Raw genomic sequence first — 72089 nt, forward strand, 5'->3', positions numbered from 1 at the left:
TTTTGAATTATGTTGTTTTTCAAATTATGTAGTTATGGGGTTTATCTTTTAGGTTAAGTTTATGCTATAAGTTAAGTTAGATTAGGTTAGGTTATGTTAAGTTAAGCTACATTGTTATGTTAGGTTATATGTTAGGTTAGGTTATGTTATCTTATACGTTAGGTTAGATTAAGTTAAGCTACGTTAGGTTAAGTTATATTAGATTAGGTTAGGTTAAGCTACGTTCAGTTAAGTTAGGTTATCTTATATGTTAGGTTAGGTTAAGTTACGTTAAGTTATATTATGCTAGGTTAGGTAAAGCTACATTAGGTTAAGTTAGGTTAAGCTACATTCGACAATATGGCAAGCTATAGAGCTTACCCACAGTGCATATTAAAAACAACACAATCGCGATCCGTTCGTCAATATGGCAAGCCATAAAGCTTACCCACAACACATATGCATTGTGGAAAAGCTCTATGGATTTTCGTATTGCCAACGGCTCACCATTGTGTTGTTTATATGTCCGCGAGCGGATTTCAAGTCCTAAAATAGCACCATGGTGAGCCGTTTGGCAATACGGCAAGCCATGATCTTGCTTACAATGCAAAAGCATTTTGGGCAAGCTTTATGGCTTGCCGTATTGCCAAACGGCTTGCCATTGTGTTGTCTATATGTTTGCGAGCAATTTTCAAGCGCTAAAATTACCTCGTGCCCCTAAAAACAACACAATGGCGATCCATTTGGCAATATGGCAAGCCATAAAGCTTGCCCACAAGACGTATGCATTGTGGGCAAGCTCTATGGCTTGCCATATTGCCAACGGGTCGCCATGGTGTTGTCTATATGTCTACAAGCGGTTTTCAGGCCATAAAATCGTTTCGCAACTCTAAAAACAACACAATGGTGAGTCGTTTGCCAAATTGGCAAGCCATAGAGTTTTCCAACATCGCATATGCATTGTGGGCAAGATCTACGACTTGTCAATTTGTTAAACGCCTCACCATTGTGTTGTTTTCATGTTAGGTTAGGTTATGCTAGGTTTAGGTCATATGTTAGGTCAGATTATAGGTTAGGTTAGAGATATCAACGGCATAACAGTCGAGAAAATACAAACGGACTTCAAATATGATGCGTGTACTTCTAAAAACGCAATCAGACTTCAAAGTGACTCGTGTATGTACTTCTAAAAATGCAAACGGACTTCGGTTAGGATAGGTAGATGTTATAAGATAGGTTACATTAAGCTAGGTTAGGTATAGGTTTTATGCTATGTTAGATTATATTATAGATTAGGCATAATGATTATAGGTAGGTTAGAGCTAGCGTCAAATTAATAGTAGTAAAAAAGCAATTGAACTTAGAAGATGACTCATGTACTTCTAAAAATGCAAATGGACTTCGGTTAGGTTAGGTTATAAGTTAGATAGATGTTATAAGTTAGGTTATATACATTAAGTTAAGTTAGGTATAGGTTTTACGTTAGGTTAGATTATAGGTTAGGCATAATGATTATAGGTTAGGTTAGAGCTATCGTCAAATTAATAGTAAAAACAACGCAATCGAACTTTGAAGATGACTCGTGTACTTCTAAAAACGCAAACAGACTTCGGTTAGGTTAGGTTTACGTTATAATTTAGGTTACATTAAGTTAGGTTAGGGTTATGTTATAGGTTATATTAGATTATAGGTTAGGTTAGAGCTAGCGTCAAATTAATAGTAGAAAAAATGCAATTGAACTTCAAAAGTGCACACAGATAGAAAGAACCTTAATATATAGTCATTGACCAATAAAGACGAGATTATTACCCTATGGTCCTAATCTTCGTGCACCTCTAGACCGAGGTGTGCAGAGATCGGGACTGGCTAGAGAATGTGAGGTTGTTAGAGCTAGCAAAAATTAGTTGAAAAAATGCAATCGGACTTCAAAAGTGCACACAGACTTCAAGAACTTTAATATATAGTCATTGACCAATAAAGACGAGATTATTACATTGTGGGTCCTAATCTCCGTGCACCTCTAAACCAAGGTGTGCAGGAATCGGGCCTGGCTAGAGAATGTGAGGTTGTTAAAGCTTGTAGTTATAACAAGTAGAGTGTTTTAATTATTTGTTGCATCATTGGTAGATAAAGTATGGAGGATAGGATGGCGTGTTCTTGTGTGCATTGCAAGCATCAGATCTTTTGAAAACAAAAATCTGGGACCAACACATACGCAATCACGATCACTTTTCGATAGAGCAAGTACAAGACCTACGTTATCGATCTCATGGTCTAGAGATTGAAGGTCAAAGTACGCAAGTAGATATTGCTCCAACTTCATCCCATAGAAGACAATTTCCGAACGAGCAGCCATCGACTGAGTCCTCCCAACGAATACCTGAAGCGGCATTTCAAGAAGTAGAGATGGAGCATATGTTGGAGGCGTTCTTTGACATGGATTCCAACATAGAAGTAGACAACATTGAACGCACTACTGTGGACCAACCTCAGCCATCTCGTTCATATCGACGGCATGATAGCAATGATGAGGAGGGCCAGATGATGCAAAGTCTTGCACGCATGCCGCTCTACACTGGTGCAAAAATCTCAGTTCTCCGTACCTCATTGACAATGCTTAATTTGCAGTTTGTCTACGGTTGGTCTGACGTCTCAGTCAGAGAGATTTTCAGGTAAACATATTTATCGTAAGCATGGTAAAGTGAAAATTACAGTTCATATAAAGTGATCGAAGGGCTGACTTGTTCATGTAACATCAGGTTGTTGAATGAGCAAATCTTTCTAGAAGGGAATCACATGCCCCCTACCCGTCCAGCCGCTAAAAGAAATACATGCATGTCTTTTTTGCAATGAGTATGCAAACCTGGAACAGTGTCCCAATTTTGGATCAAACAGGTACAAGTAGGACACACAAGGAAAATTTATCCCAGCAAAGGTGCTTCGAAACTTTCCTATCATTCGCGGAATAAAGAGCATGTTCAGGTGCAAGTCCATAGCCGCTTTGATGACATGGCACTCAAATACTAGATCGTCAGATGATGTTATGTGGGTACCTGCTGACTCTCATGCATAGAAGCACATAGAGGAAATTTGACCTACATCTAAGAATGAGCCTCGATATATCCGCATTGGTCTGGCAATGATGGAGTAAACCCATTCGGATTACGAAGTTCGTCATGGAGCACGTGGCTATTTGTCTGGTTAATTATAATCTTCCACTATGGCTCGCTATCAAGAAGGGCCATTTGTTGTTGTCATTGATCGTCCCAGGAAAGTACAAAGCAAAGAACATGGACGTCTATCTAGCACCACTTATAGAAGAGCTTCAAATCCTGTGGATAGGAATCGATGTGGTTGATATGTCCCAACCAATCGGACGACGGAATGTACATGTGCAAGGAATTCTCATGTGGACCATGCACGATTGGCCAGGGTTCGGTGAGTGCTCATGTAAGTTCCTTTAAAACCCTCACACGCATGTGATTCATGGCTATGTCAACGCTTTTAAATATAAATATGTGATGTTTTAGGCTTGAGTTACTCGTACTTCCACAGCATTGTGAACAAGTTGTGTTCATACACGATCCATTATGGACAGAAATAACGAGAATGATCTGTCTAAACCCTGCTAGCTCTATGTTGTTCAAGTTGATCCACGTAGTGAGGCGGTCCGGGGCGGGCAACAAGAAGAGCAACCTCTAGACACCCTTCAAGGCTCCCGTGCTGCTCAATGGGGCTGGGGCACAACACAACACAAACCAAAACAACAAACCCACAGCCAAATCCTAACTACACAAGGGGCACCACCTAGTTTAAGAGCGAAGTAGGACGCAAAAGAGGAGAATCGTTAGAGCAACCCACAAACAAGCAAGGAATTTACACTAACCCTAACACCAATGGAACACTCTCACACACTAAAACACGAGAGAGGGAGAGAGAGAGGGAGAGAGAGATAGTGCTCGGGCTGCTTTGAAATGTATCGGCAATGATCAAGCAAACACAACTATATATTTAAGAAAGAGAGAGAAAGGGGGAGGGGGTGCTTGTTGCATTAATACCTTCTTACAAATCTGTCATGACAAATCAAAGTGAGATTAGTATTTGTTCAACATAGCTTGCGTAAATTTCACCACAACACATCACAAGAAAAGCCACCCCAATCACTGTCTTAAGGCCAGGGGAGTCCTCTCCACCCTGTCGCCCTCTTACAGTATGTGGGATTTATGGCTAGATTGATGACAACACTAGAGACAAGCTATCAAGAACTTAACAAAAAACACCAAGACACTTACGCATCATTGTTGTCCATTACTTCACGTTGGAAGGGAGACAAAGTATCCAAGCTTAGTCCAAATCCACCCTCCTTGATTCAGCAAATGTTGGGCTTACACTAGTAGGAGAAGTGATAGATTTCCTACTCTCAATTGAATGATCACTCTCTCTCTTACAATGGCATAGAGTTCCCTTGCTAATCCCCTATTACAACACATGCACATGCATAAGACAATGAGCTTCCACTCAAAAGCTCCTTCTAGAGAGGTTGAGCTTGGCTTCTCAAGCTATAGCATAGTGCTCTTGCTTATGGCTCCCCCCTTTTTGTGCTAGCTACACCCTCCTTTTATAGCAATTTTGAAGGCTAGGGTTACTCCTCTAACCATGGTTGGGTTAGATTTTCAGCCATTTATCTAATTTCTTTTGCTTGGAATTATCAAGAAGTTGGTGGGGAAAGAGAGAGGAGAGAAATGGAGGTGATAGGGCTTTTCATAGTGGGTTAGTGTTAGTAGAGTTAGTATTAATTTACAAATGGAATTGGATATTTACAATGGGAGTATCCATGTAGGATACAAATAAGGAAGAAAAAATCTTTAGAGGTAAGAAAAAGTGGATTTCTTACAAGGTTGATGCTCCAAGTGTCTTGAGTAGGGCCAATTTTGACGCTTGTTGACGGTCCACTAGCTTTGACGGTACATTTTTTCTCCACTCTTGACCTTCCTTGAGAGACAAGGTAATTGAAGTTGAGTAATCAACCACCATGATGCTGTCTTTTAAGAGAAGAGGCTGAATTTTGTGGTTTTCTTGATAGATATGGGTAAATTGGAGGAGGAAAAATGAGACTAGGTGGTCAATTTTGGAATGGAATTGTGTGTGGGAGGTATGAGTTCACCATGGTTTCTCTTATTCTTCAAGGTTGAGGAGAAGGTGAGTAGGGTGCAGAGAGGAGTGGTGAGAGAGGTGGGGATGATAAGTGGAGAAGTGTGTGTGAAAGAGGAAAATGATAAAGTGGAAGAGAGAGTGTGGCTGCATAGCACAGGAAAACTGAGGTCCACTAAAAAAATCATAGCTCACAGCTCGTAGCTCAAAAAAGTATGAAAACATTTGAGGCAAAAGTTCAGCCCACGAGCTACAACTTTTGTTTGTATCACCTTTTCAAATTCGGAGAGCAAGTGAACTTTAAAAATTCAGCAAAACCGACCGTTGTTTTCCACTGCAAAGGTCCTTGTGGGGTCCTTCTTTGGATGATTCTTTTGAATACCTCCAAGAGTGAGCCCTCCATAGTGCATGTATGCATGCCACCTACCCTTGACCTTATTTGGTAGGTCTATAATTGAAGATATTGTATAGAGCATGATATAAGTGAATAGTACAACTAAGAAAATCAAATATTGAGGGGTCTAAAAAATATGTACATGTCAAATATAAATAATATAGGTGGAAAAATATAAAGGGGTCAAAATAAATCTCTCTCATTATAAGTCTACCATAAAAAGATGAATATTTTTGGTGGTCTAATTTATGAGAGTAATAGAGAATATATGTAGGAAGGAAAAAATCACAATAGTGAAAAAAATATACACATAAATAAAACTAGTTTTTTTGGATTTTTGTTGGGGTGGAGTTACACCAAATATAAGAGAAGGTTACATGAAAATATTTATATATGGAATAAAGAGTATGAAAAATGGTAAGAAAAATTGTGGTAATGGTGAGGCAATGTACAGAGCATAAATAACACACACCTAGGTACAAATATTTAAATAAATACCAAAATAATTATGAAAAAATCTTTTATTTAGGCCCTATATACAAAGAAATATTTACATACGCATGGGCCATAATATACTTATATTTTTAATTTTATTTTTATTTTTTTTGGCTCAACTAGCCCAATGACTAGCTAATTGAGGGTTTTTTAAGAAGATATGGGAAAAGTCCCGTGACTCACGCACGCCTATGTACAATGAAATGGTAGGGATAGCCACAGTGTTTGGGTGATTTTGGTAGGGTGAGGTAACTCTCTGTGGCAATTACAAGGAGCCGAAAAACGGCTATCATTAGCCCTCCCCCTGGATGATGGTATATTCATGTACCATCATAGAGCATCTTTTCCAAAGAGAGTGCTTCAGAGTCCTTGACGAGATCTTTATTGTTTGGCCCCTCAGAATTTTGGCTAGAGTTACACTCATGCTTCATGTAACAATACTTACATGAGACAGTGGCCTTTTGGCAGATCTTTGGTAGATCCTTTGGTAGAAGGCGACTCAAATAGGGCTTCAAGCGATACCCGTTTACTTTCCTGGAGTGCTCTTTACCATTCAAGTCCATAAGCTGATAGTAACTTGAATTGAAAGCCTTCTTGACTATGTATGGCCCTTGCCATCTAGTTTCAAACTTGGCATCAAAACGATTATCGAGTCGATTGTCATACCTTAGTACCAGATCTCCTTCATTGATGCCTTTGTCCTTTAGTTTCTTGTCAAGCTTCTCCTTCGCCTGCGTAGCTTTCCTCTTGTAGCACTCGTATGCTGCTTCTCTTTTCCACTCAAGCTCCACTAACGTAAGAAGTCGATCCATCCATACCTCTTGATCATCTTGTGCTCCTTTGCCATGAAGTCTCATTGTTTTAGTTCAATTGGCTGTAAAGCCTCTTGACCATAGACCAAGTGAAATGGTGTGAACTCCGTGGCTTCCCTATATGTGGTTCGATACGCCCACAAGGCACCATCCAAGAAGTCATCCCACAACTTTGTCTTGTTTTTCACCATCTTTCTAATGATGCCTGCAATGACACCATTAGCTTTTTCTACCAAACCATTTGATTGGGGATAGTAGGGTGTACTGTGACGATGTAGAATGTGAAGTACTTCACAGACTTCTGTGAGCAAGCCCTTCCTAAACCCTGGACCATTATCAGAAACAATCTCCAAAGGTGTGCCAAATCTACAACAAATGTGATTGTACACAAACTTGCTAACTGTCCTCTCATTCACTCTTGCCACACTTTGAGCTTCCACCCACCTAGTCATATAGTCTACAACCACTAGAATGTAGAGTTTACCATTTTTTGTCCTAGGCAGAGGACCCATAGCATCAATGCCCCACTTTTCAAAGGGTCCATTTGCAAGCACTACTTGCCTCGGGCCATGCACCAATCTTCTATTTCCATTTATCTGACAATTGTGACAACTTTTACACCAATGTTGAACATCCACATGCAAGCTTGGCCAAACATACCCCGCAAGCAAAATCTTCTTCACAGTTGATTCTTGGGCAAAATGACCACCACATGACTCTTCATGCAAACCTTTTAGAATGGCTGGATTTTCCTCGATAGTTGGTACTCTTCTGCACACTTGATCCTTCCCTCTTTGATAGAGGGAGCCTTCTAGGAAGAGATATGCGCTTGCCTTCTTCATGGAAACTGGCCCTCCAAAATGTAGCTAATAATGGGAGTCAATGACTCCAATCCCTGGTATCTCGGTTGCTTGACAGTTTCTGCCACCATGATGACCTGCACTTCTTTCTCGACACATGTAACTACTTGCTGTGTAAGTAAATCGGCATCTTCATTCTGTTTCCTAGGAATATGATATAGTTGCACTTCTTCAAATTGATTAAACAATCTACGAATGGCATGAACTTTTGTCCGTAAGCTTTCATTCTTACATGCCCAAATACCTAAAATCTGTTTAACAATGAGAAGTGCATCTCCCTTTACCATGAGGCGTTGTATCCCTTGGCCAATGCACATCTTCAAACCATGAATTAGTGTGTCGTATTCTGCTTCATTGTTGCTAGTTGAACCTGGTAGATTGACCTTCTCTTTCATGACCACCTCTCCACTTGGGTTGAGCAACACTAGCCCTCCCCCTGGTTTTCCTGTGGCTCGACGAAAAGCTCCATCAAAGAACAAGGTAAAAGCATTGGGAATACTTTTTGGTGGTGGCAATGGTAGGGTCTTTACTTGAGGCACCTTAATTTCCTTCTCATGTACCCTATAAGTGAGAATCCCTGCCAATTGTGCATGCACACTATCTTCTACCTTGAAAGAGTATTGAAACTCTTGCAACTCCATAATCCACTTTGAGATCCTAGTACTAAGATTCATTTGAGATGACACCCAAGGGAACAAATTCTCTGCGGTGAGGATTACAAAAGGTTTTGGGAGCAAGTAGGATCTAAACTTTCTCACCGCAAACATGAGAGAAAGCATCATGAGTTCTGCTTCTGTGTAGTCTCTCTCCAAAGCATTCATGACCCTACTAGCAAAGTAGATGGGTCGCATCCTTGTACTGTGGGGATCTTGTTGTAGCAACACGGCACCAATTGTTTCCCTTCCAACACTAGAGCTAACAAAGAATGTGTACTCCCAACAAGGAGGCATGAGTGTTGGTAGCTTTGACAAAATGACTTTAATGTTACAAAAATACTCTTCAAGCTCATCAGACCATGCAAATTCTACTTGTTGTGTCAACTTTTGCAAAGGATGAAGCAACTCCGAGGCTAAGTGAATGAAGCGTGACATATACTTCACCTTCTGAATGAAAGAGATGACCTCCTTAAGACTCTTCGGTGATGGGAGCTCACTAAGAGCCTTTGCCTTTGAAGGATCCACCTCAATGCCTTTATAGGAAACCTTGTGACCGAGCAAGATCACTTCATCCTCACCTATGTGGCACTTGTCGGGGTTGAGTTGACCTCCCATGTCGTAGAGCTTCTTTAAACCTTCTTCTACCCTTTGTAGATGCAATGATTTTGAGCTATAAATGTAGAAATCATCAATGAACACCCTAATTGACTTTCCAAAGAATGCTTGAAACACCATGTTCATGAAACGTTGGAATGTTGCAGGAGCATTTGTCAGTCCAAATGGCATGACTCTAAAAGCATAACAACCCCAAGGAGTGATAAAGGTTGTTTTCAATTGATCTTCCAATGCGATACCTATTTGAAAGTAGCCTGAGTAGCCATCACACACAGTGTACTTCTCATGACCAGCTACCTCATTTAGTATCTCATCCTGAAATGGGAGGGGAAAGTGATCTCATTTTGTTGCCTCATTGAGTGGACGGTAATCCACACAAACCCTCCACTTTCCGTTTTTCTTAGGAGTGACAACAACGGGAGAGACCCACTCTGAATTCTCCACTGGATAAATGAAACCTGCTACTAGAAGCTTTCTTACCTCCTTGAGTAAAGCCTGCTCCTTGATGACTCCTAGCCTTCGTAGCTTCTGAGCCTTAGGTGTGGCCTCTGGCTTCAACTCAATTTTGTGTTGAACAGCATCTACTCCACGCACATCAGTGTAGTTTTTAGCAAAAATCCTAGGAAATTTCCTTAGCACACATTTGAACTCCTCTCTTTCATCCTTTGTAAGTGTTGTTGATAGAATACCTTCCAGCATCCCTTCATCTTGAACACCTTCGTTCTCTTGAGGACCTACCTCCTCCAAGCCTTGACAAGAGGTCTCTTGGTTGCTTGGCTTACACCTTATCCCCATGACTTCGATGGAAGACTCCTCTTCAGTAATGCTGCCGCTACTTTCTTCTTCTGAAGTGCTATCGGTCCAACCTTCTTCCGTCTCACTTTGAGATGATTCTTCATGGAGCTCCTCTTGGCGTTGCTCCTTCATGTCAAAGACAACCTTCTTATGATTGTCATTCCTGCAAATTAATTTTCCACTCTCCCAATCCTGCAAAGCTCGCATTTTCATTAGCCATGGTCTTCCTAGGATAAATGGATAACCATTTCCTTTGGTAGACATGACATAGAAATCCACTGCCTTCTTAATGCCAAAGGCCTCCACAAAAACATTTTTACAAATGCCTACACACCTAGCCTTGCTATTGTTTGCCATCTTGACCTTAATTTCAGGTGTCTCATGGATGTGCATGCCTAGTTTTTGCATGAGTCCCTCTGTCATGATGCAAATTTGTGCACCCCCATCCACTAGACCTTTCCTAACCAATCTTCCTTTGATGTAACAGTCTAGCACCGGTGTAATGTCCTCATTCATTTCAGCTTGTGCAATTTTTACAACAGGCACACTCTCTTTTACCTTTCTCCTAGTGCTAGCTGCCCTCATTAAATCCCTCCTTACTTGTGGACATAATGCAAGAAATTGAGGCCATGAAATATCAGGACCCTTACCTCTCATGTCTTCCAACAAGTTGTACGGAGCCATACCATGTCCAAGAGGGAAGTCTTGGAGGTTGATACGACGTCGAGTCCTCTTGGTTTCCTTGGTCTCCTTTGCCTTTTTGCCTTGTCCATGGTCACTATGTGATGTGACTCCTTCTTTCTCTTTACCTTTCCCTCGGCCACGCTTAATGCCATTGGCTTCCATGTCAACCTCATTTGAATTTGTCACCTCTACCACATGCACATTTGGATCTGGCAAAGGTGGAAATCCTTCTACCCCTTGTGGAGGTGGTCTTGGTCCATTTGGCCTTTGTAGAAGCCTTGGTTGTTGACCAGCTCCTTCTCCTGCATTCATCACTGGGTAATTCAAGTTAGGTCTCCCTGGCTCTCCACGGGGCCAAGGACAATTATACATCCCATGTCCAGACTCTCCGCAATTCCAACATTGCAAGACTCTCCTAGGTCATGGATCTCGCTCTTCAGACTTCTTTGCTTGTCCCTTTGGACCTACAGCTTGTGCAAGGTGAATTGACGGGCTGCTTAAAGATTCGTTTAACTTCTCAATTACTTCCGCCGTTACCTCAGGAAGCTCCCTCGATGTTGATGTTTGTGACTTACCTTTGGGTCTAAGACCTTCTATTGGAACCTCTCCCCTTAAGCACTTGAGTTTCCTATACTTCTCAGCAGCCCTAGTTTCCGCTGCATCAAAAGTAGCAGGTGCACCCGCCTCAACTTTTACCTTAAGGTCAGGAAAGAGTCCGGCTATGAACCTCTCCTTCTTTAAAAATTCTGCACCATCACCAGGGTTAGCAACATTTCGTATCCATAGAGCCCAAAGACGTAGAAACTCTTGCTTGTACAAGTAGTAGTCATCTAAGTCTTTTTGCTTATGAGAAACAATGTCTTGCCATAGTTTTTGAGTGTTTTGGGGATCAAAGAAGTATCTCTTAAAACGATTCAAAACTTCTGTGTAATTCCCCTTAACTTCCTCAGGCAAAGAGTCAAACCAAGTACTAGCATCTTTCCTAAGGACCACCTCAAACATTTCTACACGTTCTTGATCGGTTACTATCCTCTTGATACGGCAAGACATCTTGAAATTTGCTAAAAATAATTATGCATCCTCTCCAGGCTCTCCAAAGAAAAGAGGATATCCAGACATTTGGCGTTGGCTCTCCATTATTATGAAAGATTACAACACGAGTTACAATAAGGGATACAATAGAGATTTAGAACCACTCGCCTGCAAATGAAGAAGTGAGAAAATACCACTCTAGGTTTTCTTCTTCAGCTATCCAAGCTTCAATAAGGTCTCGATTTGTTTGATCAAAACAAAAAGGTAGACTATTGATGAGCTCTAAGAAGGGTTGAAATTCTTCAAAGCTAAGGCGATAAACAGAAATCTCTAGAATTTCATTTTCTGGATCCAAAAGAGCAACCACGTCCCAAGTGATAAATTGCACTTGCTCTACAATTCCCAACGCACAAGCGGTTTGTATAAAAACTAGATCTTCATGCTCGTCGAAGGCCGTGAGAAAGTAGCAATTGACTAGGAGCTCCTTTCCTTCGAGTTCCACACAGTTGGAGTGAGGCAACCTTCTCACAATTTCATAAAGAACATCCTCATCAAGTCCAATCAAGTTTGCAAGATTTAAAGACTCCACTTGTGCTACAAAATTCCTGGACAAAAACTCCTTAGGATTATGGTTAAATCATTCAAAAGCATAAAGAGATTTACAATGTCTCTATGAACAAAGTGTCATAGAAAGTAGAGAAGGATGAGAATTTATACAAATTTGCAATCTTCTCTATGCTCTCTTTATTAAGACAAGCTCTGAATAGCTCCCTATCTCCTTTGTTGAAAGCGAAAGGAAGACTATTAATAAGACGCAAATGAGGGAAAAATTCACCAAATGTGAGTCTATGAAGCATGAACTCTGGCCGCAAGTTTCCTGAAGATTCTTCCTCAATGGTGAAATGCACTCGCTAAACGCCAAATTTCACTCTATTTACCAATCTTAGGGCACACACTAGTTGGATGAATGCGCGGTCTTCCTTAGTGCCCAACAACAAGAGGAAAATGGAATCCACGCGTAGGACCTTCCGTCTTAACTTCACCACCCTCTTGTTATGAGGGAGACGCCTTACTACTTGCTCCTGCAACTCAATTGGTAATAGAGCTAGATCTCTAAGGATTGAACTTTCACTGCACACACATTCCCAGTTAGAACAAATGATCGTTTTTTTGTTTCTTGTAACAACTTGGACAAAGGAAAAACAAACGTACACACTATTTTGCCGGGCTGCACTTCATTTTAAAATAAAATGAACACATGTACATCAAAAGAAGTGTGGTAGTTGATGAGAGGTAGAATGACAGGGTTTGGTGATGCAAGAATTTCTCCTGCTCTTTGGGCACCAAACATGAACACCATTCGTTGTTGAAAATGGATCTTTCTACTAATTGCAACGTTTATTCTAATGTGTGGAGTAAAATGAAAGGGAAAAACCTCTATTCCTGGGCCATTATCCATGGCCTATGCATGTCCTAATGCTTAAAATAACACAAAAATATAGACGTCCAAGCTAATATCGTACCTAATGAGAGGCAAAATAAAAGGATTTACCGAAGTGTTTATCTCGGCTAACCTAAGAGGACCTAAAATTCTACGAATTACTCGCTGAAATTGCAACTTAGTACTAACAATTATGTGTAACTTTTGCCTTGCAATGGGACTGAAGGGATCATACAAATTCTCGTGATTCATGCAAGCTACTTGATTATGCTAAAGGTTGAGCCTTCACAAAACATACACAAGCCTGTTCCTCAGTGGGGGCACCAATTTGAGGCGGTCCGGGGCGGGCAACAAGAAGAGCAACCTCTAGACACCCTTCAAGGCTCCCGTGCTGCTCAATGGGGCTGGGGCACAACACAACACAAACCAAAACAACAAACCCACAGCCAAATCCTAACTACACAAGGGGCACCACCTAGTTTAAGAGCGAACTAGGACGCAAAAGAGGAGAATCGTTAGAGCAACCCACAAACAAGCAAGGAATTTACACTAACCCTAACACCAATGGAACACTCTCACACACTAAAACACGAGAGAGGGAGAGAGAGAGAGGGAGAGAGAGATAGTGCTCGGGCTGCTTTGAAATGTATCGGCAATGATCAAGCAAACACAACTATATATTTAAGAAAGAGAGAGAAAGGGGGAGGGGGTGCTTGTTGCATTAATACCTTCTTACAAATCTGTCATGACAAATCAAAGTGAGATTAGTATTTGTTCAACATAGCTTGCGTAAATTTCACCACAACACATCACAAGAAAAGCCACCCCAATCACTGTCTTAAGGCCAGGGGAGTCCTCTCCACCCTGTCGCCCTCTTACAGTATGTGGGATTTATGGCTAGATTGATGACAACACTAGAGACAAGCTATCAAGAACTTAACAAAAAACACCAAGACACTTACGCATCATTGTTGTCCATTACTTCACGTTGGAAGGGAGACAAAGTATCCAAGCTTAGTCCAAATCCACCCTCCTTGATTCAGCAAATGTTGGGCTTACAATAGTAGGAGAAATGATAGATTTCCAACTCTCAATTGAATGATCACTCTCTCTCTTACAATGGCATAAAGTTCCCTTGCTAATCACCCCTATTACAACACATGCACATGCACATGCATAAGACAATGAGCTTCCACTCAAGATCTCCTTCTAGAGAGGTTGAGCTTGGCTTCTCAAGCTATAGCATAGTGCTCTTGCTTATGACTCCCCCATTTGTGCTAGCTACACCCTCCTTTTATAGCAATTTTGAAGGCTAGGGTTACTCCTCTAACCATGGTTGGGTTAGATTTTCAGCCATTTATCTAATTTCTTTTGCTTGGAATTATCAAGAAGTTGGTGGGGAAAGAGAGAGGAGAGAAATGGAGGTGATAGGGCTTTTCATAGTGGGTTAGTGTTAGTAGAGTTAGTATTAATTTACAAATGGAATTGGATATTTACAATGGGAGTATCCATGTAGGATACAAATAAGGAAGAAAAAATCTTTAGAGGTAAGAAAAAGTGGATTTCTTACAAGGTTGATGCTCCAAGTGTCTTGAGTAGGGCCAATTTTGACGCTTGTTGACGGTCCACTAGCTTTGACGGTACATTTTTTCTCCACTCTTGACCTTCCTTGAGAGACAAGGTAATTGAAGCTGAGTAATCAACCACCATGATGCTGTCTTTTAAGAGAAGAGGCTGAATTTTGTGGTTTTCTTGATAGATATGGGTAAATTGGAGGAGGAAAAATGAGACTAGGTGGTCAATTTTGGAATGGAATTGTGTGTGGGAGGTATGAGTTCACCATGGTTTCTCTTATTCTTCAAGGTTGAGGAGAAGGTGAGTAGGGTGCAGAGAGGAGTGGTGAGAGAGGTGGGGATGATAAGTGGAGAAGTGTGTGTGAAAGAGGAAAATGATAAAGTGGAAGAGAGAGTGTGGCTGCATAGCACAGGAAAACTGAGGTCCACTAAAAAAATCATAGCTCACAGCTCGTAGCTCAAAAAAGTATGAAAACATTTGAGGCAAAAGTTCAGCCCACGAGCTACAACTTTTGTTTGTATCACCTTTTCAAATTCAGAGAGCAAGTGAACTTTAAAAATTCATCAAAACCGACCGTTTTTTTCCACTGCAAAGGTCCTTGTGGGGTCCTTTGGATGATTCTTTTGAATACCTCCAAGAGTGAGCCCTCCATAGTGCATGTATGCATGCCACCTACCCTTGACCTTATTTGGTAGGTCTATAATTGAAGATATTGTATAGAGCATGATATAAGTGAATAGTACAACTAAGAAAATCAAATATTGAGGGGTCTAAAAAATATGTACATGTCAAATATAAATAATATAGGTGGAAAAATATAAAGGGGTCAAAATAAATCTCTCTCATTATAAGTCTACCATAAAAAGATGAATATTTTTGGTGGTCTAATTTATGAGAGTAATAGAGAATATATGTAGGAAGGAAAAAATCACAATAGTGAAAAAAATATACACATAAATAAAACTAGTTTTTTTGGATTTTTGTTGGGGTGGAGTTACACCAAATATAAGAGAAGCTTACATGAAAATATCTATATATGGAATAAAGAGTATGAAAAATGGTAAGAAAAATTGTGGTAATGGTGAGGCAATGTACAGAGCATAAATAACACACACCTAGGTACAAATATTTAAATAAATACCAAAATAATTATGAAAAAATCTTTTATTTAGGCCCTATATACAAAGAAATATTTACATACGCATGGGCCATAATATACTTATATTTTTAATTTTATTTTTATTTTTTTTGGCTCAACTAGCCCAATGACTAGCTAATTGAGGGTTTTTTAAGAAGATATGGGAAAAGTCCCGTGACTCACGCACGCCTATGTACAATGAAATGGTAGGGATAGCCACAGTGTTTGGGTGATTTTGGTAGGGTGAGGTAACTCTCTGTGGCAATTACAAGGAGCCGAAAAACGGCTATCAGTAGCAGTGTGTGAAGGATTGGATGTTGAGCTCGAAGAGGTGATTCATGAACAAAGAGCAGAACCAACTCCAACTTTAAGTTTAGATTTTGAGGTGGATGTCAGCATTGAGAAATTGTCTGAACCTAGAGATGAGGTGTCAAATAGTGAAGCTGATGCGGAGAGCGACAAAGAAGTAGAGTTCGATGACAAAGATGCAAAAGTATAGATTGAGATAGATATCTTTGGTGCATCATATCTCATAGAGGATGAAAGATTAACTAATGACTTTTTCTATGAAACCTTTTGCATGGCTCTTTTTATTAGTTTGCAATACACTTTAGATTTTGGTCATTTATGTAGCAGTTTCGTTGATTTGTTTCATTTGTGTAGCAGTTTTATTGATTTTTTGTTTGTATTGATTAAGCATTTCTTACGTAAACTTAACGTGTTTTGTGGGTGCTGTTTGTGTATGATTAGCCATGGCCGGAGACAATGAGCCCTACTCTCCTAGTTTTAGTTTTCCAGTCACTCCGGCAGGCATGTCACCCGAGTAGATGGGCTCGTTTTTGTCTCCGTTCACACCTGAGAAGATCGCCATGTCACAACACCTCTGGGGTGTAGGTGCAGTTACATCTAGACCTACTACGGCCGACCCTACGTCCTAGACTAGTGTGTTCCCTACACCGAGCGGCCCCACACCTCAGTCTCATGTGCCCCCTACGCGTAGGACTTGTGTGCCCTCTACACCGATGGGTGGTTCATCCTTGAGATGACGTCATCGTCATTCTGGAGGGGGTGGTTGCTCTGGTAGTGGTTCTACCGATGCGTCCACACCATCGAGAGAGCGCCCACCACTCTCTTCAGTAGGTAGTTCACCGATGGGCACACCACGTACACCTTGGGGATCACACGAGCATGATCGTAGCAAGGTGTACAGGAGAAGGAATGGGGTTGTTGTGGCAGATACGGTGGGAAAGGAAATGTGATAGAGGATTCAACATCTCTGTACGATTTGTTTTGTTATATTGTGATGGAGATTTGGAAAAATTTCGATCTTGAGAGAAAGAATTACATTGTCGACACTATTCAAAGAGAGTACATGCCAGAAGAGGGGTAGGACCAAGTCTCGAACGCCAGGATTTTGAGCATGGTGAGGTCCACAATGTCACACCGTCGGCTAGAGGCCAGAGATAGGTTCAATGACGGTGATCCCAAGCTGGAATGGTTGGACGCAGAGGAGTGGATTGGGATTGCACGAGAGACACAACACAATCCCAATAGATTTCAATAGTAGAGAGATGCAACCAGAGCACGTTTGGAGTCTGCTGGAGAGTTACATCTTGGGAGTGGAGGCTACGGTACGCTTCGACGTCAGTTGGTAAGTATTATACGTATGCTTTAAATTATTGATAGTATATATGTTATTTGAATATTTATCTAATGATTAAACCATAATTTTGCAGGAAGTTGCTGTGAAGCGCCTTCCGACACGCCAAGAGGAGAAGTATGGGTACAAGCATGGACTTGTGTCCCTTTTGACCTAGCTGCAGGAGGAAGGAGAGGACGTGGATTGGGAGGCATTACCATGAGGGCTTCACACTCAGTGACCTCTTGCATATGTACAGTTTTGTAGTACTTATGTTTATGTTTTATGGTTATGTTTTATGGTTATGTTTATGGTAAGGTTAACATTTGACAGTCAACTTATGTTTATGGTTTATGATTATGGTTATGGTTATGGTTATGGTTGTGCAAGGTTATGGTTATGGTTTTGCTATGGTTATAGTTATGGTTATGGTTATGGTTATGGTTATGGTTATGGTTATGGTTATGGTTATGGTTATGGTTATGGTTATGGTTATGGTTATGGTTGTGCAAGGTTGTGCAAGGTTATGGTTATGGTTGTGCAAGGTTATGGTTATGGTTTTGCTATGGTTATAGTTATGGTTATGGTTATGGTTATGGTTATGGTTATGGTTATGGTTATGGTTATGGTTATGGTTATGGTTATGGTTGTGCAAGGTTGTGCAAGGTTATGGTTATGGTTGTGCAAGGTTATGGTTATGGTTATGGTTGTGCAAAGTTATGGTTATGGTTTTGGTTCAGGTGATGATTGGTTTTGCTATGATGGTATATCAATCGTGCTATGGTTATGGTTGTGCAAGGTTATGGTTATGGTTTTGGTTCAGGTGATGGTTATGGTTTTTGCTATGATGGTATAGCAATCGTGTGATGGTTATGGTTATGGTATAACAAGCAAGTTATGGTAATGGTAATGGTTATGGTATGGCACATAGGTTATGTTTATGGTTTTATAGTTTTTGACTCATGTTTTAATCATGTTAACAAGTTATGTTATTCTTACAATTTTGTGAATTGCCATACACTCGCTCTTTAGCGTTAGCTTGTAGGTGGAGTGCAGTTGCTTGTGCACTCTTCCTTTGGGCAGAGAAGGGTGTTTTCTTTTGCTGCAGTACATGCAACATTAGTTTCCAGCCCTCTCAGCCCAAAAAAAATTTGCAGGTTTTGGTCGTCGGTACAGGTTACGATATGACCATCGATAGGGGTCACGGAATAGGCAGCGGAATTTAATATATTAATACCGGTGCTTATTCGGTTGATTATTCTGACGCTTGTTTATAGGCCTATTCCTTGGCCTGTCACACCGATAGTTATACCGACGCTACGATACTGGCGTCTCTTCCGAACCTTATTGCAGTGTTTTTTAGTTCAAAATTTAGCGTGATTTCATCGGTACCTGCGTCGACTTCTGCGAGACCTCTTGTAGTGACCATTTTTGGGGGTGGGAGAAGGGAATATTCCTCTTTAACTAACCATGTAGTTGGGAATTAACCGTCGTGTGCTCTTTGCCCTCTATGCAATATATCACCCTTGGTAGGCGCTGAGCGGCAGGAGGGAGAGCCTTGGGTAGATACACAGGTTTTCCAGGAACAGGTCTCTTCGTGGAGGAGCTTTAGGCAGACGGAGAAGCTTTAGGCAGGTTTGCACTAGCAGAGAATCTTAGGAGAAATGGAAGTTATTTATTTATTTATATATATATATAGTAAAAGTGGCGGTGGATCCCTAAGTTGAGTGGATATGGTTCTGTTGGGAGCTAGGTGGCCTCCTTAGATAAAGAAAAGAACCATGACCTTACTCTTATTTGTGCTAGTGGTCCAAATTCACATCATGTGGTGCTCGTAATGAAGATGGGTGAAACAACTCGCAACGCATGCCAAGAGCCAGCTAGCTCGCTACTCTTGCATTTGTGAATTTTGGAGGCGGTCGTCTTTCTCTGCTTGCAGCTTATAAGTGTACTCGTGCTTGGAACCCTCAGCGACCACATGGTTGTGGCGGTGGCCTGTTGTTGTGCTTCCTCTTCTCCCATCTGATGTACTTATCGCCTCCAGCTCCCAGTCCCTCTTGCTTTCACTATCATGGTGATAGTAGACAACTTCCAAGGGCTCTTCTTTTTTTGCAATCTTGAACTGCCATGGAAAAAGGGTCTTTGAAGCTCTCATCATTAGGATTCTTGGAGTTGGTGCGGCATCCATGGAAGATGTGGTCGAGGCTCGCCACATGTCAAATGAAGCGTTCGAATCTATGGTGGGGAGCGACAAAAGAGATGCAATTAAAGCTGACCGTTTTGCTGAGAAGGCTTTCGAAGCTAGCAGATTCTTGTTGGTGCAAGCGAGGGGGCTTGCATAAAGTGAAGGAAACAATGGCAGGGTGGGCATACTGGTCATGAGTATGAGAGCGTTGCTGCTTTGTAAGTGTTGCATTTTGGGCATGACGGGCTTCTCGTCCCATGCAAACGGCACGCAACATGCATTCCGTGGTACCTCATTAAGTGGCTTCTTCGGCATTGTTATGTCAATTGGGTCATATGTAGGTAGTGGACAACTTAAGTTCCCTCAACAAATGAAATGGAGGATTTCAATGTTTGACTTGGTACAATACAATCTTTTTGTTCCTTGTTGTGACCTTGCTAATGCAATGAACGGGGAAAGCTTCATGCATCACGAGCATAACATAGACTTTGTAAAAAGCATTAGTACAATAAAAAGCACAATAAAAAGAGAATTTGTCTTATAAGACAAAAAAATTAATCATTAGAAAGAAACATGTACATTTTCTTACTCTAATATAGCATTGTAAGCATTGACAAGGTCCATACTATACTATCCTGCCCCGTGTTGAGATAAAAAAAGCAGAATAAAAAGAGAATTAGTCTTATAAGACAAAAAGCACAATAAAAAGAGAATTAGTTGTATAAGACAAAAACATTAATCATTAAAAAGAAACATGTACATTTTCTTACTCTAATGTAGCATTGTAAGCATTGACAAGGTCCATACTATTGTTAAGCTCTATTCCTTGCATCCATCTAGCATTTTCAAATGGATAATTTTTTAACTTAATAAGATACCATCGGATAATCTTAATAAGATACCCCTTTTTTTAACTTAATAAGATACCACTTTACCATTGGCCCCATGTTGAGATAGATCCGTAAGCACATGTCTATATTCTAACCACTGTGCCCATTTATTCTCCCACATTAAATGATCAGTTTAATTTAAGAAATTCATTTGGGTTGGTTAGATATTACATTTTATGACATTAACTCTGTCTTGAAATCATAGCTGTCCTTGACTCTATGAGGTAGAGGAGATAAATCCTTAGTCATTAGTCAATATTTCTTAGTGGGTAGAGGATTCCTTTTTACCCTACGACATCATTCCAAGATATATGACTAATCCATTTGGTTCTTGAAAGACGTAGCTGACTCAAGCATGTCTGCTCTTTAGCCGATTTCATTCTTCCAAGTAGAGTTAAAAATTCTACTTGGTGTTTGAGAGATGTCATCATCACAATACTTAAATTTATGCACAATAAAAAGAGATTAGTCTTATAAGACAAAAACATTAATCATTAAAAAGAAACATGTACATTTTTTTACTCTAATGTAGCATTGTAAGCATTGACAAGGTCCATACTATCCTTAAGCTCTATTCCTTGCATCCATGTAGCATATTCAAAAGGATAATGTTTTAACTTAATAAGATACCGTTGGTTAATCTTACCATGTCGTAGTATCGCGTCTTCATGCCGAAGCATAGCTTTGAGTTGTAGCACCTGTTCTTGATCTTTGATTTTGGGAGGGTGTTCAATAATTGGTTCACTTGCTGGCTCTCCTTTGTAGGGCTTAAGTGGGCTCACATGAAAAGCATTGTGTATGAGCCAATGGTTGGGAAACTTGAGTTGATAAGACATCTCATTGATTGGTTTGAAAAGTACCATAGTATCTTTTTGCTACTTTAGCATAATACTTCTAATGATTCGTAGGATTCTTGCCCGTCATTTGCCTCAATCCAGCCTTGGGAAACTTAAGTAAGACCCAATCATTTTCTTTAAACGTTAAGACCCTTATGTGTTTGTCCAACAGCATCTTTTTGCCTTTGTTGAGAGATGGATATAGCCTCCTAAATATTTTGAAAACATTCTTGTAGGTCACGAATATACTAATCGATAGCAAAGATCTTCCCATGTACTTTAAGTAGCAAGGGACTTTTAAGTCTTCCTTCCATGATTTCAAAAGGTTCTTTTCCCGTAGAAGTATGGACAATATTATTGTACGCACATCAGGGATTTAATATTTACTTAATTACCAAAAAAATTGTGTGATCACAAGGTCTTGTTGACATATTTACATAATCACAGTTAACATGATCACAAACAAGTAGGTTTAGAGCAATCTGGAAACCCGCAAAAATCTCGTCGGGCTTTTGCGTTTTCCCGCCGGGCCCCGTCGGGCTTATGCATTTTCCGTACGGGCCCCGCCGGGCTTTTGCATTTTCCCTACGGGCCCGCCGAGAAAACCCTAAAGCTCGGCGGGCTGCAGCTTAATATCATAGAGGGACCTAATTGGGCAGGTTGGGTGCTTTTTGTTGAGCCACACACACACACACACACACACACACACACACACATTGAGAGAGAGAGAGAGAGAGAGAGAGAGAGACCAATGACTATCTTTTTTGTGGAGCTACCTAGTGTCGCCGCAATTATAATGACTACTTGCACGCAAAAAAAAGACATCATTTGATACACTTACAACCTCGTAGATGCATTAGCACTTGTGCTCCGGTTCGCAAGGAATGCTTGGCATTGTTGTGTAGCTCTCTCTGAACCAATTGTGATGGTGCAGTTGAATCTCCAATGTGAGAGGAGGCAAGAAGTAGCGTTAGGATGCAGCTCACACACTCTCTCTTTCTCTCTCACACACGGTCAATGACAGCTTTGATTATGATTAAGTTCTCTTTACAAAATGACCTAGGTACCTAATATACTAAGGCTACCATAGGTGAAATCAAAATAGAGTTCAAGGGGTCAAATGGCTTTGTATTTACAATCAGGAACTGCCATTGCACCCCGACTTCTACAACTAGAATAACTACTCATTATTAATGATGTTTTTAACCATAATCCGCATCATATCATAACTATCGAAAAATAAGACTTTGGTATGGAAATTGAGTTATGTCGTGTTGTTGACCCATGGATCAACACTCCCCCCCTCCAAATTCACGTCCTCACTGACATGACCTCATTGTCAATGTCGGTGCGGTCTTTGTTGTTATTTTTCTTTCTTGTGATTTATGTCCTTCATATCCAAACCCCGAGTTGCAATATCTCTTGTTGTCATTATAGGGCTACTGCTAGATCTAAATTCAAAAAGAAGCCAATCTGGTTCAGCTTGACTCTTATCATCATGGATAGATAAAGCTGCAAATTCATTCATTGGAAATTGTCTAGTAACTTGATCACAACCTCTTTTTGTTTCCATAAAATGATCACTTTACTTTCATCCATCATTCGCTTCAGTAAATCTGGAAATTTTGAGTATTTCTCATTCTCAAAAACAACTTCTACAATCTTTTTTATTTGAGATTCAAAACCCATGTTTGCTAGGGGCTTTTTAATTCTTTGCCTTCTTCGTATCACTTGTGCCGACATTTTTCTCCATTGCTTTCAATTTAATTCTGCAGACATAAGAACTAAATGTTCAGTTAAAAAAATTCAATATATATTAGAAAACCAATCACTAATAAAGCAATCAAATCTACGCAATATAAGATTTACAATACACTCTAGTCAATTCCACATATCGACCACATATGTTCTGAGAGAACATACAGATTGCAATGCACTCTCTACATGGCATTATGGATACAGAAATAATTTGAAATTTTCAATGCAATTATAAATATAATGATTAGCGTTATATCCTCTGCAATCTGAAAACAATAAGACACAACTATTTTCACATGCTACAAAGAATCATCAACATTTACATTGAAATGATGATAAGACCATCTCCATGCACTAACAATCTATTAATTATAATACATAATTCACTCCCTATATAAACCAATGCATAAAACAAGGCAATGAAATCTTCAATACAATCACACAATTGAGGACTACTTGTACCCATTCAAGGATTGTAGCCCCCTAATGCATCCAATTCAATATATAAAAGCTAATTTCACCCAATTAAGGATGATAGCTCTCATATTGTGTAGTGGAAATGTATATCAATTCAAATCTATGATGGTGAAAAATGCAAGACTTCAAGGATCTTTATATACCCAGTACACTAGTACAGGGCATCCGAACCTTGACTACCAACTCTTTATTTAAATTTTCTCATCTTCTAAAACCAACTACAACCCTTTTATGGACCAATGGCTTCATCACAATGAGCATGACTCTCCAAATTCTCAATTGTTTTGGTTTAGTACCTTTATGTTCAGTGAAGTGTTTAAATATTTTTAGAAGTGGTTACCAAATTAAGAATCACATTCGGCCCAAAAAAAGGACCCGTGACTCTGTAACCTTAGGTCAATTCACAAGGAGATGACTATACCCGGCGCTCGGATATGCTCCCCAGGGATTTGCCTAGTTAAAATGCCAAAGTAAGAAGAGGTTTACTATATACAATCGGGCTCTCCGGGCTTTCTCATTTTCCCGGCGGGCCCACTGGGAAAACCATATAGCCCGGAGGGGCCCGCCGGGAAAATGGAAAATCCCGGTGGGCCCCGTCAGGAAAATCAAAAATCTTGGTGGGCCTACCGGCTCTATTGGTTTCTGCAAATCACCATCAAGATCACGTTAACACTAGGTTGGTAATGGGCCACTTTTATGTCCTGGGACACTTTTATGTCGTGTTAAGTGACCATTTTCCTTGAATTATGTCAAGAGTTTCAAAATGGTTATTGAGGTTCTATCTATCTAGAAAGTTGTCTCATGAGCTGAAAAAAACTCGACATTTTTTTGGAATATCAATTCCATCTTTAACATTGTCCTTGCACAAGATTTCACAACCTAAACTGTGTGAAAAAACGGGTCTTGCTTTTGGCTTTTTTAACCTTTTTGCAACTATACCACTCTAGAATTCATGTTTGTGAGGTATATAATGCTACAGAACTATCTTTAGTAGTCCTCAACATGTCCTGATGCTTCTAGGGAGAAATAAATATTAAAGTTGTAAGTTATGACCAAATTACAAAAATTGTCAAATCATGTTTTTTAGCCAATTTTAGCTCTTCTATGATTTTTTGGTGGATTTAATGATATCCAAATGCATTTTTGATTTTCTATGTCGTATATTGTAACATAAAGCTAACATTCCTTGAGTTTTGGGGCACCTAATACCCTATTTTGCATAGTACACAACGATGGTTGATTTTTTCAATTATAGAAGAAAACAAAACATTCTAGTATATCAAGTATAGCTTTTTCAATATTGTTAGTTTCTTGTGACAACTACATGCATTTTGTAGGTAGTAACCATATCTAGTCATAAGGATCAAATTTGGCTAGATATTGAATATTTTCTATGGGATTCTACAACTCATAATGTTGAACCCAGATTTTTCATGTTTGCTGTATTTAACACTTCATCTTTGTCCCCAAGATTCCCCTTGGTAAGAGATGTATTATTCTTTTGACATGCTCCATGGCTCCTTATGAACATAAAGGACAATAGGGAACTAAGAAAACATGCATATATTATTTGTATTGAGCGTGCTATAGAAACTTTGATGATAGGTTTGCAGAATGGTAAAAATTCAACTTTTTTGTACCTATTTATTTTGGCAAAACAAAAAAAAGTGAGTGAGAAGCAATCATATGTTCTGACCACCAACCCATTGAAGTTAACTAGGGAATTTATCTCAAGTCCTACAAAAATCCCTAATCTTATTTTTATGCAACAAAACGTAAGAAATGACTGTTTTGATGAAAATTCACTGGTCCATCAACTTTGGAGACTTGGTGTGACCAAAAGATGAGAAATTTTACAAGTTTCTTATTTTTTCCATGTTTAGTAGGCCTTGAACTATAACCTCATCAAAGGATTTTACAAAATGAGTGGATCTACTATGATTTTGGAGGTTTTTTTCAAAACCCTGAAAGGACACTTTTATGTCGTGTTAAGTTACCAACCTAGTGTTAACAATTAACGTGATTTTCTTGTGTAAATACTAGAGTTATTAACGTAATCACACGATCGTGATTACGTCAATGAAATCCCTAACGCACACTCTTTCCATTGAGAACGTTGATCGACTTCTGTAACATAAGTCTTTAGTAGATTGAGTATCGTAAGAAGGGCTATCTCACTTTGGCCATCCATTTGTGGGTGATAGGCCGAAGAGAAATTCAATCTTGTACCTAGATTTTCAAAGAAACTTTTCCAAAAATTGCAAGTCATTTTAGGATCTCTATCTAACATGATGGATGTTGGTAATCCATGGTGTTTGAAAATATGAGATATGAAGAGATTTCCCATTTGGTGTGCCTTAATAGTGTTTTTGTAGGAATAAAGTGTGCTTGCTTGCTAGACTGTCAACTGTTGTCCATATTCCCATATTCCCATGGATAGACTTGGGTAATCCAAAGATAAATTCCATGGATATACTCTCCCATGGTGAATTAAATGGTTGGAGTAATCTAGGTTGCTTTCTTCTATCGTACTAAATCTTTTCGCATACCACACATTTTGAGACATACTCTTGTATGTCCACTTTCATAGTAGGCCAATAGAAATACCTCTCTACTCCTCAAAGGGTAGGTTGAATGCCTCTATGCCCCGCATAGGGAGGATCATGGGATTCATACATGACTTTTTCAAGAAGGGAGTGGGTAACACATAGCCTATTTCCATGGACAAGATAACCATCCTACAAGGTGAATGGTCCTCTTTCTTCCTCAAAGCAAGGGCTGAAATTATGTATTTAAAGTCAGGGTCAGTAGCATACTCATATATCATAGAAGATAGATCACTATGAGTTTCTATAGACACTGCATTAACTTTTAGTCATTGTGAAAGTGCATCAGCCACTTGATTTTGCTTACCAGCAATGTGAGCAGTATGAAAATAAACTTGTGAAATAAAATTTACCCACCTCATTTCTTTGTTGGATAGCTTGATTTGTGTCATGACTTAAGTACTTGAGACTTTGGTGGCCTGTTATTAAAATAAATGGAGTCCCCAATAGATAGTGCCTCCATGTGTCTAGGGCATGTCGAACAGCTAAAGACTCTTTCGCATAGAAGTAGGTAGAGCCTTGTAGCTTATCAAACAGACCTTCTACCCGAGGTCCCGAAAACCTTTTTTTGATAGTGATATGGTTTAGTGCTCAATAGTCCACACACATGCGGTATGTACCAACTTTCTTTTTCACTAAAAGGACAGAAGAACAAAAGGGAAAGGTGCTAGGCCTCACCATGCCTTTGTCTACCAGTTCGTGTACTTGCCTCATGATCCTCTCTTGTTGATCTTGGAAACTCGAGAAGGAGGTTTTTGGGCGATGAGCTTCCTGGTAGGAGCTCATTTTGATTGTCATCATCCCCTCGGGTTGGAGTTAAGCTCATAGGAATATCACTGATGAACACAACTTTCTTGGAATCCTTTTAGAAAGATAGACAAGCCTAACTCTTCTTGATTCCTACCATTTACATTTGATGGAACATTAGCATTTTTTAGGGACTCTTTGACAAAAATCATATGCACAAAAACTGAGCTTTTCATTGATTTGTCAAAAGTAGGAAAGTTTACAAGTGGTATAGTACAACTAGACTCACTAGCATCTATATACATGCTCTTTTCTCCATAGGTGAAGTAGATTCTCCTTTCATGGAACTTCATGTTGGCAACCATACGGTTGAACGATGGTGCCCCTAGGATAACATCCTCAAGTTGGAGAGGAGAGATTAAAAAATTTCTTTGTCAATGTAGCTTTGGACATGAAGCCTCAATTTCCCAATTAAGGGAGTAAAGGAGGTTTGCTGTCCATTGAAAGCTGTGTTCGGTAGTTACAGTATCTCCCATCTTGAAATCTTGAATGCCCAACTTGGTAGCCAAGTCCACTGATATGAAGTTGTGAGTAGAGCCAGGGTTGAATAAGATGAAGGAATCATGCTCTCTTGCCTTTCCCCAAGCATAGGATAGAGGTGATCCTTTGCAATGATCATCCTCTTTTGGAGCTTCGATAGTGGAAGATCTAATAGTCTCATTGTGGGCAATTCTCTTGGGGCAAGAACGATAGCCATGTCCTTGCTCCCCACACTTAAAACATTTGTGGTCCTTGCGAAAAGCTTCAAGCTCTTTAGGAGAGAGTTTATTTTTACCTTTGTAAACTCCCTTCTCCTTGGACCGATTGTGTTGTTGTTGTCGGAATTGCCTTGGAAGAAATTTGGCACTGGTTTTCTCCTTTGCATCAGTTTTGTCTTTACTTTCCATGGGCTTAACATTCCTTCTAGCCCCTTGTTGGAAATTGATGCACAAAGAAACCATAGTGCGGTGGATTACTTTGCTAATAGAACCAGGCCGTTGGGAGTTGACGTATTCGGCCATCTCTTTAGGTAGTCCCGCACATAATTGTTGTTTTTTCTCGACGAAGTCTATCTTTTGAAAGACAACAGCTTTGAGATGTAAATCCAAAAACTTGTCCACATGTTTGTGGATAGACTCATGGGAGAGAAGCTTCAAACTCCGCCATTGGGTAAGCACTTTGTCCTTTGCATTTCTTGCAAGGAATTGCTCCATGATGGAAACTCGTAAAGTTTTCCATGTCTTTGGGGATTTGCCATTTCCACAAAGGCTAGCCCACCATTGACGAGTGGACTTTTGAAAGTGCATAGCTACATGGCGTACCTTGGAGGACTTTGTGAAACCCTCATCTCCAAAGGCCGCATCAAAATGCTAGATGAAGGCCAATACTTTGTCGGTGGCACCACAGGTGCCATCATAGGTGAGAAAAGAGATATTTTTTCCTCCATCTTTGAACTTCTTGAGCTTTTGGGACCTTCGCCATGCAGGGTAAGATTTACGATTGCCTCCCCTCTTGTATTCTCTAAGAGAATAGGTAGCTTTCATCGAAAGAGGAGGAAGGTGAAGAAGAAGGAGAAGAGGGTGAATTCTTTCTTACCTTTTATTCTTTTGTTTTCTCTCTTCTCTTTTTTAGTGACGAGGAGAAGGATTGTGGGCTGATCATTTCCTCTTGGGAGGAGTTGGCGATTGTCTACACCACCGTCTTCATGGATCCACACCTTTGGAGAAACTTAAGGATTCAGTTCTTTCTCGTTCTTTGGATTCCTTCTCTCTTATGGGACAAAGGCTTCTTTTGGGGGTCTCATGAAGAGGCCTCATAATCTCTCTCTCCTCTTTGCGAGGAAGGGAAATCCCATAAGCATGAAGTTGTTGAGTAGCTTTGGCTTGCAAAGCGAGGAATCTCAAATATCGAGCGAGATTTTTCAAGCAATCCCTAAAACAAGCAAGAGTGGCCAAGGCACACTATACAAAACAAAACCAAACAAGATTTTTTAGGTGACTTCAAGCACCAAAAAGAAAAAAAAACAAGATTACACCTAATTTTAATGGTAAAACGATCACAAAATTTTGACAAAAAAAGCCCCTTAAACAAGGGTTTGGTAGAATGTTTTCTTTGATGGGCTAGAACAATTGGAACCCATACAATGGCATGTTGATATTCCTCTTGTGGATATAACTCTCCTATTCCTACCTCCCTACATGTGGGACCATGAGACTTACACTAAAAGAGTAAGGTTGTTGCCACTCGAACAAATCTCATGAATAAGGAGAGTCTGGGAGCTTGAGCTTCTCTTCACTTTTCCTTCTTCTTCTTCTCCTCCTCTTGCTCTACCTCAAGTTATTGTGGGTTGATGCACGATATCTTATATATCTATGTTAAAATGAGAGGATATGTTGCGATGTGGCAGCAACTCCCTCCAAGAGGTGCACCCAGCTCTCGACAACCACAGAGGTGGAGTTGAGTGAGCAGCCAACGTGGAATTCAGTGAGCAGTGCTTGGGCAACGATCGCGTCAAACCGTGGGCAAGAATACCACTACCTCAACACTCACAAATGGCTTGCCACATAGGAAAATGGCTTGCCACTTGGAATTCAGTGAGCAATGCTTGGGCAACGATCGCGTCAAACCGTGGGCAAGAATACCACTACCTCAACACTCACAAATGGCTTGCCACATAGGAAAATGGCTTGCCACTTGGGCATTGGCGTACATTGGCAAGCTTTCTTGAGGTAATCTTTCTTAAATTATGGGCATGCACATGGTAGTCAAGAGCGAACCCCTGCAGCCCAAGAGCTCGGATGCTTCAAATTCCTCCAACTCCCTTTGCTCCCTTCAGGATCTCCTTAAGCGATTGATGCTCCAGCCCATGGCTTACAAACGCTCAAGCCACTCAAGTTATAAGGAATGCAGCCTAACACAAGTTTCTCGATGTCGCTTTTTTCTTAGATGCGGCCGATAAAGCCTGCCACGACGCCCAAGACGTCCATGATGAATATGGCCAGCACTACAAAAAGCGGGCCAACAATCACATTGCCACCATGGCCATTATCTGAGCCGCTCAGCTCAGTGCCATGGAAGCTATTGGCAGTCGACGGCAGGTGCGTAAAGCTAGCAATGGCCGCTTGCCAAGTCTATTGATTGCTTGTCAAGTTAGCAATGGCCCTGAGCCTGATTACTAAAAAGTGTGTGTGAGTGTGTGTGTGATAAAGCCCGCAGTTCCACCTCAGCCAGGTCGACAGCAAGCAATCAGGAGAGAGTGGAAGTGATCAAGCCTGTAGTTTCGCCTAAGTCCTTAGCCAGCTCCCTTTCTCTAACAACATTGTGGGTTGTACTACTGATGGAACTACTCAGCCAGGTCGACAACAACTAGGTCATGACTCATCACGCTCCTTGATCAGTGCCCACTCTCACGAAACCAAGATCATCTCTGAATGATCCTCACAAAACCCAATGAGAGAGACCAAATGTCTATGTTGAAGCTTCGACAAAAGCTCGATCTCTATTTGAAACTCAGTTACACCTTGCTCTGAGGTAGGGTTCCCTCTCTTCACTGCAACACTGGTCCCATCCTCCAATACCCCCTTGTAAACCTTCCCAAAACCTCCTACTCCGACCACACGCCCTTCATCAAAATTGCTCGTCATCTCCAAGATCTCAGAGAAGGTGAAGTATCTGCAGTTGTTGGATGGCCCAGATGAGACATAGCTGCCCGTGCCACTCTTTCGAGAAGTTGTCGAAAGCTTGCTTACAATAGAGTGTGAGTTGCCTCCATGAGAAGGAAGCGGCAGCCATTAGGGAGAACGGCCTCCACCGCTCTTCTTGCTTTTCCGGCAAAAGCATAACAGGATAATGCAGAGAGCAGCTAAAGCAGCTACCGAGCCCGCAGCTCCTCCTATAATTGCCACAAACTTTTTGATTGATGTCCCTATTGAAGGAGATGAAATATCCAATGGGGGCACAGTAAGCGGAGGCGGGCGTAGCCCCTGAAGATTTCCAGCAGAATCATTCATTTTGAAGATCTCCAAGCCATTCAAGATTGCATTGTAGTAAGCAGGTCGTGAGATGATGTTAGGGTGAAGCTCCACTGTGATGAAGGGCGCATCAGTCGGCTGAAATGGCATGGAAAAATCAAGAACAGAAGCAACGAATCGTCCTCCTGCTGCCCCCGCCACATCATATGGTGATGGAGTTGCTAGCTGACTGTTTATGAAGATGTCAAAAACCCTCATGTTGCTCTTAGTGTACTGAATCTCAAAAAAATGATACCGCATGTAGTAGGTGAAGTTAGGGTCGACAGAGATATTCCATGTGAGATTGAACTGTATGTTGACATCATTGTAATTTGTCATGAAGCAGGCCGACGTATACACACCTTCTGGTGCGGTGAAGTTGTCGAGAGTGCCATAAGAAATAGCATGAGGTAGAGATTTGGCAACACCTTGTTGAGCTCTGAAAATGTGGGCTTCATCTATTGCCCAAAGGCACCCGAGAGCATCATTACTCTCAACAATGGCCTGTCCACCAACATTGAGTCAAAACATTGTCTCTAGCGTTGTCCCGGGCACTGGAAATGGAATCACAGCATCCAGATTCACTGCATTCAAGCTGTTCACATACATATCCTCAGGCATGGACAAGATCTCTATGCCATTCACCATAGCATATGCGTTTGGACTACTGCCGGGAATGAAATTCAGTGTCAAGAAATTCTTCGTCACATTCTCAGAAAACTCTTTGAATATAAAGCCAAGATTCAGCACTGACATGACATAAGACAGGCTAACATTTTGCATGAGACTGTAGGTATCTGTTTCCACTGTCAGGATGGCATCTAAGATGCTGTATGTCGAAAAATCGAAGGGGTAGAAGTACAGTCGTATCCAATGACGTCCGGGGCTGACAGGGAAGGAGTATGTAGCCGGACTGGTGAAGATACGTGCCGATGAAAAGGGAATAGAGTCCGGAAGGTTGATGTTTTGGCTTGATGAGGATGCATTGATGTCCTTGCCTAAATTCAAGTTCAGATAAGGGTTACCTGATGTAGCGTTGGAAGCATCCCCTGTCCACAAGCGGCCCTACGAATCGGTCAAATTTGATGATACGCCGCAAGCTATGTGATACTCATCCCTTGCATTGAATGTGGTAGCAGACGAAACAGAGGAGCAAAAATAGAGAAATAAGAGTAGAGGGACTAGACGAACAGGGGAAGCTGAAGATCTTGGCAAAGCCATAATTGGGTTTTTCTGTGAGTTTTAACCTCTGCAGATGGGGAGCTTCGCTCGCGGTGGTGACACTATGACAATGCCGCCCTTGCAGAGCCGACTTACATTTGCTTGCATACCATAACTGTGTGGCTCTTGCAAGACAAAGGAGCAGGGAACGTAATATGTGACAAAGTTGGGTACGGTCTTCTTCTCCTTCCTCTCTCTCTCTCTCTCTTCAAAAAGAAACTCTCTGAAAGACCGCGCGCCGGCGGGCGCTCTTTCAGAGAGTTTCTTTTGGACTAAGACAGGGACTCGGGAGTCGGGAGAGAGAAAGAGAGAGAGGTCCCAAGTGGTACTGGGAAAACCGCCATGATGCTATCAAGCAGCAGGCTATTGGCAATGTAGACGACAGAGGGCAAATAAATAAATGTCAAAGTGGACATGAGGGTAAAAAAGCTTATGATGCTTGTATAAGGATGATGTCATGCAATAGTCGTGTGTAGCTGCCCCTCTTCTAAATTATTTTTTGCTCTTCTAATTTATTCACTCGTGCTTATGGTTTTTTTTTTTTTTTTTAAGCTTATGATGGTGCAACTGTGATTCTTGCTTCGAGATCCGGTGCGATGCATCGTCCGACCTGCAGTGGTGCATTGCTGAAGAATCGGTGATGGTCACAGCCACCAATCTCCGTGCTCCCAACAATGCCCTGCCCAACAATGCGGGCGGCTGGTGCAACCCACCTCTCGAGCACTTTGACATGGCACAGCCAACGTTTGAGAAGATTGGAGTGTACAGGATCGTGTCTGTGGAGTACCGCCAGCCAAGAAGGGTAGCATCCACTTCACCATGAATGGTCACGCCTACTTCAATCTTGTGCTCAGTACAAATGTGGGAGGAGTCAGTGATGTGCACTCCGTCTCCGTGAAGGGCTCGCGCACGGAAGCCATGACCGAAAATTGGGGCCAGAATTGGCAGAGCAATGTGCGACTGGACGGCCAGAGCCTCTCCTTTCAGGTCACCACCAGCGACGGCTGCACCCTCACCTCCTACGACGTGGCGCCCACGGATGGCACTTCGGCCAAACCTTCAGCGGCGAGCAATTCTAGCTTCAATATTTGGTCGCCCAAATCAATAGGCTAGCTACTTCATTTTGGATTGGGAGCACGATAATATTCTACACTACACTCTATTATATATATTGGGGACCTGTGCTAACATCTCCATCTTGCGAGCTGAGGTTGCACCCAATTATGTTTACCCAAGGGTTGCCTGCAAGCCATATTGTTCAATGTGATAAAGCCATCCCTCCAAGCAGACAGCTCAATGTCAAGGGAAAGGCATTGGGAAATTAAATATTGCCACTAGTGCAAGTCATGGTTTGATGAGCCTTTGGCTTCAGACACACTCCTCATCCTACTCTGTTGATAACCTATTTGAAAATTTGAATAGGCAAGCATTTCGGAACAATCTGCAGATAAACAGAAACATCTCTCATGACCGATTCAACGCAGAATACGGTGTCCGCAAGAGTTGGTTAATGTGACGTAGCTCCAAGGAGATGCAACAACATTGCAGCGGAAGTCAAGTGGTAAATCATGCAGGTGCAATTAGGAAGCGAGAGCTAATTAACCATCCGATATTGGGAAGAAGCAGGAGGCATGAGCAACAGCTTCTACTACTATGATATGATTCCTGCACCCGCCAATATCTCAAATGAATACAAGTAGTAGTACTAGCACCAATGCGCAACATTATTTTAAGAGCATAATAATTCATTGTTTATTATATATGATGTTAATCATTGCACTGCAAAATTGTAAGAAACTCTCTTCTAAAAGATCTTCTCACAATCAATCCACCACAGAGCGTATGATAAGGCTTATGATAGAATTGAATGGGAGTTCAAACTTCAAAGTCTCTATGATATTGGTTTGGACAAATTCTTTTTCACATACTTTTTGGGAATGCATTAGCTAGAATTTCAGTTAATGGTACTCTTACAGATGTTATTCCATTGCATAAATCTATAAGACATGGGTGCCCACTTTCTCCTTTGCTCTATGCTATCTCATCTGATGCCTTGGAGTGGCTTGTTAAAGAAGAGTAGACTACTTTAGGAGGTAGTCTATCCATTGAAAACTCTTTTTATTGTAGTGCATCAATATATAAAAAACAATAAATATTTTTTTGATGATAAAATTTACTATATAGCGTACAAATACTTGCTCGCGTTTTTCTTTGCTCGGAAAAACTCGCTCGGTGCGTGGTAAGACTCTTGCAAAGCAGGGTTGCGCATAGCTTGTTGCAACCTAGTAACAAGGTAGTTAACAAACATGGGGGCATCATCATTAGCACCTTAATCTGAAGAATCAAAGCTCTCAATATTCATTCTACTCTATTGGTTATTGTCAGCCGTGCTAATTATACTTATGTATAGAATAATTTGTGCTTCGGTATCCTCAAAAACCTTAGTCGCTACTCTTTTTTACCTTTAAAAAACAGTTTTAAAGCAACCACACCCGTGGTTTAGACATTGTTGATTGCAAAGACTAGTGGAGAGGGTTTAATATTTCATGGTTGATTATGGTTCCTATTGAGCTTGCTCGTAGCTCAATAATGGTTAATCCAAAGGCAATTCCCAAGAGGCTCCATTATTAAGACTATAGTTCCCAATGGTGTACCTCGAACTAAGTCCTTCTCAACCAAGATAATAGATCCCTATCCCACGTACCCTATTGCAATAAACATGCATAACCTTTCATAAACAACTTAAGGACCTCTCTTCTTAAGCAAGAAAAGAGAAACAAAAATCTCTCGTACCAATGTAATAAAAATGTCCTAAGAACTTTGAGAGTAGTGGAATTAAGAGAATTAAAGTGAGCATTTTTGTGAGACTACTTTGAGAACATAGAGGGTGAACTTATTTAGCGGTATCAACATAGCCATAGTGCTTAATTAACTTGGCATAAACAATACTTTTGCAAGAGAGAGAGTTTAGAGAACTTCACAATATTTGAGGACCGGATTTATGTGGAGACGGTCCCTCCTCCAATAGGGTTTTGTATTATAGATTCTCCCATAAGGGGAGACTTGATATAATAAAATCATTGTGTTCCTTGTGACCTAGGTGATGCAATGAAGATGCAAAGATTCATGCATCATGAACATAACATAGACTTTGTAAAAAAACATTAACCGTCCCCGGCCTCGGTCCCAAGGCCTCAAACACCCTCAAAGATGGAGAGAGCTAGCACGGAAAAAGGCCAGGGAAGAGAAAGAAGAAACATTCATAGGAGAAATAAATAGTTCCTCACTTGTCATCACTCTTCTTTCTTAGCATACATAATAGCATAGTAATTAAGATCGAGAAGATGGCAAGCATAAGCATTGGAGCATGGCTCTTGGTTGGATTTTCATTCCACAGCCAAGAGTGTTGGTGTAGGTTCTCAACTTCTCTACAAGATTGGAGAAGGATATGGAGCCCTTGCACTTTGCAACTTACACAATGAGAGAGAGAGAGAGTGTGTGTGTGTGTGTGGGAGAGTATACCCCTCAAGCTAGCCCCCTCCTTGGTTTGGTCAACCCCCTCTTCTAGCACTAGCTTGAACTTGATTGGACCTCCTCAAGCCTGACCAATCACATGCTTAGTGTATATCAAGCAACAAGGGTAGCCTTGGAACAAGTGGCCCCCTTTCCCCTTTGAGAGTGAGGACTTGATAACTGTATAAACAATTAGTTAAATTAACTAAATTGTCGTTGGACCCCTTGGGAGGCCAACCAATAGGTTTTTATGCACACTATGAGGACAACATGAAGAGGAGCTTGAAAAGTGTCCTATTTTATTTCTTTGTACCAAGCTTGCCTTGTGTGAGGGTGTGTGTGTTCTCTCTCTAGCTCCTACAAAGAGGGCTCGCCCCCTCATGAGTAGGGATATGCTCTGACTTTCGAACACCTTAACCCCTTAATCACCATAGTCGTTAATCACCTCAAGCACCTTAGTAAGCAAGCACGAAAAGCACCTCAAGAACCTTAGTCATCAAGCACAACAAGCATCTCAAGCTTGGCATCTCAAGCTTGGGCTAGGTTCCCACCTCAAGCACAGCCCTAGAGAGCCCCTAGCTTTCCTAAAGTCAAAGTACTATTAACACTAACCATTAGAGGTCTTTAATGAAGATAAACCTAAGGTCTTCAAGCTCCATTAACTAGCCTTGCTCTTTGACAAATCATCTCTCATTTGGACCCCTTTACCATTGGCGTCGTGTAGACACAGATTCGTGAGCACATGTCTATATTCTAACCCTTGTTCCGGTTTATTCTCCCACATTAAATGATCATTTCAATATGAGAAAATCATTTGGGTTGGTTAGATATTAGATTTTATGACAACTAAAGCCTTCCATGCATCAAATCTCTCTCTCTCTCTCTCTCTCTCTCTCTCTATCTGTGTGTGTGTGTGTGTGTGTGTGTGTGTGTGTGTGTGTGTGTGTGTGTGTGTGTGTGTGTGTACCTATCTTCAAATCAAGAGACCCCATGGAGCCTGGGAATTATCGCACTATTATGATTGGGCACACACTGGCACGGTTGTATGCATCCATTCTGGAGCAACAGCTGAGTAGATGGGCAGAGAGGGAAGGGATACGTGCAACAGGGCAGGAAGGATGCAGGAGAGGCTTCTCTACTCTTGACCATATCCTAACACTCAGGTACATCATCGAAGAAGGCAGATCTCATGGGAGACGCATCTATTGTAGCTTTGTGGACTTCCGCAAAGCTTTCGACACGGTCCCCAGAGCTAGACTGATGCGCAGACTACATGAAATGGGAGTACCCACAGAACTCATTTGGGAGATCATGGCATTGTACAGATCAGTAGTAGGGTATGTACGCACCCCGACGGGACTTTCTACACCGGTTCACTCCACTATTGGGGTGAAGCAGGGCTGCCCGCTCTCTCCTACTCTTTTCGGTATGTATGTGGATAAGGTTTCTGACTACATTGACAGCAATGGGGATAAAGGTGCTCAGTTGGCAGGGACATGGATTCCACTTTTGTTATATGCTGATGACATAGTGTTGATCTCCGAATCCCCAGAAGGAATGCAACGTCAATTGGATGCTTTGCATATGTTTGCCCACGAAAGCGGTTTGTCTGTCAACCTAGGTAAAACCAAGGTTATGGTGTTGAATACCACCCCACAGTGGATCAGGAGATCAGCACCTACATTCACATATGGCCAGGAGATGGTGGAGTACACAGACGCTTACACTTACTGAGGCGGTCCGGGGCGGGCAACAAGAAGAGTGGCCTCTAAGCACCCTTCTAGGCTCCCGTGTTGCTCAATTGGATTGGGGTTGGAAAAAAACAACAAACACACACACAAACCCTACACAAATTTGGGGCACCACCTAGTTTTGGATGCGAACTAGGACGCATAGAGAGAGAGAGAGAGAGAGAGAGAGAGAGAGAGAGAGAGAGAGAGAGAGAGAGAGAGAGAGAGATAGTGCTCCGGATGCTTTGAAATGTATCGGCCGTGATCAAGCAAACACAATTATATATGTAAGAAAGAGAGAGAAGAGGGAGGGGATGCTTGTTGCATTAATACCTTCTTACAAATCTGTCATGACCAATCAAAGTGAGATTAGTATTTGTTCAACATAGCTTGAGTAAATTACACCACAACACATCACAAGAAAAGCAACCCCAATCACTGTCTTAAGGCCAAGGGAGTCCTCTCCACCCTGTGGCCCTCTTACAGTATGTGGGATTTATGGCTAAATTGATGACAACACCCAGAGACAAGCTATCAAGAACTTAAAAAAAAACACCAACACTCTTACACATCATTGTTGTCCATTACTTCACGTTGGAAGAGAGACAAAGTATCCAAGCTTAGTCCAAATCCGCCCTCCTTGATGCAGTAAATGTTGGGCTTACAATAGTAGGAGAAATGATAGATTTCCAACTCTGAATTGAATGATCACTCTCTCTCTTACAATGGCATAAAGTTCCCTTGCTAATCACCCCTATTACAACACATGCACATGCACATGCATAAGACAATGAGCTTCCACTCAAGATCTCCTTCTAGAGAGGTTGAGCTTGGCTTCTCAAGCTATAGCATAGTGCTCTTGCTTATGACTCCCCCATTTGTGCTAGCTACACCCTCCTTTTATAGCAATTTTGAAGGCTAGGGTTACTCCTCTAACCATGGTTGGGTTAGATTTTCAGCACTTATCTAATTTCTTTTGCTTGGAATTATCAAGAAGTTAGTGTGGATAGGTGAAGAAGAGAGAGAGGAGAGAAGTAGAGGTGATAGGACTTTTCATAGTAGGTTAGTGTTAGTAAATTAGTAGAGTTAGTATTTTTATCGATTTACAAATGGAATTGGATATTGACAATGGGAGTATCCATGTAGGATACAAATAAGGAAGAAAAAACTCTTAATAGGTAAGAAAACATGGATTTCTTACAATGTTGATGCTCCAAGTGTCTTGAGTAGGGTCAATTTTGACGCTTGTTGATGGTCCACTAGCTTTGACGTTACGTTTTTTCTCCACTCTTGACCTTCCTTGGGAGCCAAGGTAAGTGAACATGAGTAATCAATCACCATGATTCTTTCTTTCAAGAAAAGAGGCTGAATTTTGTGGTTTTTTGATAGATATGGGTAATATGGATGAGGAAAAATGAGACTAGGTGGTCAATTTTGGAATGGAGTGTGTGTAGGAGACATGAGTTCACCATGGTTTCTCTTATTCTTCAAGGTTGAGAAGAAGGTGAGTAGGGTGCAGAGACGATTGGTGAGAGAGGTGGGGATGATGAGTGGAGAAGTGTGTGTGAAAGAGAAAAATGATAAAGTGGAAGAGGGAGTGTGGCTGCATAGCATGGGCAAACTGGGGTCCACCAATAAAATCATAGCTCACAGCTTGTAGCTCAAAAAAATATGAAAACATTTGAGGTAAAATTTCAGCCCACGAGCTACAACTTTTGTTTGTATCACCTTTTCAAATTCGGAGAGCATATGATCTTTAAAAATTTAGCAAAACCGACTGTTTTTTTCCACTGCACAAAGTCCTTGTGAGGTCCTTCTTTGGATGATTCTTTTGAATACCTCCAAGAGTGAGCCCCCCATGGTGCATGCATGCATGCCACATATCCTTGATCTTATTTGGTAGGTCTATAATTAAAGATATTGTTGAGATCATGATATAAGTGAATAGTACAACTAAGAAAATCAAATATTGAGGGGTTTAAAAAGATATGTACATGTTAAATATAAATAATATAGGTGGAAAAAATATAAAGGAGTCAAAATAAATCTCTCTCATTATAATTCTACCATTAAAAAATGAATATTTTTGGTGGTCTAATTTATGAGAGTAATAGAGAATAGATGTAGAAAGGAAAAAATCACAATAGTGTTTTTATATACACATAAATAGAACTAGTTTTTTTGGATTTTTGTTGGGATGGAGTTACACCAAAAATAAGAGAAGCTTGCATGAAATTATTTTTATATGGAATAAAGATTATGAAAAATGATAAGAAAAAGTATGGTAATGGTGAGTCAATGTACATAGCATAAATAACACACCATAGGTAGAAATATTTAAATAAATACCAAAATAATTATGGAAAATCCTTATATTTAGACCCTATATACAATGAAATATTTACACACAAAGAGGCCATAATATACCTTATTTTATTTTATTTTTTTAATTTTGTTGGCTCAACTAGCTCAATGACTAGCTAATTGAGGGTTTTTAAGAAAATATGGAGAAAGTCCCCTAACTCACACACGACTATGTACAGTGAAATGGTAGGGATAACCAAAATATTTGAGTGATTTGATAGGGTGAGGTAGCTTACTATGGCAATTATGGAAAGGCTAAAAACGGCTATCATTAGCCCCCCCCTTAGATAATGGTACATTCATGTACCATTTATCCGATCATAGAACATGTAGATTGTGTAACGTCTGTCTTTGGCTGCTCTCATCTTTGAAGAACCTTTGTTGTATGATTAAAAAACCTTGTGCGATATGAAAGGTTCTAGGAGCCAATAGCAGGATGTAATGAAGTGACTGAGTAAACCTCCTCCATTGAGAAAGTTTCCATAAGCACCCCCCAGGATCAAAGATCTTGAAATATCTTTACCAAAGAGAGATGTATGGTATGGAATCACTTACTGATTTCGGTTGAAGAAACTTGTAGATTTTATTGTTGTCCATCATTGCATCTATCACTATGAATGTGATATAAAAGATTGGTTGCTCTTCCTCCTGTGTAAAGTTGATGTATCTGCTACGATCTTCAAGAGCTTGTATGAGCAAATTCCTGAACTGTAGCTCATAAAATTCATTCAACCTGGGTAGGCTCATCAAGTCAAAATTTCTATGACCTTCATGATCTAGGAAAGCTTGATCCATGCTTCCAACTGCTATTGGAAGATATTGCAAATATTTTACCACATAAGTAGATAATAGACGAAAGTTTCTATTGCTTCCAACACATTGGAAGAGAATAGATTTTGGTACTGATTGATGAAATATCCACATGTAGCAATCAACAAGTTTTTCATCTATGATGAAGACCAGAAGCATCACAATGTTTGAGCTCCATACACCAAAGAACCAAATGAAGAAGGTTTGGAAACATCCGTTCATCACCAAGTATTCATGTCCTCTTCCACTTAATAAGGTATGGTGCCCCCGATGAAAGGTATATGTGAAGAGAGGAGAAGTTGACTTTGAAGAGGTGAAACCCAATGTGAAGATGACTGGGGCTTCAAAAGTTTGGATTTTCTTGCTAAGAGATTGTCCCATGAATGAAGAGCCACTCACTAAAATACCATTGGAGAGAATGATACCCTTCCGACACTTTCCTTTTATGATTTTATTTTTTACTACTCTCCCATGTTCTTCATCCCCTTCTAAGCCCCCCCTTTGGAAAGGTTGTAACTTCTCACATTGTACCACCTCAAAGGTTGATGGATTACTGTTTGATTTTGTGAAAACTTTGGCTCCTTGCATGATAGGTTCCTCCATGCTTAACATACATGGGTCATAGCAATGCTTTTCAACATCCTCAAACACTTCTTGAAGATTATCCTCACATGGATTCAACTCACACTCTTCTACTTTGTTTTGGAGTTGGCATTCCATGTACACAATCATCTCTTTATGATCAATGTGGTCTATGATCTCCCCACCTATGATTTCATCTTCTTCTTCACTCTCTTCTTTTAGACAAGATACACTCTCAGAAAATTCCATAAGATAAAGGTTACCTTCAAGGTCTTCATTCTCCATAGAGTCATGTTGCACAAAATCTTCGTCTGCTCGGACTAGAAATTGATCCTCCGCCAAAAGGTTGGATGTATCCATTATTGAATCATCAATGCCATTTGAGATATCTTGTGTCGATTTTTGCATGCTTGTGATAAAGGTAGAAGAAAGAGATTCCACATTTGAATCTTGGCCACACACTTTAGCACTTGAATAATCACTTGTTGGCATGTAAGTAACTTCTTCAACATTTGTCGGAGTAGAAGGAGACAAGTATGGCAAAGGAAATGACTCCTTGATAGAAACACTTTCATGATGGTTGGTTCTTCCAGCATGATGGAAACCATTTTTTATGTAGAAGTACTTGTGAAACTTCCTTCGGGCAATAGTGACCGCTTCTTCAAAGGTAGAGGGTCCACTACAAGTAACCTTAGTCTTTAGGAAAGGAGTCAAACCCGAAATAAATTTCTCCATTTTTACATAATTTGGAAATGTAGAACTAAACCCACATCCTCCCCATTGATGAGAAAAAATATCCTCATAAGCATAGTAGTCTTCACCATGTTGTTGAAGTCTCCCTAATGAAGCCCATGCTTTCTCCGTTGTTGGAAATTTAGAGAATTTGGTCTTCACAGCTTTGGAAATTTGGGTATACCCATCTTCAATCTGAGAAGACATACTCCAAAACCATTGCTCAGCGTTGCCTCTAAGGCATAGCAATAGAAAATCCCCTTTTTCAATGTCATTCCTTTTACCAAGGATACGACAAACCATTCTAAAATCAGCAAGAAAATCATTAACATCTTCTTCTAGATTTCCGAAGAAGATTGGGATATCATCAAAGGTATAGTCTGTCATAGTCTCTCAATGCTAGAACCACACAAGCATTAGTTCCAAACAATCATTTTCTCTCATGACATCAACTAACTACACAAAGTTTTGAAAGGTCTTTCAACATGAATTCTAGATTCTTGTGTGAAAATGTTTTTTTCCTTTCTTATGTTATGCTAATCCAAACCATATTCTAGATCAATTTTTGTTGCCTTGAAATTAAACGGTCATACAAGTTTTCATGATTCATATAATCTACTTGATTATGCTAAAATTCAAGCATTCATGCAATACAACAACAATAAGCACAAAGTCAGTCCTCTGTGGGGATACCAATTTGAAGGCGGTCCAGGGCGGGCAACAAGAAGAGTGGCCTCTAAGCACCCTTCTAGGCTCCCGTGCTGCTCAATTGGGTCGGGGTTGGAAAAAATAACAAACACACACACAAACCCACAACCTAACCCTACACAAATTTGGGGCACCACCTAGTTTTGGATACGAACTAGGACGCGTAGAGAGAGAGAGAGAGAGAGAGAGAGAGAGAGAGAGAGAGAGAGAGAGAGAGAGAGAGAGAGAGAGAGAGAGAGAGAGAGAGAGAGAGAGAGAGAGTGCTCAGGCTGCTTTGAAATGTATCGGTCGTGATGAAGCAAACACAATTATATATGTAAGAAAGAGAGAGAAGAGGGAGGGGATGCTTGTTGCATTAATACCTTCTTACAAATCTGTCATGACCAATCAAAGTGAGATTAGTATTTGTTCAACACAGCTTGAGTAAATTACACCACAACACATCACAAGAAAAGCCACCCCAATCACTATCTGAAGGCCAGGGGAGTCCTCTCCACCCTGTGGCCCTCTTACAGTATGTGGGATTTATGGCTAAATTGATGACAACACCCAGAGACAAGCTATCAAGAACTTTAAAAAAACACCAACACACTAACACATCATTGTTGTCCATTACTTCATGTTGGAAGAGAGACAAAGTATCCAAGCTTAGTCCAAATCCACCCTCCTTGATTCAGCAAATGTTGGGCTTACACTAGTAGGAGAAATGATAGATTTCCAACTCTCAATTGAATGATCACTCTCTCTCTTACAATGGCATAGAGCTCCCTTGATAATCACCCCTATTACAGCACATGCACATGCATAAGACAATGAGCTTCCACCCAAGAGCTCCTTCTAGAGAGGTTGAGCTTGGCTTCTCAAGCTATAGCATAGTGCTCTTGCTTATGACTCCCCCATTTGTGCTAGCTACACACTCTTTTTATAGCAATTTTGAAGGCTAGGGTTACTCCTCTAACCATGGTTGAGTTAGATTTTCAGCACTTATCTAATTTCTTTTGCTTGGAATTATCAAGAAGTTGGTGTGGATAGATGAAGAAGAGAGAGAGAAGAAAAGTGGAGGTGATAGGACTTTTCATAGTAGGTTAGTATTAGTAAATTAGTAGAGTTAGCATTTTTTTATATTTACAAATGGGATTGGATATTTACAATGGGAGTATCCATGTAGGATACAAATAAGGAAGAAAAAACTCTTAATAGGTAAGAAAACATGGATTTCTTACAATGTTGATGCTCCAAGTGTCTTGAGTAGGGTCAATTTTGACGCTTGTTGATGGTCCACTAGCTTTGACGGTACGTTTTTTCTCCACTCTTGACCTTCCTTGGGAGCCAAGGTAAGTGAACATGAGTAATCAATCACGATGATGCTTTCTTTCAAGAAAAGAGGCTGAATTTTGTGGTTTTTTGATAGATATGGATAATATGGATGAGGAAAAATGAGACTAGGTGGTCAATTTTGGAAAGGAAGTGTGTGTAGGAGACATGAGTTCACCATGGTTTCTCTTATTCTTCAAGGTTGAGAAGAAGGTGAGTAGGGTGCAGAGAGGAGTGGTGAGAGAGGTGGGGATGATGAGTGGAGAAGTGTGTGTGAAAGAGGAAAATGGTAAAGTGGAAGAGGGAGTGTGGCTGCATAGCATGGGCAAACTGGGGTCCACCAATAAAATCATAGCTTACAGCTTGTACCTCAAAAAAATATGAAAAAATTTGAGGTAAACGTTCGGCCCACGAGCTACAGCTTTTGCTTGTATCACCTTTTAAAATTTGGAGAGTATATGATCTTTAAAAATTCAACAAAACCGACTGTTTTTTTCCACTGCACAAAGTCCTTGTGAGGTCCTTCTTTGGATGATTCTTTTGAATACCTCCAAGAGTGAGCCCCCCATGGTGCATGCATTCATGCCACATATCCTTGATCTTATTTGGTAGGTCTATAATTGAAGATATTGTTGAGATCATGATATAAGTGAATAGTACAACTAAGAAAATCAAATATTGAGGGGTCTAAAAAAATATGTACAATATAGGTGCAAAAAATATAAAGGGGTCAAAATAAATCTCTCTCATTATAAGTCTACCATAAAAGATGAATATTTTTGGTGGTCTAATTTATGAGAGTAATAGAGAATAGATGTAGGAAGGAAAAAATCACAATAGTGTTTTTATATACACATAAATAGAACGAGTTTTTTTGGATTTTTGTTGGGATGGAGTTACACCAAAAATAAGAGAAGCTTGTATGAAATTATCTTTATATGGAATAAAGATTATGAAAAATGGTAAGAAAAAATATGGTAATGGTGAGTCAATGTACATAGCATAAATAACACACCATAGGTAGAAATATTTAAATAAATACCAAAATAATTATGAAAAATCCTTATATTTAGACCCTATATACAATGAAATATTTACACACAAAGAGGCCATAATATACCTTTTTTTATTTTTATTTTTTTAATTTTGTTGGCTCAACTAGCCCAGTGACTAGCTAATTGAGGGTTTTTAAGAAAATATGGAGAAAGTCCCCTAACTCACACATGCCTATGTAGAGTGAAATGGTAGGGATAACCAAAATGTTTTAGTGATTTGATAGGGTGAGGTAGCTTACTATGGCAATTATGGAAAGCCGAAAAACGGCTATCATTACCTTGGAGTGGTTTTTAGCGGACCTTCATTATCACTTAGAAGAGCAGTAGAGACCAGAATTACTAGAGCCCACACAGCATTGGGTAGAGTGGAGAGATGTGTTTGCAGGTTCAGTTTCAGGTGCCCCGGATGAAGCTTTTGCTCTTTGACACCTTGGTGGCTTCAACACTGCTCTATGGAACCGAAATATGGGGACCTTGACTGGATCACCACGGGAAGCCGGGCCGCTCAGACGGATGGGGGAACATGGAGAAACCTCTCGTCTCTAGCCAAGGAATCAGTACCACGGGCCATTATCCGAGCAGATCTAGCGGTCCCCCCACTTGTGGTGGAGGTGCTCACCAAATCAATCTCCTTCATAAACGCACATGGGCACTTCTTAGAGACAGATATGCTCGCATAGCACTTGAATCCTCTCGACAGCTAGCCATACAAGGAGATACAACATGCTGGTATGGGGAGATGACATCATGGTTTCAGGCACATGGATTCAGCATAGACAGGCTGCCACCATTCCAGTACTCATTGGATGCACCATCTCTCACTGTTACAAAGTCAGAGATCACCAAGCTTATCCACCAAGGCCTGACCCAGCTAGACACCAGGAGGACATGGATACAACCAGCACAGGAATTGAGCACGAAGATGGATTTCTACAGAGACCACCTCCTCCAGCTTACGGAAGATGGTTTTGTGGCGAGACCGAGATACATGGATACCCACTTGTCTCATGGGATACAATGTGCTATTGGCCAGTTACGCACATCTTCTCACCAGTTGCGGATTGAGACTGGGAGATACAGTGGAGTACCAGCAGAGGACAGGACATGCCCCTTATGTAACATGGAACCTGAGACAGAGCTACACTATACATGCCGCTGCCCCTTCTACTACGAGATACGAGGCCGCTTCCATTGCTTGTTCAAAGAGGGTTTTGGACCGCTCTCAAGAGTCATAGGATACGAAGATCAGAGATGCCTGGGTTTGTTCTTGCTCGAGTTGTGCAGACACAGAGATAGCCTGATAAATGGCGAGGCTAGTGTTGATCGGGACGGAGAGAGTGCATGTAGAAGAGAGAGAGAGAGAGAGAGAGAGAGAGAGAGAGAGAGAGAGAGAGAGAGAGAGAGAGAGAGAGAGAGAGAGAGAGAGAGAGAGAGAGAGATGACACCATGATATGCAATCCCCAAAGTGTGTATAATACTCACACAGATGATGTATATATAGAGGGGACCCAGGTGCTATATATGGAGCTCGTGCTACTTATAGAGCTCAACACCCCCACTCAAATAAGGGTCCCTAACTGTGGATGAAAAAACCCTTGGGGGCTCAAGGGAAAAACCCACAGCTCTATATACACCCACCATTATATTTAAAAAAATCATTGAATTTACAAAGAATGCTTATCAGGAGCTACATCACTCCCATCAAGTACAACAATGGCCTTAAAAAACTCAAGAGAGAGATATCTTTGTGTAGACTGCCAACATCTGCTCACCAAAAATGTCTTCATAGACTTCTTTATTCTGCCATAATCTCTTCACCAAAAATGTCTTGATAAACTTTAACTTTGGGTCATACCTGCAATAATCATAAACTCAAGAAATACAATCAAGAAAATCTTAGCAATGTCTATTAAAATAATCACAGTCAAAATGACATAAGAGACGGTTTGCAATGCTGTCCTTTTGATAACATAACAATGGATAGTACATAAATACATATATGACATGAGATGAGATCCATACAATATTCAAGAAAATGGCCACAACAATGATGACATGGCAATCAGATAACACATATGCATGTATAACAAAATAAGAGTATATGTGCACACATATGTATATATAACGAGATGATCTCCATATGATGACATGAGGATGACGATGTCCAAGATGATATTGAAGCCATAGCCATGATAACGATGGCATGACGATCATATAGCACATATGTATGTATAACAAAATAAGAATGTTTGTCTACACATATGTCTGTATAAAAAAATAATAATGTATGTGTGCACATAAACACATGACACAAGATGATGTCCAAGCAGGTATTTATAACAATGACCATAGTAATGATGGTATGACGATGACGATGTCCAAGACGATATTCATAACAATGATGCCATGCCGATTGGATAATGTTGGCGATGATATTCAAGAAATGGCCACAACAATGATGGCATGACGATGACGATGTCCGAGATGATATTCATAAGAATTGCCATAACAATGATTTCATGATGATCAGATAGCACATATGTGTGCACATAAACACATGACACAAGATGATGTCCAAGCAGGTACATATTTATAACAATGACCATAGTAATGATGGTATGACAATGACGATGTCCAAGAAGATATTCATAACAATGACCATAACAATGATGCCATGCCGATTGGATAATGTCCGCGACGATATTCAAGAAAATGGCCACAACAATGATGGCATGACGATGACGATGTCCGAGATGATATTCATAAGAATTTCCATAACAATGATTTCATGATGATCAGATAGCACGTATGTATGTAAAAAGAAATAAGAATGTATGTGTCCACACAAATGCATGACACTAGATAATTTCCAAGAAGATATTCTTAACAATCACCATAGTAATGATGGCATGACGATGACGATGTCCGAGACAATATTCATAACAATGGCCATAACAATGATGGAATGACGATGACGATGTCCGTGACGATATTCATAACAATGGCCACAACAGTGATGGAATCACGATTAATAATGTCTACAACGATATTCATAACAATGATAGTAATGATGACATGAGGATGACGATGTCTAAGATGATATTCAAGACAATGGCCATAACAAAGATGGCATCACAATCAGATAACACATAAATACATGACACAAGATGATGTTCGAGAAGATATTCATAACAATCACCAAAGTAAGGATGGCATGACGATGACCGAGACGATATTCATAACAATGGGCATAATAATGGCATGACGATGACGATGTTCGATGATATTCATAAGTGATTTCCATAACAATAAGTGTACAGGTGGCAAGATGATGCATTCAACTCTATAGAATGATCATCAAGGCACAAAATCAAGTAAATTACTCCATAAATAATTTTAGTAATAATTCTTTGTAAACTATATGAACTTCTTTACGAGTGATAGAGCACCAAACTCTCTAATATTGGTCATGTCACTACGTACGTGAGCATTAAAAATTGAAGTTAAAATATTCAACACAATGTCTAGTAGACCATCATACCAAGCACTAATGCTCAAATCCTTGGAGCATCATAAATTGAAGTTAAAATATTCAACACATCATCTAGCAAATCATCATATGAAGCACTAATATCAAAATCCATGGGCATACTATTCCATGGGATCAAAGTCAGCTAGTATACAATTCGTCTCTGTTGAATGAATTCAGTGATAAAATATGACACAAAATCCACATAGAAACATAAGCCTCACGTACATCATAAGAGCTCTAAGAACATAACCCGGTCCAACAATTTTTATTTTTTTTTCACGTGATTTTTAAGGGCCTATTCAGTCAATCTAATTCTACAATATCAATCAAAGGAATAATGAAAGGAACTCTATGGTTTACAAATCCATAAAGTCCAGTTAGAAATATAAGCCTCACATATGACACAAGAGCCTTAAGAACGTAACCCCTACAATTTTTTGTCTACATGATTTTCAAGGGCCTGTTCAATCAAATCTCAGTCTGTAATTTCAGTCAAAATATAATGAAAGAAACCATATGAATTGCAAACTGCAACCGCTTCTCACAAACTTATCGCAGAGCCTACAGTCAGTACCAAGACCAACTTACTCATAAATAAACAAAAAATTCCTCATCACCATTGATGTCAAAGCCATGGGAGCTAGACATTACTCTCATGAGAGTAGTAGAGACCAACTTACTCAATAAACCATGGGCCGACATCACCTAAACAGACACTGAGATCATGCAAACATGCTCTTTGATTATCCATACACACAATGTTACCACCAGCATCACATCACTCAAAGACCACACTGGTCAATGTCCTAGATGCCTATGGGTGTCTAATCTTCCAATTGCAATTTACATCTTAGTCCCCATCAAGACCTTAGACGTAAACTATCCACAATGATGTCTTCAGCCATCACATCCAGGCTGCGACCTAATGAGTCAAGGACCTTACATAAAACAGTGTATACTTGAGTATGTCTACATGTAAATAATATAACACAAATTGAAACTCATATCAAAGCAAATTTCGAGGACCCTGTCCATAAGGAAACTCTACAATCCATACCTCAGTAAGGTCTTTCGTGGTTTCTGTAAATTCCGGTGCATGCAGGCCCTTGAGGTGCACCTCCAAGGTTCAAATGAATTGCACCCATCAATGTTCTATAGCACCTATTTGTTAAGGGAACGATGACCAATATGCTCAAGTTTCCCAAGTTCTCATAACTATATTGATTGCTTTAGGCACCATTTAGAGTACTTTGATGAACCGACATCTTCAAAACATCCACATGCTTATGAAATGTGGAAAAACACTATCAAAGTAGAAGTCTAAGACCTACTAGAAAACTTATGTGAGAAAAATCTCAAAGGACTCTATTTTAGCTTATAACAAAGTGAAAAATTGGGGGTTGGTGCCAAAAATAGGGTATGCAAACATGACATGCTGTGGTGTAGAGACATACGTAAGCTGAGGGGAGAAAATTTTGGATCGTGGACATGAGGGCTCACAAGGGTGCCAATGAAGGCTTGCCACTGCTAAAAGTTGCGCACCTGTTGACTTGCTACTCGTATTCTCCTTCAACTTCAAATACATTGCTTTAATAATTGCTGCATTGCTCCCACTTGACAGAAGTGTCAATTAGTCACGAGGATATGCAACACTAAAATAATATCGTAGGCTTGCGGCCGCTCGTTGCTTTGATGGCATTCCAATCCAGCCTATGAGCTTGCTTTTTGTACGTCATTGCGGAGATGTGCCTACATACCTCATATTTGCGACGTTCTTGCTTCTCTATTATGATTATTCACTTTTTCAGAGCCCATAGGAGGTCAAGTTCAATTTGATGTAGTGATTTTATAAATCAGGCTGAAAAGAGCGTGACTGGCCGCCCTAACGCGAAGTTAGAATCAACTCACACAATATAAGGATAGGCTTGTTTGACTTCTGCTCGCCTCACAGACCCGCATAAATTCCGGAATCGGTCACAGCTTCAACAACAGCCACAAGAGACAACCCTAGAAGCGAATGGCACTACTGCCTCTACACAGAGCCTCCGAAGTTCTACGCCTGGGCTTTTGATGCTATAAATAGCATGATGAGATAGGCCAGCTTAGAATAGCTTTGTGATTCTTAAAACAATGTGATATGTTCTTAATATATGTCTCCGACTGGGACCGGCGGTTGTAGCCGTAGCGAGGCACCGCTTCAAAAGCTTCACAAAACACAGGTCGGGCGGTATTTAACATCGCCAGACACCGCATAAAGCATAGACTACAGCTATAATAGATCTAATAACATGCTGCAACCTACGCTACAGACCTAATTATAATAAGTTGTGCTATAAATATAGAAACGTTATTGTGAAGCTGACCTGCACTACAACCCGTGCACTACAACATGCTGCAACCTTACAACTTCATGCCCACAATGCTCGTAGGTGTCTTACAGCCTCACGACAAGCGTAGCACCTTTTGCATACGACTACAAGACAACTAGATAGACAGAAAAAACTTTGAGAGATAACATGACTTATCTTCATCCTTGTGTTGCGCACCACATTTGATTGTCGTGTCATGCAGTTTCATCACGACACCGAGTCTTGCCTTGGATGTTTGCACATCAAACGCTGCCTTGGAAGGTCGGCTCTGATACCATGTTGATCGGGACGGAGAGAGTGCATGTAGAAGATAGATAGATAGAGAGAGAGAGAGAGAGAGAGAGAGAGAGAGAGAGAGAGAGAGAGAGAGAGAGAGAGAGAGAGAGAGAGAGAGAGATGACACCATGATATGCAATCCCCAAAGTGTGTATAATACTCACACAGATGATGTATATATAGAGGGGACCCAGGTGCTATATATGGAGCTTGTGCTACTTATAGAGCTCAACAGCTAGATAGTCTTAAAGACGGATCACAGACTTCTTAAGAGCAAACACGGGACAGCTGTAAGAGCCACTCCCACAGTAGAGCTCCCCCCCGTCTCACACTAGAGGCACACTGATTGATCGAGCGATTGAACTGGGGAAATCCAGGCGCCCGCGACTGTGAAGAACTACACAGCATCGATGAAGGCTACAACAAAAAATTCGGAGCACGCTAGCCAGGCATACACGACGCCCGGTCAGACTACTAACCATGGAGGAAATTGATGAGATTCGCCAACGATCGATGCTAGATCTCTTGTGATTCAGCTATCCCAACAAGCCGCCCATTATTCTGCTTAGTTTTTTGCTTGACTCAGATCGACCAACTTAGGACCCCATAGTATATATCTTTGTTTTGTATTGTTGTTAGGTTATTTTGTTACTCTGACTTTGTATCAGATCCACCACTTTGTAACTTTCGGGTCTCATAGGTCATTGTGGCCTTTTGAAGATGTTAATAACATTTCATTTCATTTCATTTCTCTCTCTCTCTCTCTCTCTCTCTCTCTCTCTCTCTCTTGTTAGACAAGGGGAACTAGAACCTAGGAGTCTACCTACCACCCACCCACTATATAGCATGGCTCCTAGCCCTTTGCCCTAGTTGGACTCCCTTTCCACACTGCCTAGCCTGGCCTTGACCTTGGCCTTGCCGTTGTCCTGACATTACTCCCCCCTTAAAGAAGAGTTTTTTTCCTCGAAAACAAAAGTGGGGAACTTCTTTTTAAGAACACTAATGTTTTCCCAAGTGGCACCTTCCTCAGGTCAATCTTTCCACTTGATTAAATCTTGTTGACATACATGATGATGTGTACGTAACTCATGATAGTCGAGAACACATTTAGGTTCATGCGGTAAGGTAGGAGGTTCAACGAAATCAACCAAAAGATGTTGGTCAATGACATTGTCGTCCCCATGTAACCGCTTACGTAAACGGCTTACATGAAACACCGAATGAATACGAGAATGTGTTGGTAGCAATAGTTTGCAGGCACGATCACCTACTCGCTTGAGTATTTTGAAAGGCCCATAATATCGGGGCGATATTTTAGGTGTTGGCCCAGTTTTCAGACTTTTTGAATGTTTTGGCACACGTAAAAATGCTTCCTCCCCTTCCTCGAAGGTAACTTGCCGATATTTCTCATCAACATACTTCTTCTACCGATACTGCGCTTGTCGGACATTCTGATGAGTGAGTTTCAGCATATCCATGTGGTCTTGGAGAAAATCCTTAACCTGTTGGAGCTTTTTGGTTGCCAACCCCACCGTAACATGTGACCTACATTGAAACCCATACATGAGCATGAAAGAACTAAATCCAATTGTGACATGCTTGGCACTATTGTAGGCAAACTCAAGAATAGTCAGTATTCTTCCCATTCTGACTGTTTTTTGTTGACGTATGCTCTTAGCATATCCTCTAGCACTTGGTTAACTTGTTCAGTCGGACCATCTGTTTCTGGATGATCGATTGTACTGAGGTTCAGTTGTGTACCCAATCGTTTAAACATAGCCCTCCAAAAGTGACTGTTAAACTTGGGATCACGATCACTTACAATGTTACTTGGCAAACCATACAACTTGTATAGATTGTCCACAAATAACTTGGCTAGTTCTAGTGTCTTAACCGTTGATTTGGTTGGAAAAAACCTACATAGTTTAGTCAAACGGTCTACGACCACCCATACCAAGTCATGACCTCGTACAGTGGTTGGTAAACCCACAATAAAGTCCATGGAGATACTTCCCCATTTTCCATTGGGAATCTCCAAAGGATGTAAGAGTCCTCGTGCTTTCAGGCGCTCTGCTTTGTTAACTTGAGATTTTTGGCAATGTAAGACATAAGCTTGAACAAAGCCATGTATACCTGGCCAGTAAAACTGTTGTCGTATGAGAGCATAAGTTTTTCTAATACCCGGGTGCCCTGCACTTGGACTATCATGACATTCATAAAGAATTTGGCGCCAAATGTCTATGTCCGTCAGTACACAAACTCTCCCCTTATGGAGTAGGTACCCATTGTCGATGGTGAAATGCTTCCATCTTTGTAGTTCATCACTCGATAGAGGAGAAGTAGGTGTGAAGGCTAACTTTACACTACCATCATTGGAGTGAGAAGGATCCCTCATTTGTACATGGCTCCACACTTTGGAATATGCTTCATCATGCTCATATTTGCATTTGAGAGAATCCAAAAATTCACTACGAAATTCCGTGAACGAGAGAGAATTGATCTCTGGCATACGACTTAGAGCGTCAGCCACCACATTGTATCGACCTTTACAATACCGAAGCTTGGCGTCATATTCCTAAAGAATCTCGGCCCACCTGGCTTTCCAACCCTTCAAATCCGTTTGTTGTGTAAACCGTTTGATGCTTTCATGGTCAAACACAATCTCAAACTGAGCACCATACAAATAATGCTGCCATGTTTTAAAGGCAGACACTATTGCAAAGAGTTCGTGCTCATAAGCATAGTTGTTCTACTAAATTGCATCAAGCTTCTTGCTTTCAAATGCAATTGGCCGTCCATCTTGTAGCAGGACTGCTCCAATAGCATGGTTACTGGCATCCGTTTCCAAAACAAATGGTTTCAAAGGATCTACAATAGCTAGTATGGGAGCTGTAGCTAATGCATCCTTGAGCATATCGAAATTGTGTTGTTGAGCGGGTCCCCCCTTAAAAGCTTTGCCTTTGCCTTTCAGTTAATCCTTCATGGGAACAACAATATTAGCATAGTTTTTTGTGGTAAAAACTTGCAAATCCTTAACAAATCTATAACTCTTCCAGATTTTTAGGAGAAGGCCATTGCCAAATTGTATCCACTTTGGATTTATCCATATATAGCCCATTAGCTGAAATAACATACCCCAGATAGTGAATATCGTCTTTCAAAAAATCACACTTAGATTCCTTGGCATATAACTTATTTGTTCGTAACAACTCGAATACCTGCCTGAGATGTTGTAAATGTTCTTCTTCGGAAGCATTGTAGACTAGAATGTCATCGAGAAAAATGATGAAAAATTTGCCCAATTACGGCTTCAAGCCAGTATCCATAAGTGTCATGAATGTTGCGGGCGCATTGGTTAACCCAAAGGGCATCACCAAGAACTCGTAGTGTCCAAACCTTGTTAGGAATGCAGTTTTGGATATATCAGCAAGTCAAATACGGAGTTGGTGATAACCTAACCGCAAGTCTATTTTCGTAAAAATGCGAGCATGAGTGAGTTTGTCGAACAACTCATCCGCTCATGGCAATGGGTACTTGTTCTTAACCGTACCCGCATTTAAGCCACGATAGTCTACTCACATGCGCATACTTCCATCTATTTTCTCTGCTAAGGTCGTCAGCAAGCTGACGTTCCACCTCAGCAGCTTCAGAGTAACTCATACGATAGGGCAGTTTACTAACAGGTTTACAGCCTGCAACCATGTCGATGCTATGTTGCACCGATTGTGTCGGCGGTAATCCTGGTGGCAAATCATTAGGAAAAACCTCTTGAAATTCCTTAAATAATTATTGTAGCTCACTAGAAACGTTTGCTTGTTTGGAAGTAGCCATTGGTGGAAGAGATGAGAGAGAAGCATGCAGTGTTGAGGAATGTTCAACAGATTCAATGTTAGAGAGAAAATGAGACAATGAGTAAAGAACTTGATCTATTTCATTATCAGAAATGAGTTGCATAAGCTCAGCTATACATATCAATGATGAAGAAGGTACATCCTTCTCTCCTAACAACAACACATGTGCGCCATGGGATTCGAACGTCAAGCTGTTGTGCTCATAGCTATGCTTCAGTGATAGTTCTAGGCTATGCAACCATTCAATATCAAGGACCACGTCTGGCCTCTCCATGTTCATAACCTGAAAATCCAAGGATGTGGAGTAACCTTGTACTGTCTGGCATCTCCATGTTCATAACCTGAAAATCCAAGGATGTGGAGTAACCTTGTACTTCTAGCGGAAGAGCTCCGACTTGAGTATCCCAGACTTTGGTATCATGTCCATTCATCATTGCTACCTTGTAGTGGTGGGTACTCAGAGTTTGAGGCAATTTGAGTTTTTTCACCAATCCGTAATTGATGAAATTGTGAGTAGCACCATCATCTACCAAGATGCGCCGCCCTTGCAGAGATCCGTTCATACGTTCTAACTCATGTGGTCCAAAGGTATGTTTCCACATGTAAGCTGTGAGACATCATTCATGCACCACCTCGGTGTGTGTTACTTCCACTGTAGAGAATCGTGAGGAAGACTCAAGAGGCAGCAGTTGCACCGTGTGCACTGCTTTCTCCTTTCCATGAGCAGCAGATTTTCCCTTGTGACAATCCTTTTTGCCATGAACGCTTCCTAAACATTGAAAACATAATTTCTCTTAGCGTTATCAAAGTCCTCAAGAGAGAGAAGACCTTTCGACCCCTTGGGTTTTTTTGATGCTTCTAAATTGGCTACTATAAATTGCCTTCTATTGTGCCCATACTATGTGCGTGTGTTACCATGTGTATTAGCAGACACGTGAGTATTTTGTGCTTTCTTTTCATCTGGATCATCGTGAATATGTGCTTTCACTATGGCTTCCTCAAGTGTTTTAGGGTCTTAGGTCTTGACGTGTTTCTTAATCTCTGGTGTTAGACCATGTATAAATCCCCGTACTTGCTCAAAGTTATTTAATCCTTCCAACTTGAGGATAACATCCCGGTAGTGAGATATCTATTCAAGTAATGATGGATATTGGCGCATGGAACACGTGTCCCAAGCCGTCCAATTCCGATCGGCCTCATTTGTAGGAAAACATTCTTTGCGAAACATAGCTTCAAAAACTGCCCAACTTTGTGGTATGACATTCTTCTCCTTGAGAGACATCCATCATTTGTAGGCCTTGCCTTCCAATGTTAGGCTCGTTTACAGTGCTCTGACTGCTTCTGGAGTACGTCGTAAGGCATGAATTCCATCCCACTTGTTGAAAAAGATATTCACTGCATCCTTATTGTGGTCTTCGTCTTCTCCCTTGAAAGTCGGTCGTTTGGTGTTTTTCAACAACTCATCCACCTCTTTTGCAGTGAGAGAGTGCAAAGTATCAGCAGTTGGACCTTCTCCTTGATTAGCAGTTGGACCTTGTCCTTGATTAGAAGGGCCTTGCCCTTGTGTAGCAACGTGCTCATGCATGTGCGTGTCAGCAGGACCCTTGGACTGATGTTGCATTAATTAAAACACTAATGTGGATAATTTAGTGACATTTTCATTTAAAGATTTAAAATTTCCTTCCATAATTGATATGCGTGTCTGAAGTACACACAATTCTTGAATGTCGAGCAATTCATAAGTGTCATCACCTCCCATAGCATCGCGGGCACTCTTCTTGAGAGCATCCGGCCGTGGGCCATCACGGGTAGGATCAGGTGTACTTTGCTCAAAATCAAAATTTTCATATTGATATCTGAGTCCATGGCAACACAGTGAAGTGAAAGGAATAGTCAAAAAAATACATGAGATTGAGAGCACTTAGAAGTTTAATTAGCCTTGCTAATCCCGTCAAAGTTGATATTATCCAAGTGGAAATCAATCCGAATTGTTCGCCGTGTAGGGAACTCCTTAATCCCTTGTAGTCGAATCCATTATGGGTAGAATTGCGTTCAAGCGAAATCGATTTTGAGAAATAACGTCACTTTGAACACCCCTTGAGATGCTTTATTAAATTTCTGATTTTTTGCCAATAATACGCAGAGATGTGTAGTTGATGCACTTGCCGGACGTGTCGGGATGCTGAGCTTCACCGAAGCTTCACAAGAGGGAGGGGGGGGGGGGGTTACCCCACTGTGGGTACCGTCCCCTAGTTATTGAAAAAAAACTTGGCCACAAACCCCCAATGGGGTTGGGTGCCCGTTGGGTGTGAAAATCCCCTGATTCACTGGTTATGGAAGCCCGCAGATAGCATGAGGGGTTGAGCAAAGCTCCCCTTGCCTCCTATGATGGTGTAGGCCGCCTGCTGCAGACACGGGAATTGATCCCCACCCCAGTACGATGCCGTAGAGCCCGCAAGGGCGCACTTTCGTGCAGGTCGTCAACAAGAGGGTTCTCCTCACAAGGGATGTTGCCTATGCCTTGGGACTTGTCATCATCCTCACAGGGGGTGAGCTCCACGCCTCCTTGACCCTGACATGAAAAATGACATGCAAGAATTGTGTGGCTCCCCTCCTCCACGACTGTGCCTTCCCAAAAAAGGAACCTTGCTCTTGATACCAATGTTAGACAAGGGGAACTAGAACCTAGGAGTCCACCTCCCAACTACCCACTATATAGCATGGCTCCTAGCCCTTTGCCCTAGTTGGATTCCCTTTCCACACTGCCTAGCCCGGCCTTGCCCTTGTCTAGTCCGGCATTGCCCCGTTGTCCTGACATCTCTCTCTCTCTCTCTCTCTCTCTCGCACGTGCACGTGAGTGAGTGGGTGAAGCACCACTATTTTAGGAATGGCCAATTGGCTTGAGAGAGAAGTTACAACTACAACGTCACAAGTCTAGGGCTCCTGGTCCCAACTCAATGGCCACAAGTCTAGTATGTGTGTGTATATGTGTGAGACATAAAGAGAGGGGGGATAGAGAGAGAGCGCATTTACGTCCAGTCTCCATGGCAGTTGTGTTAGTTCTCTTTCAGCCCTTCTCCTGTGCATGCGACAAGATTAGCGTTGCAACTATGCTTTTTGATCTTTCATTTCTCAGCTCTCTACCACACAAGAGGTGTCATCGTTGGCTACTCTTCTTGCACATTGTTCACGTACGCGATGGATGTTAGGAGCGGAGGAGGTCTTCCTACATACTCACATAATTTCCATTGGAATGCGTAAGCTCAAGGTTTTGAAATATAGAGATATTGTGGGATCTATTTGGTTTGCAAGGAAAAATGAAACCAATTATGTTACCTTTCCAAGAAAATAGCACGTGCTTAGAAGTGGAAGCAAGATAGACAAGTGTTTATGTGCTACCACGATAGAAAGATCAGGCCATGTTGGTATAGAAATCCCTAAAAGGAAAAACTCATGTAATGAAGAGCGAGTTTAAACTCTTTTGGGACATGAGGTGTCTTTTGAAAAACTTGGAATTGTTTACAAACTAAGGACTATGAGCTCAATATTTAAGTGAAAAACCAAGTTTGGTGCCTACATGTAGGTACTATCTCAAGAAAGGGGAAGACAACTCAAAGATAATGTAAGCTCGTATGTGTATTAAAGGGAACTTAGTAAAAGGGATAGGGGATTAGGTAAGGCAGGGAGCTAACCAAAAAGATACCTCATATGACACTGTGTGAATATGTGAAAGAATAATAAGGATTTCGCTATCGGTTATGAAAATATGTAAGGGGTCCATGTGAGGCATGGGGATGACATATCCAAGCCAATAGTGAGGCCAATGCATTTTGATGTAGGCATAAGAGGGAAAACCTATCGCAAAGTAGGTTTTCCATAGTTTAATTCATAAAATCAAAATGGACTAAATTGTAGCAAAGCGTGGATGTGCATGTCCATATAGCCATAAAGATTGAGTACAATCCATCAAATGGATAGTGGCAAAGACAAATTCACAAAGGAGAAATGGTGGCAATCTGATAAAGTTTGTGTTTGTTGCTTAACAAATATACTATATTGAGATCAAGATGTACATAGTGTGAGGAAGATTTAGAATATGCTTGGCATTGCACTAACATGCGTGAATGGGATAAGTTGGTGGGAATTTGGGATCTCGATAAGCTAGGAAGGATCATAGGTTGTGACTTATCACATGCCTAAAAAAGAGTAGACCGCTAAACTCTACCATTGAGACATGAATCATATAAAACAATATTCTATTCATAGATATTGACAATATAGTAAGAGCACAACTCTCTAAAAATACCATTTTCTCTTGCACATCTTCTTAAATAGCATAGTTGACAAGTTTCATAGTGGTTCTTATAAAAATACAAAGACATGTTTTTTTTTTTGCATTGAACTTATTTTGAAATGGTGTAAAATGAGAGCATATGCATTAGCCCCTTGGCACTGACATGATACACACCATCAAAAGCTTACCTGGATACCAAAACATGGTCCCTTTATCACAAATGTGGTGATTGCACGTGCCAAGCAAGGTGCTCACATTGAAGCAATCACTGCAACACTTTTGGGTGTGTGTGTGTGTGAGAGAGAGAGAGAGAGAGAGAGAGAGAGATTTTATTCTCTCTCTGAAAGAGATTTAAACTAATTTTCATAATTTTTTATTTCTATTCTCTCTCTCAAAGAGATTTAAACTAACGTTCATTATTTGTTATTTGCTATTCTTTCTTTCATAGAGAATTAAACTCTCATAATCTGTTATTTGCCATTGTCTCTCTCTCTCTCTCTCTCTCTCTCTCTCTCTCACACACACACACACACACACACACACACACACACACACACACACACACACACACACACACACACACACACACACACACACACATGCACATGGAATGTGGTCAACATACAAAACACTCCTTGGCTGGCCCAACCTCATTGTACACACTACATAAGCAACATTACATAGAGCAAGCATACGTTTAAGGTGGTGATCACGCAAGGTACAGTTATCAGTAATTGATAATTGTGCTCACTATGCTTTATTTTGACAAATTCAATGATTTATTGAGTCTACTCTATGGTCGCATAAAAAGACTCAGGCAAAACTGTCAGGCAAAACTAAATCTGTGCTGCTGTCACCAGGCGGTTGAGCTACAACCACGAGCGGGTAGTTGGCCTTGGGCGTGCCTCATGACAAAACGTCTGTTGTGCATGTGTTGCAGCTGCCATGGATCTGTAATCGGCTCTCTCTCTTTCTGCTTAGTTTTTTGCTTGACTCACATCGACCAACTCAGGACCCCATAGTATATATCTTTGTTTTGTACTGTTGTTAGGTTATTTTGTTACTCTGACTTTGTATCAGATCCACCACTTTGTAACTTTCGGGTCTCATAGGTCATTTTGGCCTTTTGAAGACGTTAATATAACATTTCATTTCATTTCATTTCTCTCTCTCTCTCAAAGAGGTGCAGACAACGTCGTCAACATGCGCAATGTAAAAAAAAAAAAAGAGGTACATGCGATAGCCCTTTACAACTGTGCCAATTTTGGCATACTTACAAGAGCCTTGACAAAGTAGAACTGAGCTACTTCACTCAAGAGGCTCAATTATCCATTCAATTTACTTATAATTAAGTCTCATGTGATCACACCCTAAAGTCGACTTTCTATAGTTGTTGTTAATCTAGGATGTTAGAGACACCTAGGCCATGGGTCTTTGACTTTGTTTTTAGAACCACAAAACCCTTAGAGAACCCACGGTTTTGAAACTCTTCTTTTAAAAGTTTTATGACCGCAGCAACGCGCGGGTACATACTAGTAAAATCCTCACCAAAATCAACATAGAGTGCGGCGAATTTGAACCTGGGAGCTGGACGATCCCAGAGAACATTTGGACTAAGCCATGGGGACGAGCATCAACATTGTCAACGACCAAGCACCCAACCTTTAAAAAAATCATGAAGGCCCCCCCTTTCTCTGTCGCGTGCTCGCTTCCCTGCTTGCTACTTATGCCACCCCCTCCTCCGGTGTTTACGATCGTTTGTGACTCCGGCTAAGCTGTCAGCAAAAACTGACCATGCATCATCGCCTGCGCCAAGCCCTGCCCCATCTCTCCTCCTAACTTGCATGCCCGGCTGTTCTTCTGGTATTCGACTTTCGGTTTGAGGGTATCTCGGGTAGATACCCACTAATAAAACAATTTGCAAAATCGTGACGACATACTATTATAAAAGAGATAGGCACAAGGAGCTTTGGACGCATTTCTATATAGCAAAAAAAATATAATTACTAGGCAAATTACTAGATTGAATACACATATCTAGTAAGAGTGAAAACATGTAATAATGAGAATACTCCTATATGGTTGTAACCATAATATTATAGCTATATAGGTGTTTTAAGTAACCATATAGCAAGAATTTCTTACTAGTTTGTCTCGGATTCTCCTAGATGGCTGTAGCCATAATATTATCGCTATATGGGAGTTTTAACTAACCATGTAGTAAGAAATTCTTCTGTCTCCTACATGGTTGTAGCCACAAAATGCTATGTATGTAGTTGTATTATAATAATTCACATGAATAATCAATTTAACAGATCATATACAGATTAGCACATACTTTTTGACTAAAAGAGATAAAGATTAAATAGAAAACTAAAAATGATCATTTTCATATAGATGTCTTTCAAAAATTCTTACAAAGTCCATCATACAACTATCCGTCTTTATCATTGGCTACTTCTATATCCTTTAAAGAAAAATAGCCAATCTTTTCAAATCGTACAATCATCATGCCTTCTATTAGAAGCTAGGCTACCAAGTCTTCACACATAGTACAAGAGCTAGTTTCACACGCTTTTCTACAAAAAAAGGAGTTCGATTTTTTTAAAGCCTGTGAAATACCGTGGGCGAGAACTTGAGTGCCACGCTCACTTCGCCTTGTGGTTGTCCCTTGGAACCTAGAACCTTGTACTTTCAAGGAGGTAAATGCCCACTTACAAATACTTTATGCAATGGAATTCTGCAAAATTACACCATATCCAGTGACTTCAGGGCAGTTTCAATATTCATACTTCATTACATACACAAGTTGCCCACACACAAATGTGTGGAATAAGTACTAATGTATGCACATTCAGAGCAATAGATGGTAAAGGATGCACAGGCATGTGCACACTAATGCATGGACAACGTGCTGATGTGTGCACTCACACAGGACAACGTGCTAATGTGTGCACTCATAGAGGCCAACGTGCTAATGTGTCCACTCACATAACAATAGATGGTAAAGACTGCAAAAATGCATGTGAGACCACAGGTGGGTAAGCCTACGATTCTCCACCCTACCATTTTTTAGGTAGCCCTTGGCTACCCAAGCTCTTGATATATACTAGATACCTTTGGGTTATACAAAGGAGGAAAGGTGCATTTTACAAAGAATGGTTCTGCATTTAGGGGTTTTTAAAAAAAAACCTTTCATTGGTGCAGGTGACATCCCATCATTATTACTGGTGAAACCCCCGGAATTGGGATTAATAAAAACATGTAGTCATAACCTCTCTCCCACAAAGCGATACAAACCAGCAACACTCAGGATTACGAAAGCATCCACATAAAGACACCATGCATTCGAAGTGCATAACTTACATTCATCCCACCCCCCATCTCCATACAAATCCAATGGATCCCACTTAAAAGTCTTTTCATCTTGTCTACTTACACAATAGTGCCAAGAGGATCATCAGCCTGAAAATCATCCTTGTCAAAGATCTCGATTAAGGCATCGGTCACATGGTTGTCCACTTGGAAAGAGAAAGTATCATCCCACACAGTTTCTCCTTGCTTACCTATTCAAGAAAACCAAAAAAATGCCAACTTTTAATTGATCAATACCATCCATGCTTTTGCCTCTGTACAAGAAAAACAGAATGAAGGTCAATGTTGATCACATAACATTCATGCTTTAGCCTCTACAATTGAAACCCATTTGCAGAGCTCAACGTCAAGATTTTGCCTCTATAAATTGAGACAGAATAAAGATTAATGGTAATCAAACAATAAAATTCATGCTTTGGCCTCGATAATTGAAACCCATTTGCAGAACTCAAAAGTGAAGATAACATATGCTAGATCATTTCTGTAAAGTTGGTAGTAAGAAGGTGACATCCATACCTTCAATGACACGGCTCTTTTGATGCTCCTTATGGCAATAGATGATAGCATAAGGGTCCGATTTTCCAGCTACAGAATGAAAAATGCTCGATTAGGAGTAATTCTAAGCCCCATACATGGCATCTTCCACGTTGACAAAACACACCACTAACCAAAACTATCTGAATCTATGAGACCATGGGCTTCTATCAAATGGATCTCCAACACTCCATGACGAACCTGCAAAGTACCCACATGCTTGTGGCAAAGCCCCTACTTCTACTACTTGTATTTAAAGGATAGTCAGTAATAGTAACGAAAGCTTTGCCAAACCTTAGGGAAGAACTTCAGACCGATCTCCAACGAACTTTCCATTAGGATTTTGGACTTTGAACTTGCATGGAGCAAGCTGATGCTTAAGAGCTAGAGGAATTGGTGGTGGTGATGGTGAGGGGAGGTGCTGCCAACGCTCTTCCCATAGTACAGCTCGCGGCAACTAATACATTTAATAGCACTTTCAAACCCATCGCATTTAGCGTCCAAGTGGCCAAGTGAGCCGAGATCTTGGCCTAATCATCGCCTATATAAGCTAGAGCACCGGCACAGGCTCGCGGACGTTGAAGAGGGGGAATGGGGGAACACGCCCAGCACAAACAAAAGGGCCTCTCTATAGCTCAGGGTATTCACAGCACCCCTATCCTCTCGAAAAACACCTTCAAACACACAACTCACACTAGCAGACCACCGCCTGCTCGATTTCCACTGCTCGCACACTCTACAAACCCACCACACTAGGTACACCTACTACCACTGCCTTTCTCCACCCTTACACGTGCACACAACCACTCAATCTCACTCTCTCACTCAAAACACCATCGGTCCGGGAGGGCACACATTTCCACACAGCGGGCACCGAGGAGGGACATGAAAGCAGGAGAAAGAGAAGGGGGGAAGGGGAAACAACAGCACGGGAGGCAACTATGGCTTGATTGCACTTCAGAAAACACATACATCGGCTTGCAATGCCATCACCATGGCCATTGTCAAGGAAAAGTTACAAAGGGGCTAGCTTGCTAGAGAACTCCACTTTGCAGGCTTCAAACGGCACCTCAAAAGGCCAAGAAAAAAGCCACCAATTTGATTAACTTTTTACTTTTATAGGGGGTGGCTTTAATTTGGGAATTTACAATTTAATAGGTCCACTTGGCATCGTGAATTGGTATCTTTTGGGAAAGAGGGCACCGCTTTGCTCTATCTCTCTCTTCTTCACTCTTTGCACTTGGGGGGGGGGGGGCATTAGCGATGTCGCTATTGCCCCCTAGGCTTTTTATTTTTTTATTTTTATCTTTTCATTTTTACCCTTACTGGCCTCAACCTTACACTGCTCCATTTTTGACTTTGACTCACCCCTTCCTCTATCCGACTCCTCTTTGTCCTCTTTTGACCTTGCACTTGGCTTTGCTTTGCACCCTTTGATTTGCCATGCGTCTTTGGTCTTCCCCTTTGCCCTTGCCCACCTTTTATTCTCCCCTTTATCTGGTCCTTTTTACCTTTGCATTTGCTTGGCCCAGACGCCCATGCTTTTCTTTGTCCGGGCACATTGTTTGGGCCCACTTGGCCTTGCCCTTATCTTTACCCGGCCTCAACTGGCCCTCTATGCTTTGCCCCCGCGGGACTGCTCTCTTACCTGAGGGGGGGAGGCAATAGCGATGTCGCTATTGCCCTCCCTCTCTACTTCAAAAGCTCAGGGGCCCAACGGCCGCCGGAACTGCCCCTGCCATGTCATCATCCTCCTTGTGCGGGCGGAGGCGCCCAAAACCGCCGCAAACTGCCACCCGCCACCTACAGAGCCACCACAACAGCGCCATGCGTGGACGCCATGGCCACGAGCTCCCAAGGAGCCTCTCTCTCCCTTGTGACACTATGGGGGCCTCACGACCCTGCTCAAATAGCCCAAGCCCTGCAGTTTTGGCACCGCATGTGGGACATCCCTGCCTTCCACGGCTCCACATGGAGTGACTTCCTTCGAGCTTCAAAAGTCCTCAAAAAAAACTCAATTGAAACACTTTTTTTTTCCTTTGGTCTGGCTTTGATGCCACTCTCTACTCGATGATTGGATGATCACTTTGCCAAGCCCGCCGGCCAAAGCTTCATATCTTGGGCTTCAACACCACCAACTTGATCCACATTCCGGGTCTTCAATGGCCTTGTGCGGGAGCCTCCAAATCAGAAAAAAAACTTCGAAGCCACCGTGGTTGGATCGAACATCCGGCCTCATACTGCTCTATCTCGGTGCTCGGAGCTCCGATTGGAGCGGTGTCACTTCCGGCTAGCTTCCCATATTGTACTCTGCACTTGCAAGCTTTGGCGAGCTCTAGAAAATGCCAGATGGCCCGCCGGCCGATGCGGCCAAAACCTTCCAGAACTGGCCCCCGTGAAACTTTCAACTGACCATAACTTCGTACCCAGAGCTCCTATTCACGATCCGAGAAGACAGGAATGCTCCATAACTCGAGCACTACACATGTATACATTGACATCAGCCCGAGCCACCTGTCCCCAGCTGCCCTCTCCGTCGGGGATCTGTTACACACCCTTTCTTTAAACTGCAATATCTTGAGCACCGGGGCTCCGTTTGACGAGCCGTCTGGACCAGCTTCTAGATCACGCTGTACTATACATTCTAGAGCTTTGACTTGGCACTTTGGACATCTTCATCTACCACCCCATCTGGACCATTCCGTAGCACTTTTGGCCTAAAAAACCGCATGAGGCATACTTTCCCGCTATCCTTTGGCTGTCAAGGGCCTTGGCACCTGCCCTAGCCTTCTGCACTGCACTCGACTACACCCTTTGCCCGGCATAGACCACTTGATAGCTTCGACCACCTTTAGCTGTACCATCATTGCTCAGCCCCCTCGTCGAACATTTATGTTCGACCAAAAGCATATGTAAAAACTTTAAAACTGGCACACCAAACTGATGATTAGAAGAACTCGCAAAACCATAACTTTATGTACAGGCTATGTACAAAAACCTCATCTTCCTTCTCTCGCACACTGCATGCTCTAGGTGGGTTGCCCACCCCCCTTGACTATAATCTACTGCACTTCAGGCACTAAATCCCTCTCGAAGTACAATTTGAGCCACACACCATTTACCCTGTTTCTAAGAAGCTTGCCATTTGCCCTTACCACTTGATACGTCCCATTCGGAAAGGCCTTCTTCACTTTATATGGACTTGTCCACTTCTTCTTGAACTTCTTCTGGAATGTGAAATCCAGATAACTTTCATACTTCATGACCAGGTCTCCTTCTTCTATCTTCTTGTCCGACAGATTCTGAGTGAACTTGGCAACCCGCTTCTCCCTTTGCTTCACATAATAGTCTGCCGCAGCCTCTCTGTCCATCTGCAAAGCTTCCAAGCTGGCTATCCAATCCTGTAAAAGTCCTTGTTGAGTGGCATTGACACGCCACATACCCTTTAACACTAGGTTGGTAATGGGACACTTTTATGTCCTGTTAAGTGACCATTTTCCTTGAATTATGTCAAGAGTTTCAAATTAGATTTTGAGGTGCTATCTGTCTAGAAAGTTGTCTCATGAGCTGAAAAAAACTCGACATTTTTTTGGAATATCAATTCCGTCTTTAACCTTGTCCTTGCACAACATTTCACAACCTAAACTGTGTGAAAAAACGTGTCCTGTTTTTGGCTTTTTTCAAATTTTTGCAACTATACCACTCTAGAATTGATGTTTGTGAGGTCTATAATGCTACAGAACTATCTTTAGTAGTCCTCAACATGTCTTGATGCTTCTAGGGAGAAATAAATGTTAAAGTTGTAACTTATGACCAAATTATAAAAATTGTCAAATCCTAATTTTTAGCCAATTTTAGCTCTTCTATGATTTTTTTGGTGGCTTTCATGATATCCAAATGCAGTTTTGATTTTCTATGTCGCATATTGTAACATAAAGCTAATATTCCTTGAGTTTTGGGGCACCTAATACCCTATTTTGCATAGTAGACAACAATGGTTGATTTTTTCAATTATAGAAGAAAACGGAACATTCTAGTATATCAAGTATAGCTTTTTCAATATTGTTAGTTTCTTGTGACAACTACATGCATTTTGTAGGTAGTAACCATATCTAGTCATAAGGATCAAATTTGGCTAGATATTGAATAGTTTCTATGGGATTCTACAACTCATAATGTTGAAGCCAGTTTTTTCATGTGTGCTGTATTTAGCACTTCATCTTTGTCCCCAAGATTCCCCTTGGTAAGAGATGTATTATTCTTTTGACATGCTCCATGGCTCCTTATGAACCTAAAGGACAATAGGGAACTAAGAAAACATGCATATATTATTTGTATTGAGCGTGGTTATAGAAACTTTGATGATAGGTTTGCAGAATGGTAAAAAATCAACTTTTTTGTACCTATTTCTTTTGGAAAAACAAAAAATAGTGAGTGAGAAGCAATCATATGTTCAGATCACCAACCCATTGAAGTTAACTAGGGAATTTATCTCAAGTCCTACAAAAATCCCTAATCTTATTTTTATGCAACAAAACGTAAGAAATGACTGTTTTGATGAAAATGTAATGGTCCATCAACTTTGGAGGCTTGGTGTGACCAAAAGATGAGAAATTTTACAACTTTCTTATTTTTTCCATGTTTAGTAGGCCTTGAACTATAACCTCATCAAAGGATTTTACAAAATGAGTGGAGCTACTATGGTTTTGGAGGTTTTTTTCAAAACCCTGAAAGGACACTTTTATGTCCTGTTAGGTTACCAACCTAGTGTTAAAGCACCTAACTGTGCATGCACTGGCAATACAGCCTCCTTACCATAGACAAGCTCGAATGGGGTGAAGTTTGTAGCCACTTTATAGGACGTTCTATACGCCCACAGACACTTCTCTAGATTTGCTTCCCACTCAGCTTCCTGCTTATACACATACTTCGTTAACATCTTGACAATTTTACCATTAGCACTCTCGACTAGGCCATTGCATTGGGGGTGATAGGGTGAGGAAAACCTGTGATGAATCTTTAACTTTTCCACTAATGCGCTCATGAGCTTGCTTCTAAACCCCTGACCCCTATCAAAAACTAACACCCATGGAACACCAAAACGGCAACATATATTATCAAACACAAACTAAGCCACCACACTGTAGCATTGACTGCCTTCACTGCTTTGGCCTCGACCCACCTTGTAAGGTAGTCAATGGCTACCAGCACGTACTTCTTACCACTTGTAGACTTTTGGAGAGGGCCTATAGCATCAAGACCCCACTTCTCAAAGGCGCTTTGTGCAATGATGGTGCCTTGTGACTCTGCTACCAATCGTCTTTCACCTATAGTCTGACACTCGTGGCACGTCTTGCATAAGTAATGCACGTCCTTCACAATGGAAGGCCACCAAAAGCCTTCTCTAAGCACTCGAAAGAGAACCTGATCTTTGCCTTGATGTCCGCTCTCTTCATGGCATTGCTCCAGCACCATCCCTATCTCTTCTTTGTACAACACCCTTCTAAGCACTCCGTCACGCCCGTAGTTCATGAGATCTTCACCTACCAATGTGAATTTGCGGGCCTTTTGCACCACTCTTCTCTTTTGTAGCTTGGACAAACCCTCTGAACATTGCCCTGTACTCAAAAAGCCTTCAATCTCCTTAAGAGTCTCTCTACCTGCATAAGTGGTTGGGCCACATATAGACATGCAACATGTACCTGTACTTTGCTGCTAGCTAGTTGATCCGCCTCTTGATTCTGCTCTCTCCTCACGTGCTTGAATTGGACTTCTTCAAAAGACTTCAGCATCTTCTTGATGGAAAAGAACCAATGCTTTAAAGAATCGCGCTTTACCTACCATTGGCCTAATAGTTGCTTGATCACTAGCAATGCATCTCCCTTCACCACCAACCTTGAAATGCCGAACTCTATGCACTGCTTCAAACCTAAATACAGAGTGAGATACTCCGCCTCATTATTGGTGTGGACATCCTCCACACCTCCTCCTGCTTTCTGCACTACCCTTCGATACGCTCCATTGAACCACATAGTAAAAGCATTCTCCAAGTCGGGTTCCTCCTTGGCTTCATCTCGTACCACCCTTGGATATGCCAGCAAATCGATGGCCTTGCTGACAAGAATTTCTGCTAGGTGAGACCGACTCGTGTGATCCACCTTGAACTCGAACTCGAACTCCTATAGCTCCAACACCCACTTCATAATCCTCCTTCCTGGCCTCAAATGTAGCACCACCTCTGGAAATAGATTATTAGCCGTCAACACAAAAAACTTACGCAAATGGACTTTGAACTTCCTACAAGCGAAGACTAGAGCCATCACCCAGACTTTGAACTTCCTACAAGCGAAGACTAGAGCCATCACCCAGACTTTGAACTTCCTACAAGCGAAGACTAGAGCCATCACCCACTGCTCCGACTCGTTGTAGGTAGCCTCTCTTGGGCTAATCACCCTGCTCTCGAAGTATATCGGCTTGTAGCTTCTCCGTACCTTTTGCAATAGAACCACTCCAATAGCAACTGCGCCCACTGTCATAGACACATAGAATTCGTCCTCTCGATTGGGAGGGCACACCGCTAGCAACTGACACAAAATATCTTTAACCCTATCAAAAGCCTCCTGAGCTTCCTCATCCCACTCATAGCCATGCACTTGTTGAGCCCTCTTTTGAAGAGGATGCACATATTATGACAGCATCCAAAATAAACGTGACAAATACTTCAACTTATGAACAAATGAAGCCAAACCTTGAGCATCTAATGGTGGCTCCATCAACACCAACGCCTTCACCTTCTCGGGATCCGCCTCTATACCGTTTTGCGACACCACATGACCTAACAACTGTGCTCGAGGCTGTGCTAGCTTGCACTTCTTGGAGTTCAGCTGACCTCCTTCTTCATCAAGCCTTTGAAAGCATAAGTGGAGCTTCGATAGGTGCTCCAACCTTGAACTGTAGCAGCCGATATCATCCATGAAGACCCTAATAAAACGGCCCAAGTATGGACCAAATACCCTGTTCATCCAACCTTGGAACGTGGCATATGCATTCACCAATCCAAATGGCATCCGGCGGTAAGCGAAGCAACCCCATGGCGATATGAATGTGGTCTTCAACTGGTCTTCAAGTGCAATCCCTATTTGAAAATACCCCAAAAAGCCATCCATAATCGAATACCTCTCATGCCCAGCCACCTGGTTTAGGATTTCATCCTGAAACGGCAAGGGATAGTGATTCCTTTTGGTTGCGACATTCAATGGCTTGTAGTCGACACACACTCTCCATTTCCCATTCTTCTTAGGGGTTATGACCACTGGCGAGACCCACTCTGACTCCTTCACAGGATATATGATGCGTGCATCCAATAGCTTATTGATCTCCTGCCAAAGGGATTCCTTTTGAATTTCTCCTAGCCTTCTCAGCTTCTATGCTTTAGGCTTATGTCCCTCCTTAAGAACAATTTTGTGCTCCACCCCTTTTACACCTCGCAAATGCTTGTACTCCGTCGCAAACAGATTTGGATAGGACTCACACAGTTGAACATATCCTTCCTTTTCCCCTTTGGTTAAGTCTTCACTTATCATGCTTGAAACCTCCTCTATGCTTAAATCATGAGCTTGAGGCTGCATACCTTCTTCTTTAGGTGGAGAGTCGTCTATGGTGACTCTGAACAAGTCTGCATCTATCTTCAACATGTCATCCTCGCTCTCCTCTTCCTCTGTGCTAGTATAGCCTTCATCATAGCTCGTCTCGGTCTCATACTCATAGCTCATCGTATCGCCCTCATCTTTAACTGCCATAGGACGAGAACTGCTCTCCTTGGTCTTCAAATCAAGCACAATTTGTCTGCCTCTCTCTTTGTCAGGCAAAGTGAACACTTTGCTCTCCCAATATTGCTTTGCACCTATTGCCAAAAGCCATGGCCGACCCAAAATGATAGGGTAAGCATTATCCCCTGCTTTAATCACAAAGAAGTCAATTAGGCACTCTATGCCCATCACCTTGACCTTCACATCCTGTGCCACACCCAGACACCTGGCTTTAGTATGGTTGGCCATCCTCATGCGCACATTTGATCTGACTACTGCCTTGACTCCTGTCTATTTCATGGCTGCTTCTGTCATGACACAAACCTGTGCTCCACCATCTATGTAGGCTTGTACCTGCATCCTCTTCTCTATGATCGCATCTACCAACGGAAGAACATCGGTGGGGCTACCTACCCTCAAAGCCATGTTTTGCACTGCTTGGACATTTCCCTTAGCTCTTGGCAGCCTGGTGCTAACACTTGTGGACCACTGCCTTCTTAATTTTGGATTTAAAGCTAACAACTGGCCAAACGTAATATTTGCCTTTTGATTTTGAACGTCACTTACCAGATTGTACTCGGGATAGCCACGTCCTAGCTAGAAATCCGCTTGCTTGATCTTGCGACGCCTCCTTCTCTTGCTAGGCTCAGGCTGCTCTCTGCCTTCATACACCTTCTCTTTGCCCTTGCGAGCTCTAGTTTCCCGCTCTACCTCTGTCTCCCTCTCAACTCTTGCCCTCTTATTGGCCAAAACTTCGACATCCTGCTTGTCCACCCCTATGATGTTTACTCTTGGAACTTCACCTCCGTTTTGCGGAGCTGGCTGCACAGGATTCTCCACCACTTGCTCTCTTGGACCATTGTATTGCCCTTGACCTCGACCTCTACCAAACAGCGGGTACATACCTCCTCTTTCTCTTTGCGGTTGACGACAATCAGGTGCATAATGCCCTTCTTCTCCACAATTGTAACACCTACCAGGCAGTGGCCGTGCCCTGCCCCTTGCTCCTCTTGGCTATCCACTATCCATGACACTGAGCCGCAACTCCTGCATCTGCTTGGATAAATCTTGCACTGTGCGCACCCAATTTTGCGGCACAACAGCTACACCTCGAATTCCCTGACTTTCTTCATGTCCAGCCTCTCTCGGACTCTGCGGTTTAACTTGGGCCATCGTCTCGTAGCCTGACACGCCCTGCTCTATCTTC

At 41.3% G+C, this 72089-nt stretch overlaps 3 pseudogenes; 1 reads left to right on the forward strand and 2 right to left on the reverse strand.

The window, feature by feature from the left end:
- Nucleotides 1-29704: 29704 nt before the first annotated feature.
- LOC147457775 (receptor-like protein kinase FERONIA) lies at nucleotides 29705-32119 on the reverse strand (annotated as a pseudogene).
- A 496-nt stretch (nucleotides 32120-32615) lies between these two features.
- Nucleotides 32616-33114, forward strand: LOC147457776 (expansin-A10 pseudogene; annotated as a pseudogene).
- Nucleotides 33115-61732: 28618 nt separating this feature from the next.
- LOC147457777 (16 kDa phloem protein 2-like) lies at nucleotides 61733-66445 on the reverse strand (annotated as a pseudogene).
- Between the last annotated feature and the right edge of the window lie 5644 nt (nucleotides 66446-72089).

The sequence above is a fragment of the Adiantum capillus-veneris genome, chromosome 5 (assembly GCF_014529385.1).
Source record: "Adiantum capillus-veneris isolate H3 chromosome 5, ASM1452938v2, whole genome shotgun sequence".
NCBI lineage: Eukaryota > Viridiplantae > Streptophyta > Polypodiopsida > Polypodiales > Pteridaceae > Adiantum > Adiantum capillus-veneris.